Genomic DNA, 72,089 nt, shown 5'->3' on the forward strand with positions numbered 1-72,089 from the left:
GCAGTGACAGTCCTCAAACCCAGGATACTGTGCACTACAGTCACAGTACTGAGCCACTAAACCATGACAGTATTTCACTGGTCAGCCTGTATGAAGAAATGTTGATAAGTCTATGCAAAGTGTCTCATGGAAACCCTGCAGGCACAGCATAATCCCTGTAGAGTTATGACACAAAGGTGAGCCCTGCCGTAAAAATACAACTTGATTTTCAACACACATATAGTATAAATGTTAATATTGGGTGTGTTCACACACGTCAACAAATGTAGTGGACTTCAGACAGCAACATACTGAAAGGTCACACTGGGCATGCTCACACACTTGAATAAATGAGGCAAATGTCAGGCAACAACATACTGAAAGGCCAAACTGGGCATGCTCACACACTTAGGCCATGTCTGAGTACAGCAGTGGGCCACACATATCTGGCAGTTGCATGTGTTAACCCAGGAACCTCTCACTATTCACCAATCCTGCCTTGTGCACACAGTTATATGACAACAGACACATATATAATATATTGGAACCCTGTCATAATCAAATATGTACTACAGATACTTAGATTGTTCATAGAAAGTGGAAAAGCAAAGAAGATAAAAAACCTCCAATCAGTATCATCAATAAACAATGTGCACTCCAAACATTATCCAATCCAGGTTATGGAAAGATTATCTGCTAAGGAGTCCAGACAGAACCATGACACTTCCTTCAGCTTTGTCATAAATAGCAATGTACACCCATATATGTCCTGAGTCAGGGCCAACTGTAAATGACTGACAATGCCAACATCCTGTCAGACAGGCCCATACATACATACCCACCACCCACTGACAAAAGGCCCTATTATCATACCAGGAGATATCACATGTAGAATGGGTAAACAGCTCCTTCCAAAGCTGAAAACATGGCATCAGTTGGATTACATTGTTTCCCTATATGTGTCATAAGTGAACTGCAGAACAAACAGACCCTGCACCTGAACAGTCTGTTGAGCCTCACCCTCTCTACAGGATATGAAACTGTTGAATGGGTTACAGCAACATATGGTACACTCCACAAGTGTTGGTGCACAACAGACCATGGGAACTATAGTCTTATAAGCCTATGAAGTCTGGTCTGCAAAGCCATGGAGTTCATCATGATTGAAGTCATAAACAGAGCTATTGGAAGCCTACAAACACACAACCTACCAACTTTGGTTTGGTCACGGGCAGATCATGGTTCCCAAACCTGCTAGACTGTTTGCAAGGCAGCCAACCAGGACATACATCACTGAAATGAGCTACACACGTCCCACATAGACTTTGAATAGCCCTTTTCCAACATCCCAGACACATGTCATATCCACAAAATCAACAACCTGTGCATAAATATGTATTGTCATCTGATGGATTGGCAACTGGGCCACAGATAGATCACACAAGGTAAGAATTGTGGAGTCCTGTTCAAGCTGGTAACACCTGCTGTCCCCCATGGCTCAGTCCTGGGATTGCATAAAACAAAGTGCACACACATTACCATGTCTAGTCTGATGATGTCAGCATCCTACAAATATATCAGGAGAAATGAAAACTCCCAGTAAAACATATAGTGTGTCATGTTAATGCATATCTCTCTAGTATCAGAACATAGGTAGGGGTTTGAATCCTGCAATTGCTGTGTGTGTGTGTGTGTGTGTGTGTGTGTGTGTGTGTGTGTGTGTGTGTGTGTGAGAGAGAGATTTTCTTTGAGAGGAGTGCCCTTTTTGGAGACTAGGAAAACACCTTAAAAGTGGTATATTCCTGTCTGGCAAGTCTGATGATGTCAGCATCCCACAAATATAGCAGTGGAAATGAAAACTCCCAGTAAAGCATATAGTGTGTTGTGTTAATGCATATCTCTCTAGTATCATAACATAGTTAAGTAGGGGTTTGAATCCTGCAATTGCTGAGTGTGTGTGTGACACTGTTGGTCAATGTGTTGTGGGTTTTGCTTTTACTACTGTATGACATATCAGTAAAACAACAGTATGTGCATTGCACACTTCAGGTATCAGTGTGGCAAATACATATATGTACATGTGACCTCAATTAGTTCATAGGTGTGAAGCCTGCTTTCTACATGAATACATCTGTTACCTTTGACAGATTGTGCTGCTGCTTCTCAGACCTTAGGTCACATATGTATGTTTGTGACAAGGCCAGCCACTGTAGTGATCTGTGGCCTAGGTCATTTGTGTCACACACACCCATGACAGTTTCTATAGAATAGTGTGAGTGAGGGTTCATGCCTGGGTATATTTCAGACATGTTCAAACACAACAAAGTCTGTCAATAATGGACATTCATTATAGGTGTACAACAACTTTGTGGATATGCATACAGACCTCTTATTGCTTATGTGATACACCGAGGGACTTCAGAATACCTTTGGAAATGTGAATACCAAAGGACAGATGACATAACACTTGGCTGTATGTACACATCGGTACCTGTTCTACATGTTGGGGGCTACTACCTATGTGGAACTGTCAAGATACTATGTTTAGTAAATGTGGATGGCTATGCTATATTTGGCTTATAGCTTTACAGCATGGGTTGGACAACAGGTATCTATCTGCATGATACCCTTGTGGAGGATAAGTGTCTCATCCGGAGAATGCATTGTAGGCCACTGTATGCATTTCTAGATGTGGACAGACATATCCCTAGTGTGTTTGCTTGTACCTAACAGGGCTACATGCCAAACAGGAGTGGTCCCAGTAATGGGTGGAAGTCAATACCACTGGTTACTGGTATAGTATATTATCAGAAGGATCCAAATGCTACTGAGTTTCCTACATCTATGTGTCAGTTGTCAAGACATCATCTAACGATTGGTTATAGTCAGGCTTGACAGATAGTAACAGTATCACCCACAGCATAGCGTCAAACCATGTCATACACACGTATACCCAAGTTAAAACATATGTGTAGTAAAATGCATACTGGCCACCAATAGAAACTATGAAGTGTTAACACTGTGTAATACAGGTCATGTCACCCTTCCCATGTGTCCACTATGCACGTACATACAGACAGTGCACCTCCACCATGTTCACAAATGTACCCCTGCGAATCTGTACTGCACACATCACACACATACTGTCCACTCACCAACACATGCTGCCAGTACTACACACATCAGCCAAGTGGCACATGGGTGGACAATACATTTTTAGAATTAACACTGGTATAAACAATACTACATTGATAATCATAGCTTTAATGCATCATGCCTGCTCAGATATACCAACAAGGATATAATTACACTTTACTGTTGACAACATGCTAACATTGCTACACTGCTATAAAGTCACCATGTGCATCAGCACCATTTTAGCCTGTTCCTGCATCAATGTTACAGATGACAGGAGGTGGCACAGTTTCATCATATGCACAGGGTGTGTTGTTGGTTTGCCAGAGCCCGACATTGACCCATTCAATTGACATGTATGTGTGTGTGTGTGTGTGTGTGTGTGTGTGTGTGTGTGTGTGTGTGTGTGTGTGTGTGTGTGTGTGTGAGGGACAACAGTACAGCATGGGTCAATGTTGATGTAATGTGTGTGTATGTGTTAGCCCTAGGTGTTTGGTTTATGTGTGTGTGTCTGCATGCACACAGTTCCACCATGTGGCTGCCATATATGGGAGGTTGTGGGACAGCCACAGACTGTACCTGCCAGGCTGTACAGATCACCGTCTCTGGCCACGGACACAGTACCTGTGCCTGGCAGGGGTACCACGGACATTATCGGGTACTAAGCCAGACGGGGTACTATCATCAGAGGCAGAGGAATGACGACTGGACCCATGTCCCTGCTGGGACTGGCCAGAGCCATGTTCATGTGGTCTTCTATGACGGTCTATTGACAGCCCAGCCCCAACATTGCTGGGGCTGGTACTGCCACTACAGGAGCGGCTGTGACTTGTATGCTGTCTGCGATGACTGCCAGCCGATGATGTTGCTGGCATACGTCCACGTCGATGTCTCAGCCATCCTCCACTGTCCTGGCACATGAACATGACATTGTGGAGGACATCTAATGTCTCCCCGCAGCGTCTATCAATGACCCCGGTGTAATTACGGATGGCACCGGCAAGGTCACGGATACTGTCATTGATAGCGGTGTTATGGGCCCTCTGCGCCCTTAGTCCCGGTCTGGTGTACCGTTCCATACGTGCCTGTGCCTGTGCCTGTATTACAGCCCGGAACATACCTGAGGTTCTAAGACCTGTGGGGGCACGTCTGCCAGGGGCATTATGACCAGCAGTGCTCCCACGAGAACTCCTGGACATCTGCCTATGTGGTACCATTCCAGGAATCTGGGTATGACTGCTGTGAGGGGATGCATGTGTCATAGATACCACACTATCCTGGTCAATGCCTACTGTATGCTGTCCCTCAGCTAAGGCCATCGGTGATGAGGGATGTATTGGCAGTATGAATGTGCACATAGATGGGGTGGAAAGCTGTGTACTGTCGATTGGAGGCCCAACGACAGACCCTGTCAAAACTGCCTGTGCCACAACACATATATCATCATTTCCACTATTTGTGGCAGTGACTTCAGGTTCCCTGCTGCACTTAACCAACACAACCTCAGCACCTGTGAGAGGAAGGCAGGAAACACACTTTACAATCTGTACATGATGTTAGCACACATGCACACATGCACACATGAACACATGCACACATGAACACATGCACGCATGCACACGCACACATGAACACATGCACACATGCACACATGAACACATGCACACATGCACACATGAACACATGAACACATGAACACTTGCACACATGCACACATGAACACATGCACACATGCACACATGCACACATGAACACATGCACACATGCACACATGCACATCAACACATGCACACATGAACACAAATACACTACTCACTAAAGTAGACACACACACACACACACACACACACACACACACACACACACACACCAACAGCAATCCAGAACATACTCATTAGTGGTTGATGGTGGAGTACAGTATCACAAGCCAAAGAGCCCTATCACACATGTCAGCATGCAGGATTTGCTCAACAGCATGCAGTCCGGGTGTAGAGAGTCCTTGTTAATAAGAGTATACATTTATTTGATGCATGTGTGTTGTTCAATGATTAGCCTCACCCTGGAACACAATGTGTACATGGACACAACATTGCTGTGCAAGTATTAAATGCTTTTCACTGTCCTGTGCACCATCACTCACAGGTATACATATCATGGCTGAATGCACACAACTGTCAGGTGTATAGCAATGAATGCTATGTGTAATACTGTAGTTACAGTAACTGGATGTAGTGTAGTACCATGAGCCATCATCAGGCAGCATCATGTGGTCACTCAAGGCCACTATTGTGTGCCACACTGGCAACTATCTTGCTGTACCTGAACTGCAGCACTGTGGCTACATTAACCATTTCACAGGCAGTTGTTGCATGGGTATGTAAGGTGTTCAATAGGGAGCATTGCCTAGCGTGAGTGTGTTGTGTGTTGAAGAGTGTCGCACTGCCCCATGGTTGGCCTCTACCCCTCAGGTATAGTATGTGTGCTGTGTGGATGACATTTGGGATACTGGAGTCTGACCTTACAGCAGGTGTCTAAATATGCCATGCGTATCATATTAACATGTACTGCGTATGACAAAGTGGTGTATGTTGTGTGCATGTGTATTGACTCTGCCTATACAGTGTCCACTACAGTGTACCACAATTGTTTGGGATGCTCTGTGTATTGCATGTGTTCGAGGCAGCTACTCATGTTACTGGGATGTGCATAGTCCCACAGAAAACATGCAGAGCATGCATTATGTGTAAGTGTTTTACATGTGTATATGGCCTACAACTCACCTATGACATGCACATGTTATTTGCTATATTAAATGTAGAACACTCACCAGCATGGGTCTGCTGTCTTGCTGTCACACCAAAGGGACCTACAAGGATATGAGACAGTTTGTCAGTGTCAACAACTATGGCATTGCTGCTGTGAGTTTTCAATTTTACAGTAGTACAATAGTTGACAGTCACAGGCATACAGATTATGTTCCAAATTATCAGTATTGCACAACACCAGGCTCCACATCTTCTAAATACACAGTACACATCTGACATATGCATGTTCTAACAATCGAGCTAACAGTAGTCTACAGATATGCCATGTTACCTGCATGCTCCGAGTCAACTTGCTGGGTGACTCCAGCCTCCATGATGACACATGTCTGTTGTAGTGGTGGGCCAGGAGCCACCACGCTGAGGAGCAGCTCTTCCACTCTGGTGAGGGGCGGATGTAATGCTGCACCACCACCTGTGGCAAGCTGTTGTCTGCAGGCATCAGAGGCATGCTGCCGGACATGTCTAATTAAATCACTGCAGTGATGGTGTACCTGCTCATAAGTCTGGTTATGCATGCCTATGTCATTAACCCAATGGACAACATCTTGCCACAGTGCAGTGCGCTCATGCTGGTCCTGGCTGGTTCTGGAGAACAGCAGGGTGTGATGTACTAGGGTGGATATTATGATTTCCTCCTCTTCAGGGGAATACGCTGGGTTGCGATGGCGAGACATGTCCCTGGAAGACAATAAAACAATAATTGTGAGCAAGTCATGTGGCACACTTAGCATTCTAAAGTACAGATATCAATGAAATGCCATATATAGCAACCTATTGGCTGTCAGTAGATACACACTTTTAATACCACATATCAGTGCTCAGCCCACAACTGCCTGACAGTGCCTGGCATGTTCTATATATTAAACCATGTTCTGCACAGCAACAAAGTGAAACCAGTAAGTAAGACTATACAACAGTACATGGCACACTGTATGTGACACAATGCACCACCTAGCCACAGGAGGTATATATGAAGCTAATGCATACAGAAATATGTCATCCACTGAAATGATTGTAAAGTACAGTTACAGTACTACCAGTACACCACACTACTTGATAGCAAACCCCTAAGTAACATATGTGCACATTCATCAATATAGGTGGCATACTGCTGTACTACACTATACATGTTGCTAGATATGCACTTATATCCTGTAACACACATACGACCGAGGCCATGTTACAGGCATACCCACACACATATCAGACATACCTACAAGACACAAAGGTATGGCAACCTAGATGAGCTTTACCTGTGTACCATACAGTACTGTGTGTCAGCACTTACAAAACCTTATGCCTGAGGTATGTAAGGTGTGAGGACTGCAGGTAACAAACAAAACAGTGTTTCCAAGCAATGTGGATATACACCATGCTGTGCTGTGTAAGCCTACAGCTTCAGGTAGTACTACAGTTCATACGGGTTTTGTATTCACTAGTGTTAACAATCAATAAGCATACATGTACTGCTTTAGCCTACAATGGCACACTCCAGTCAACACCATGGGACTACGTCACACCGTATGCCATACTGCTTTTCCTGCCTAGCAATAGCATACATATCTTTTGCGGGGATCAGAGCTAGAACACTACATACCATGATGTAAACAGTTTCCCACTAGGCTATCGTTGACACATTCACCTACACATTCACCATCACACTCAGTCAACCTCACATAGCAATTAATGCAACAAGTACATGCATGTGTGTATCGGGTCCTAGGTAGCTAATAGGCTATTAGCCGTAGGGCCTATAGAAGCCTAGCCATACGGCACCCTGCCCTTCAGCACCCATGTAATTTAAGTTCATGTACCCATGTCATGCAGAGCCACAGAGGTGATTCCCGGGTTGTATTTCCTATCTCACATCCATTCATCATGATTATTCATGATGACTGCTAATGAGGACCTTTCTTTGCTATTGATAGGTAGTTAGTTCCAGAGTATGGTATGTGTCTGAGATGAGAATGCACCACCCCAGCATGTTCTGCTTTTTGACGTTACAAGGTTTAGATCAGTAGATCAGTACGGTGTGTAGCTTGTAGGGATTTTGATCTGTTTACATGGAGCATGTCCAACACCTGTGGGTTTGGCATTGCTTTGTATGTTAGGCAGAGGTTGCCTCTGGGTAGGCGGTATGCGACACGGTGTAGCTGTGGTTTTGTAAGACAGTCTGCATAGGGCATCTGTTTGAGTCTGGTAATACTCTTTGTGAGGTATGTGCCTGGTGTCTACAGTTGCTGTAGATGTCTTCTGAGGTACATACCAAAAGGGCCATTGTACTCTATGATGGGTTTTATGATTGATGAGTAGAGTGGAACACTGACCTCTTTTTCCATGGATGACACACCTTTTTTGATGACATGTGGACCGTACACAGTTTACATGACTAGTGTGGCACTGTGATTATCAAAAGGGATACTACTGTCCACCTGTGTCCCGTGGTCTCTTATCAAACTTTTGGTGTTGAGTAGACAACCACCTATGTGGTAGTTCATGGGTACAGGGTTTTTAACAAAAGGAATGGCAATACATTTACAACATTGAGCTTGAGCATACATATAAACATCCATTGGTGTACATATAGATTTACATATAGGCACATATACAGTCCACCATTCATGGTGGGAATATCAATTATGCAAAGGTTGAGAGGGATACAGTTATGTAATAATATTGCACAGTCTTGTGCAGAATGCATTGAAGATATTCTCAGCCCATGTATCTTTAGCAGGACTCCCTGTCTGGAAGACTAAAAACCTAACAAATCATACCCACAGCATTTAAACACCACATGTCATATACCAGCACTGTATGATGTCTTGTTTGCCACACACTACAACCTACATAAAAATATGCATATAACAACCTTCACCAACATATATATGTCCACCCTTCACAAACAGTTGCAGTGTGTCCCTTGCTCTATGCACATGTTAAGATGCTAATATATCTGACACATAAATATCTCTCCATATGTGTGTGCCATACACACACAAGGTCCACACTGTTGTAAGGTCGTAGACCTCATGGATGACCTGTTGGGCCTTGCTACAACATGAACAGTTGTCACATGTGTGCATAACAGTAATATTACAGGGAGTATTTATAGCTGCTAATGCTACATTACTATACTAGCCTGGTACAGCAGTTTCCAATGCTAAGCTACACATTATATGACTATCATGCATGTGTTATTCTGTCACATCCAGGTTTATATAGCTGTTTGCACTACTCCCCCAAACACCCATTATACACAGTACTGTACAGAACATAGATAACATGATCAGATGTTTGACATTTAATGCTGTGCTACATATGTCACAGTTATGTCCCACTGCACACAGCTACACACTAATTTGTCCATGGCAGTAGTTATGCATGGCATCAGTGCTTACATACCTACTGCTGCCACATATGCATGTTTCAAAGTATGTACAGTACTCTTCATAAACATCTACTACTTGCCGGTAACCACATATCTGTTACATACCTGTTTGTCACTTTCAGGTCCGTCTGTGTATGTTTTGACAATTTTTTTTGGTATTAATTAAGTAAAGTTTGCTTTTACTTAATTTTTTTTGGTTATTAATTAAGTTTTTTTTTTTACTTAATTAATATTTTTGGTTAATAATTCAGTAAATTTGTTTTACTTAATTAAATTTTTCTTTTATTAAGTAATCATTTTTTTTACTCCTCTCCAGGTTTACAGATGCTATAACACGTGCAATGTAATGATTACATGTGAGAATAGCAAGCACAGTCTGCTTTTATAGGTATCTGCACATGTGCATGTGATGCCCTCTGAACCAATTGGTGCCCAGCATTTGGTAAATGCATACAGCCTGCTGTGTGGTAACTGCAGTACTCACTGTCATAGCAACCCACTGCTATAAATTGCTAAGTTATGCAGGTATAGCCCTTTCAGATTTCCAGAGTGGGGCCCATGCTTGTTTGCTGTGGAGACTGTTGTTTAAGTCAGAAGGTTGGTATACTTCTTATATCTGAAACTAGAGGTGTAGACAGTGATGTACATGTTGTATTCAGACCTGACTGCTACCACTTCCAGTACAGAACTATCAGTGTAGAGTTTAACTTACCCCTACAAATGCTTACATAAGATATATGTGAGTATGTAGTTTCTTTTCTACTTATATAATTAATTGCCATACAAAAGTAGTTATTCAGAAGTATTCTTTTGGCACATGAACTGTTTGTGAACTGTTATACTGTGCATATTAATGTACTCACTTCTGCAGGGTTTGTGTTTTTTATTGTTGACATTAGCACAGGATTCTCAGGAAAACTGGACAATTCCAGTACTGAGTATGCCTACCTACATCCTTGGTAGACCCTAAACACACACGTATATTTAAAATTTGGGGGGGGATGCAGACATACAGAGAGCATTATGTATTATTGTGTGAATGTTATCTTACTGGACTTAAAGGATTGGTGTGTACCTGTTAGTTTATCAAGGCAGGTGGTCTGTCCACCTTTCTGACTAACATCAGTGCTTTTCAGAGGGATTCAGAGGGACACAGTTAAAATATGTTTCACAATCAGGGACATCCCTGAAAAGTAGTCACAGTTAGAAAGTATGGCCTCTGCCCTAATCTAATATGCCAGTGTTTGTCCTGCTATGATACTGTGTGGGGGGTTGTAAAGTGCCTCTATAACATTATTTGCTGCTAGCATGGCTGCTTCTCTTATCACAGTCATGTAATGCAATTCCACAACAATTGCTGGTAAAGATCCACAGAACAAGCTTTGTGTTATGGCCTTCCTATTTTTCCTTTAGATTCACTCATTGTATTGCATGATATATTTATTTCAGCACCCAGTTATTGTATATCTGCTGTGGCTTAGTGGTACTTCATGCAGTCTAGTGTGTCCAAGGTCTGGGGTTTGAGACTGACAGAGGTGTTTTATTTTGCTACTGAGCAGAACAAGGGCCCTGACATACAGAGTGACTAAGGCACTTTTAAGTAGTTGTAAGCGGGTTTGCTCTGGTTTGCATGATGCTTAGCAATATTTAGCTAAGCGCACACATGCGCACACTCGCTTAAACTCACTAACTACTGCTTAAAAGTGCTTACTCCCACTAACCCCCATGCTAATTTCTTTGAAAGAAAAGAAAATGGGGAGCTAGGAAGGTGGTGAAAAAGGGGGCAAAAAGAGGGAAAGACAGTAGAGAAACCAGCTCGGGATGTGCAGGACAGGTGTAGGGAAGGTCCATAGCTGCCCATTTCTTTACCAGCAACAGCTGTGCATATGCAATAAATTTGGAGTGAAATTTGAAACCTTCCACCCCTGAGAGAGGGGTGAGGACAACAAAGTATGTTGTACTGCCAATTATAATTATCAGTTTACATGTCCAGCGGACATGTGTGCAAAATGGGCAGCTATGTATGCGGCGTAATTTTTTTGTGGGAACAGATTGCCCTTTTTTTTTTTTCAGGTGAGAGTGGAATGTGAGGTAGACGAAGTAGGTATGTTTGGAGAGGTAGGTTGGGGAGGTAAACAGACAAGACAAACAAGACACATACAGGGGTGGAGTATGACACATGGGGTGGGTGAAAACAACTGACAGGGATGGATGTTTGGAAATCGCAAGCCCATGAGCCCACAGATGGTAACAGTGGAACTGAGATCCCCACCCATGGGCAGTCACCACTGCACCTTCACAGCCCCAAGGGTGGCTGTGCTGAGGGCTGTGTAGGAGGGGCAGGCTCACCCGTGAGTCGTGTCACTCTCACCTCGAGCTGGCATAGGGGATCAGCGACTGAGCACTGGATCTCCCTACGCACCACAGCCTGGACCCTTCAGAGGGTGATATGTGGCCCTTCTCCGCCCACACTTGCATGGTGGGAATGAGCCCCATCCCCTGCAGCACTTCCACCCGAAGGTGGCACAGGACCAGTGGAGGAGGGGAGCCCAGGCTGGGCACCGGACCTGCTGTTGCCAGGTGCAGTCGCCAGCTGAGGAGGGACAGGCGGGTCCACTGGGACCGGCCTTCCCATACGTTCTGTGATTAGGTGTGTTTAATTACAACATAGACAACAGCATTCCAAATTAGTTGTAACCGCATGCAGTAATATTCCCATTAACCCAACACACCAGGGTTCCAACAGTTGAACAGCAAGCATAACACATGCATATATTGAACGACAGTGGACATTACAACAGCATGCAGGGATGATTGTTGGCAACAGGCCACCAAGATTGTGATGTTTGAACAGGGCACATGCATCAAAGTAAATGCAGATATTTATAGAACAATAGGACATATGTCCCAACAAATGTTTTGAGATTAGACATACCCATTGAGGTGTGGAATTGCATTGTTTATGCACATACAGTAGGTTGTAAAAAGAAACCTCCATTAACATCTTATAAGTACTTTTAGTCTACACTACATTCCTATTGACTGCAGGTGTATATCCCCTGCATGTATTATTACACTAGGCAACATGCATTAGGTTGTGTAATGGGTTTGGCTAGTTCATCATATACCTGACCTATATCTGACATACTAACTGTCCAAGATGCAGATGTTACTGCTACATAGTTATATATTTTATTTATATTTATATATCTACATATCTGGATGTGTTCACGTGACATTTTCAGTTAAATTTCTACAGAACCCTACATTTCATGTAGCACACTCACATTTCTGGGTAACACATTAACAAGCTACTCATGTGCCAGATTTACCTATGCATGCTAGCCATTAACCGACTGTTGAGGACTGTATATATGCTTTACAGCTACTGGCACTTCCTTCATCCACTTTATATGGGACTGCCCAACTGTGGGTTGACAGCACTTAATACAACAGTACTATTTATATAATGCAAGAGTACAACAACATTTCAAAGTAAGTGACACAGACACACTCCAAGTATTATACCTTTATTAATTACATTACACACTTTTCTACAGGCTGTCTCCTTTATCTGATATTACAGTGCATACGGAAGACATATTCAAGACATATTATACCTTTATTAATAGGTTACAACACTCTTTTTCAGGCTCGCTCACTTATTTTATATGACAGTACATGCAGAGATATTATTCTGGACTTATTTTACCTTTATTAATGGGTTACTACACTCTTTTTCTGGATCTCTGACTTATTTTATATAACAGTATATGCAGAAGAATTATTCAGGGCATTTTATGGCTGTATTATTGGGCTACAACACTTTTTTTCAGTTTCTCTCACCTATTTTATATAACAATACATGCAGAATAATTACTAACCTGCCTGGTGACGCAGCCTTAGCAGCCTATCTGCATAGGCTTGCTGATTCGCATCACGGACACCTGCAGCTGTGAATTAAATGAAGGGATATTGAGACATACCTATCCATTATATAGACTAAATTAGCATGTCTTACATACTGCATTCCATGGCTACCTACTCAGTAGTGGGGCATCTTGCATGTCATGGGCCTCCTGTATCCATTGGTTCAGTAGGTCCTGCTTCCGTCTCTTCAGGTCTGCATTGTGGTGACGGACCCGCTCACCAGTCCAAGGGATGCCTGTGGCACTGGTCAGATCATGAGCTAACCAGTTCCAAGCCTCTGCTTTGTACTCCATCCCTTGGAACTGGCCCTGCAGGAGTCTTGACTCATGACGGTGGACAAGGAGCCAAACCATGTATTTTGACTCTTCGATGCCCCAGCTTTGTGCTCAAAAGCGAGTACCCTCACCAGCACCAGCCATTCTAACTGCAGATGGGAACTACAATCAGTTATGGCGAGTATTGCCGCCTATGGAGCATAAAAATGCCGCATTTCCCGCACTTTTTTGCGATTGGCCGTTTTTGAAAATTCTCAGCTGACTGCAGACCTGCTTAGCAATGGTTAATCTACCATTTATAAGTATATGTATGTTAACAGTGGCTGTTTATCCTAAGCTGTCATGGTTTAGTGGTTCAGTACTTTGATTATGGTGCACAGTGTCCAGAGTTTGAACCTTGTCATTGCTTTTTATTTTACTACTGTCCATACAGGCTAGGGGGTGTGGCTGTGTTTAGGCAACTTTGCTCTACGTTGCTCCACGTTGCCCTACGGTGTGCTGGTTAGTGCTGTGCACACCTCCGTGCAAACCTATTGCACTGGGTAAAATTCTGCTTAGCTACGGGCAACTATATTGTGCTGGGTAAAGCGCTGCTTAACTACGGGCAACTATATTGCGCTGGGTAAAGCGCTGCTTAACTACAGGCAACTATATTGTGCTGGGTAAAGCGCTGCTTAGCTACGGGCAATTATATGTCAAGATCCTTCTTATATTTATATATATACATTTTGTTCATTGATGCATATGCCATTTCAATGCTTTTTAGTAAAATTTTATTCATATATGTCAGGAATTATTTCATATACTAATTTAAAACATAAAATAGAAAGGGGAGTGGTGGGACTCGAACCGTGAATGCCTTCTCTTTGTGCAAAGGCTCTACCACTACGCTATTTGGCTTAATTTGCATAAACATTTCTTATTATGCTCTTCAATGTCGAAATTGCTAACTGCAGCTAAGCAATGGGCACACCCGTGCAAACACGCGCAAATACGGGCAGCTATATCAGGAATTATAAAAAAATTAAAAGCTTTACATTTTATAACTGTACTGGGGGTTTACAATGTGAGGGAATGTAGTGTTGGGTATGTAGACATTTGAGCGGATTCGCTCATGTGTGTTGACATTTCACAATTCAGACACTTGCAGGGGTGTGGACCTTTGGACTGCTCGGCAGTCAGACATGCCCCCTGCCTTCCTGCATGGTCCGTGTTAGACTTGGAGTGGAGTCAGCGTGCCCTCATGAATATGCATGGCATGCTGACGTCATACCGTTCAACTGTAGTTTCCGAGTAAGCTTATTTAGTCTTACACGGAGGATTCGTGAATCCTGGGGAGAATCTTTTCAGATAGCATCCAGAAATAACGCTACTATCACTCCTTCCCCACATATCAAACTACTAGGGGTCGAAATTGACACTAATATGAGATATGAGATCCATATCTCTCAATCAATTAAGAAAGTACACAAAAAACTAGGCACACTATATAGGAACAGGCAGTATCGCACAAGTAGCACAAAAATAGCTATTGCCCAAACTCATTTGACCTCAACTCTTCTGTAAGCATCACCTGTATTTATTAACCTCAGGAACACTGAACTGGTAAAACTAGATGCCTGTTACAATAAAATAGCTAGATATGCAGCGAACACAACATGGAGATCACACCATTGCTCTGCCCTAAGGAAACTAAACTGGCTAGAACCTCCCCATCTCCTACACTTGTCCCAGCTTAACATGGCTTACAAAATTTTTTATCTTTCTGCAAAAACTCCCATCATTACATGACTTGCTAGAGCCTTATCCCTTTAAAAGAATGTTGCATTCAAACAATAAGCCCCTCTTAAGAATCTCAACAGTGCACAATCATGATGGAGAGTCCATCTACTCTCATTATATTGCTAAGATTTGGAACTCTCTACCTAGTAACATCACATCTAGCACTACTTTAACTAAATTTAAACCAACACTAAAACTCCACCTTGCCACTAAATGGCTCTGCTCTTGCTCTAAACAGCCTGAAAAGTCCTACAGACTCTTTCTTCTTACCAACACCTTTACCCAGGTTTTTGACTGTGGATTTTTGTGTATTAAATATAACCCAATATTATTTCCCATCCCCTTTATGCTACATATTTTTATCTCATTTATACCTTTATTTGTACACATTTGTGGGTATCTAAACTGTACAGCTGTTTTTTTTTTTTTTTTTTTTTTTTTTGTAATCTTCCTTCTCGCTTATCTTTCCTTTAAGACATTTTTTCTTTGTTCTATATGGAGCTTTCCTTCCTGGGCCTCTGCTGAAAATGAACATTCAGTCCAGTCAGACTTTCTCAGTAATCAAATGTAAAATAATAAATAGTAATATTTGCACCATTAAACGTAGCTGAAATCAACTCAAAACTATCTGAAAAGTTGTCAGAGCTGAACTCATGACTCAATGATGAATTATATCCACATGCTGGTGTACAGTCAAGACAAAATTTACAGCATTGACTTTCACAACAAACACAGTGATTCTCAAAAGTAACTACAGGCATATTATCCAAATGACCTACATAGTTACATTCAGAGATGTCCGAGCTTGTCCTATCAGGCAAAGCATCAAATTGTCTAAACAGACTTGAGCTATCTAAATCTGTTGTATTAAAGACAATGTCCACATGTCCTAGAAAAAATTCTGAGCATGAACTATGCAGTGCATTAATGTCATTAGAAACTTGTACAGTCTGAAATCCCATTGTTCTGTCAATTGAAATGGGTAAATAATCCCTCTTAACACTTACCTGAGCCTTTAATAATGCTTCTTCCTCATGGATTTTCTTCCCTGAGCATTTTTTTGCCACTGGTTTCCAGCCTTATAGTTGTTTGAGCTGCTGTTGAATGGTCTGGAATGAGAAGCCTTAGGCCTGGCTCCCAAATGGTCAAAGTTAGGATTATTGTCTATATTCCAATTTTTGTTATGTTCTTTAGCAGAAAAAACACTAGACCCTTGCCCTTTTACTTTTTCCTTTTGGTAGAGCCTCTTGGGTTGCCACCCCTCCGTTTTTTTCCGGACTCTCCAGAAATCAAACTGATTCTTCGCTAGTCCAGAAAACACTGTACAAACTCCGGTAGTCTGTTTCAAAAAAGGAAACAGACTATCAGAGTTTGTAAATTGGCTGATTTACTCTGTTTTTTTTACAGAAAAGCATAGTAAATCAGCCAAAAATAGGCAGCAGGGATGGAAAAAGAGGGTGTTCCCTGCAAGGTGATGTAATCATGATGTCACAAAATGGGTGGAATATGGGTGGGAGAGGGGATGGGGTGGGTGGGGTTACTGGTGATACAAGGGGGTGTGGCTTTACTCTGGATTTAGATTCACCAAATAGACCAGCAAGGCAGAACGGAGTTCAAGTTCCATTTATTTGTACCATAACAGACTAGTTTCGGCAAAAGTGCCTTCTTCAGTGTAGGACAAGAAATTTCTTGTCCTACACTGAAGAAGGCACTTTTGCCGAAACTAGTCTGTTATGGTACAAATAAATGGAATTTGAACTCCGTTCTGCCTTGCTGGTCTATTTGATGAATCTGATATTTGGTTTGGACCGTGCATTCCCCCTTGCATAGGATTTGGTTTGGTTTACTCTGGATTTAGCCACAACAAAAGGTGGCAACCCTAAGATCCTCTCAGAACATCTTGGCAGTTGTTCACTGTTTCCAGTTCCTTCCTGGAAACCCAGGTCATCAGAATTGTGTGGAATTTAAGCCCTCCCACTGTCCATCAACTGATTCTGGTGCCACTATAGGCTGCCAAGGTTCAGAAGCCTTGGGGGTGGGGGATATACTTTCCCTTTACCATAAGTTTCAGTATTTCTCTGCAGTTTTCTAACTTTCCTGGCTTTTAATGCAGCACAAGTTTCATCGGTCTTTTTGAACAGGTTATAATAGTTGATGTAATAGTGATCAAATGAACCATCAGTAATAAAACTCGTATTTATAATGTCCAGGTCATGAGATAACTTGTCTAATTTGACTTCATTTTCATGTATGATTAAATGAATTATGTCCATGCATGCTTTGTTCAAAATATTAATTAAATCTTTGTGAAAGTCAGAGTCAGTTTCTACTCCATTAGGGAAATGCCACAAACTTAGCCCTTTAGGAATTAAGCCTCTGTTTATGTTCTCCTGCAAATATGAATTATCCAGTTGAAGTTTTTTATAAGCCAGTAATTTCTCCTGAAATAACTGTAACTGGTCAACAAAGGAGCGCTCACCTATAATGTTATGGTCGGTGTTGGCCTGACTGGAGCTTGACAGAGAAAATTCAAAGATGTCAGCTTTCCATGTGTCAAAGTCCAACATTTCCCAGTGGTTAGAATTCCTTGACTGGGTCAACCCCACCAAGTTAGTTAGACCAAGAGGAAAGGTAACAAGAACATTGCTCCAACTGAGAATGAGTGTGGTGGTGAGCTGTTCTGTTTCCAGTTCGTGCTGAAGTAGAGAATAAAAAATTGTTGGAAAATTATTGCTACCTTGCAGTTGTAGGTTGATTTTGTCCAAAAGAGCAGTGAGGTTACCTATATGAGCACGAATTTGGGAAACCAGATCCAAGCTGGCTGACCCAGATCCTTCTCCAGTTATGCAGGGGCAAGTTAACAGTGACACGTATGATTATTTACTCAATCAGCATCTAGTGATAGCAGGCATCTTTGGGACACCCAAAATCCATAAAGATCTCCAGAATCCACCTTTGAGACCCATAGTGGATGCGAGTAAGCAAAACCTTTTATATAGCCAAACATGTAGACAGACTACTAAAACCATCAGTCATTGACATCCCACATATTTGTAAGGATTCTTGGGATTTTTTGACCAGGCTAGTGAAGCTCTGATTCTTGGGTGATTGTATTTTGGTCACAATATACAAATTTATATTCTGTCATTCCCCATAAGATAGGGTTGGAGTGGCTGGAAAGTATTCTTTCTGACGTAGGACTGTTGTCGAATAATGACATTAACATGGCTAGTACACTTATGGATCTGGTTTTAACCAACAATTTTCTTTATTTTGAAGGCCAGTTGTTCAAACAGGTAAGCGGGGTGGCCATGGGGGCTTCTTGTACCCCAAGCTTTGACAACTTGGTCATGGCCTATTGGGAGAAGCTTTATGTATTCATTAGTCCCTTTGCTGAATGTTGGTCATTCTATATTCATTTCCTGGATGATATTTCTATCGTCTGGGATGATTCTGCCACAACATTTAATGAATTTCTCGAGTATTTCAATGGTAGTACATCTTTCCTAAAATTTACCCATACGTTTGATCATGATTCAATGGCCTATTTTGGATGTATTGGTAACCAAGGATTATTTGAGAAATTATTTTTGTTCCAACATCTACCGTAAAAAAACTTTTTTCACCTCTTACCTCCATTTTGATAGTTGGCATCCATAATTTCAAAAGAGGGCTGTGGTCAAGGGGCAGTTGGTCAGACTTGCCCGTATGATTTCTGATGATACCACCTTTACTGCTGAAATAGACAAATTGATTGGCATGTTCAGTAAAAGAGGTTACCCCCATGAGTTATTGGACAGTATTAAGGAAAAATGATGAAAAAGACTGATACCTGAAAAACACTGTGCACCTTTGCTTAACATGAAGAAAAAGAAGAGTATATAAAAAACAATAGCAAAGGTCTGCCTCCAAATAATCCAAACAGCATAAAGTTCTCCTACTGGCATGAAGGACCAACCATAAAACGAAAATGTTGAGCAGTTCTATTTTATTCAGCACAAGCGCTTTCACAATAGCTTCATCAGGTGCATACAAAATGAACTCTAAAAGACACGCCTTATATAACCATTAAACATCACATGACACCAATTAAAAGTTAAAAGCAATGCTTATTAAAGTAAAAACAGCACAGAATAAAAATGATAAACTTCTTGCATCATTGTTTTACCTATTTAACAGTCTCTTTTGCAACATAGGTTTCAATGGTATATATTCATTAAGTCCATGCCCAAAACTGGCTCTAAGTCAAAGAAAGAAAGAATTTATGAACACCTGAATGACATCAAGAAAGGGAAGAACACCGATGCCTTGTACAGGCATATTTCAGCTTTTCCTGACCACCACTTCAAGTTTGTACTGTTTGACTATATCAGATGGGATGCAAGGGGTTTTAGTACAGAAGAACACCTCAACAGAAAGGAATTAATCTGGATTTTGATGTGTGATGTATTTACTCCCCCTGGGCTTAATGACTGCTGTTCCATTACCTCAATCTAAAATTGAAAAGTATGGAGGGGTAATTCATCAGTCATCTTTATAATTTGTTGTATATACATTGTTGTAATATGTTTGCCACTGTTTTTTCACTCATATACAATGTTTCAAACTGTCAGTACATTTTTAAGTTTTGAAATAATTCATTCATTTTTTAAGCAATATTTGTATTGGTCAGTTTTAACCACATGACTACAGGATGTTCCTTTATATTGTGTGGTTCATGTGATTACTGCAGTTCTGATAAAGTCTTGATGTAAGACAAAAGCACTTGACTGCTGTTTTTGCTCAATAAATCTTTGGTGGTTACTACTAGCTGTGTGGTTTATACTGGACTTGTGTGCTCCCTGGACCTCCATCCATTTTTCTTGTTTGGTTCCTGGTTTCTCTTGTTGGATTCATTTTTATAAATTGGTTATAAGCCAGAAATGACATGTAAATACCTTTAATGTTGAATTGGCTGTACATTGTCACTCAGTTATTGAATGCTCTCTTTTTCTTTACTATCATCCTACAAGGAGTCCACATTACTAGGTGTTCAAAAGTTAAATTTCTCAGCGGAGTAAGAGACAAGTGTTTCATCCTGGTCTTTGACTGCTGAACTGCAACATGCTTTTGGAACTTTTAGAACATGCAGTCACAAATGTAATACCTGTTCCAATAATTAAACTAATTAAAAGACAAATAAATTTCCACTGTTTAATAAATAACACAACTAGCATAGATCTTTAAAAGAAAAACTAGTATAAACTAAGTTACAGCCCAAGTTTATAAACATCGCACTTAGTTAAGATTAACACAGGCTTGTGTACATTAAAAACATATGAACAAAAGTGTTAAGTTTGAACAAACATTATTCATATGACAGATTACAAATAAACACTCCTGCATCAAGGAAATAATGGGTTTATTTATGAGTAAGACAATGTCAGCCTTACATAAACTATCTGTTGGGCAAAACCAGAGATAATCACAGCAACACCAATAGTTGTCCCTGATAACATATCTGCAGGCCATTTCAGGTAAACCTTCCCAACAAGCTATATTGCAAACTACAACTGTCTATGATTTAATCTACTGAATTTCTAAGTGCCATTCTGACTTAGCTATGCATAAGAGCATCACATTGTGTACTACAGCTTAAAATTCTACTTTTGTAAGTCTAGCCACTAATAGATTACTGACTATACTGTAAAAACAGCTGCAGGACTTCTATCAGAAGGTCTGTAAGGGTACTGAGAGTGAGGCTATCAGAAACTGCAAGACAAAACCTGCTTTACTCTCTTCCCAATGTGATAAAAAGCATTGGTTGTACTCCACAGATGGAATTATTATATTTCATGTGTGGGGGAGTGGTTTAAGGGTAAAGCATACTAAAACAAAAAATCCTCATGGTAGCAGGACAGCACTGCACTGGGGTGCCTCAATCACCTCCCCTGCCCTGCAAATTGAATAAAGTCTGATGGAAAAGCTGGCTTTAGGGACCCAAATAATGAGGATGGACATTAGGAACATTATCATGGTCAGTTGTTGAGGGAACAAAAGCATTATAAAGAAAGAAAACATACCCCTCATTTTTATCCCTAAGGTTACACCCAAACTCTCTCATTCTAGGTGCTAGAAGCTACCAAGGAATCACGGACACTTTTTGTGAAATTATTACTAGTACAGGTCACTGCAAAGCAAAATATAGAAAAAAACACAGGACACCAACACTAACTATATTGCAGCACAACTACATACAGAAACATATTACTCCTCTCTAAGTATAGGCAGGGGGGCTGTGTCCCCCACACCCCCTGCTACTTAAATATATCAACTCCAAGATCGCACTTCACTACACTAAGATGAGTTATGTTGTAGTATAGCAAATTAGAAGTGAACATGATTAAGATTATAACAGGCAGTCATGAAGCACAAAATGGTATGATTGCCATTTTCTGCTGTGGAGTGCAATCTTGGAGTTTATATATTTAAGATGTAGGGGAAGACTAATATGATTTGTCTTTTATGTTTTTCTGTTTGCAGTTCTGATGCAATATAGTTAGTGTTGGTGTCCTGCTTTTTTTCGATATTTTGAGTTTCAGCATTTTGAGTTTTCAAGATTTTGGTTTCAGTATTTTGAATTTAGAGATTATGAGATTCAAGATTTAGAAGTGGACCTCAATATATATATATATATATATATATATATATATATATATATGGATTCCATACACTAGATCGAAGGTTCACTACTTCAAAATAGTGTATGGAATGCACACTGCAGCGAAAGTGCACTTAATCAAATGTGCACTTACGCGAAGTTCAGTACAACGAACGGGCACTGTACTGTACTTCCGTGCAGTACTCACCGAACTTAGGGTTAGGGCACGGTCATGGTAAGGGTTACCATGATCCATGCCCTAACCCTAAGGTCCATGACAACTGCAGCGCAGTGAAGGACATAGCAATGTCCTCCACTATGGTGCAATAGTCACGAACCTTAGGGTTAGGGCATGGGTTAGGGTAAGGGGATAGCTTTACTAACTATCCCTTTACCCTAACTCGTGCCCTAACCCTAAGGTCCGTGCGTATTGCACCATAGTGGAGGACATAGCTTGTTTTTTGATGTCCTCCACTGTCCTGTGGTACTTTCAGTGAAGTGCACTTTCGCGGAAGTTCACTTTCATTAAAGTGAACTTTCGCATAAGTGAGGCTTCCTATTACAAGTTCGAAGTTGTGAACTTTCATTCTTGTAATAGGAATCCATATATATATACCTATTTTCTTTCAAAATATGACAAATTCAAAAAAAAAATAAACATTTTAAACGAAAATAGGTGGGGGGCTTCGCCCTCCACACCCCCCAATTTGGGGGGCTGAGCCCCTCACACCCCCCCTAACTATATATACCAACTCCAGGGTTACACAACATTGGGGAGGGGGCAAATCCCTGTTATGTGCCTTGAATACTGGTTGTCGACCAAATGAGCTGTCAACCAAATGAATGTCGATCAAATGGTCTGTCGATCTTCTGAGGTAGCTCCATATATATATCTATATATATATAAAATATATATATATATATATATATATATATATATATATATATATGTATATACCATATTTTCCTGAAAATAAGACAGGGTCTTATACTATTTCCCCTGCCAAAATACTCATTAGGGCTTATTATCAGGGGATGCCTTATTTATCCCCACCGTACAACAATCTACATTTATTCATTTATTCATGTACTAATATTGACATTTATTCATGTACACAAATCGATATTTTTTCATGTACAAAAATCAACATTTATTCATGTACACAAATTGACATTTATTTGGCACTTTTCTGTTATTGGACAACAGTTCTAAGTAACGTGTTAACAGTTGTGTAGGAATTTTACATAAACAGTGCAACAAACATTTCAACTTCAGAATATCTACACCTTGGCTTTCACAGTGCAATATTTCATGCTTAACAGTAAGTGCAGAAAAATCTCAATACATGTGTATTGGAGAAGGGGAATAAAACTTAAAGCAGAAGCAATCCATTCTGTTGCCCCGATAATGGAAAAGTTATTCAAATACAGTCATGTCATTTTCTTGTGGAACATTGTCATGTCTCCAACCCCCAAATTCCGGCCTGAATTTCTTGAGAGTCCATTTCCTGTAGAACCAGTGGCCCCAATCTGTCATGCCTAGCAATAGCGCTCTCTTTAAATGAGCACTGCTTGTCCAAGTAGCCTGCTCATAGTGCATTGCCAACACAGCTGTCAGTGATTTTATCCCATGTATTTTTCACCCAAGTCATGACTTTTTGCAGGCTAGGCTTCACAAAGTTTCCATGCTGATTTCTCTCCATTCTATTTTTAATGTAGTCATTGAGTTCCATGCACAAATAGTCCTTCAATGGCTTGCTTATTGCAATATCAAGAATCTGGAGATAGGCAGTCATTCCTGCGGGAATCATTATTTGATCTATTCTTCTCCATGCAAGGAATTTCTTCATTTCTTTAGTACGGTGAGTGCAGGCTGAATCCCAGACTAGCAGACCTCTTTTGCCACCTTGCAAAACAAATGGTAGCATTACATTGACCCACTTCCTTATAACTGCTTGTGTGCACCAGGCTTTTTCGGTTTCAAGAATTTAAATGCCTGAAACACGTTCACTCTTATCTTTCTTGTCCTTACTAATAATTAGAGGTGGGGTTTCCTTTCCATCTAGATGAACTCCCAAAATACAGGTAACACGTGCACTCTCGTAACCAGTGGAGGGAATGTAGATTGACGAGGCACCCCTATGATCAATTGTTGTTTGAGATCCTTGGCCCATAAACACTGCAGTTTCATCCATAGCAATCATGTTGGAGAGTTGGTATTTAGAAAAGTCGATGCCATCAACAAACTACTTGAATGCAAGTGCACATTTAATAACTTCAGTTTCTTCCTGCTTGAACAGTGTTGTTGATCTTCTTAGAGTCAGTTCATATCGCTGAAGGAAGCCATCTAGCCAATGTTGTGATGCTTTGAATTCTTCTGGGGATATTTCTAACTGTGGTGCCATTGCAAAGGCAAATGTTTGAATATCAGCCCTGTGCACAACCAAAGTCTTTGCTCTCCTCTTAGCAATCCATTCACAGATGATGTCTTCCAGTGCAGGAAATAATGGTTACTGACCTGATCCACACTTGCACTTCTTAGCATTTCCCTCGTCAGCCTGTTGACTGAGGTTATCGTACGTTGCACGCCACTTTCGGACCATTTGGCGATCTAACTTCTTCTCTTTGCAGAAAGCCATCAGATTCTTTCCCCGGGAGTCCTACATGATTCCTTTCTTGTACTTGATGGAATAGCTCTTTCTTTTTGCACTCATCTTGTCTGAGGGGGGGTTAATTGAAGACTTATGAGACCGGAGTGGCAACACAGAATGGGGATGGTTAAGAAGACAAGACACAACCACAGCCGTTCGTTATAAAGTGCACGTGCTTTATGCACATTGTCTGTGCTTTGACCGATCAAAGTACACCTGACAGTGTTTATGGGCCAAAGATCTCAACCGTCAAGTGTGAGTGATGATTGGCGTTACAGTAAGAATCATGGAGGGCTCCCGGGGAAAGAATCTTACGACTTTCTGCAAAGAGAAGAAGTTGGGTGTCCAAATGGTCTGAAAATGATGAGTAGAGTACGATAACCTCAGTCAACAGGTGTCAATAATATTATTTTATAATTCAACACATCCATCATGTGTTGTTGACAATCTTAACTGGGGCTTTTTGGGGGAGGGCTTATATCATGACCACCCTGGAAAAGTGTATATATATATATATATATATATATATATATATATATATATATATATATATATTGATTGAGCACAGGGACCCTTTTCAGCTAAGTCCAGAGGAGAAAAGCTTCACACCATAACAGCATTCATTGTAAAATGCTTAATAGCATATAATTTTGAAAACTGCACATTAATACATGGATAAGTCAGATAGTTAAAATGGCCACTGTATGTAAAATATATATAATATATTATCTTATATTATGTATGAACAGATGGTGCAGTGGTGCAGCAGTAGCATTGTTGCCTCACAACAAAAGGTTCTCCAGCGCGAATCTCAGCTGGGGTGCCTTTTGTGTGGAGTCTGCAACTCCCCCCTGCATTCATGTGGGTTTCCTCCCATGTTACAAAGATGTGCATCTAGAGCATTTCTCCCCGGGCCTCCGCTGAAAATTGGCTTCATTCCAAGTACTTTCCCAGTAAACAAATGTTAAATAAATATACAAACATATAATACTCGCAGGTTTAGAGGATTAGACCATTTCATGATAATCATCAGCAGTGGAGTAGCTAGTTGTCAGGAGTAGTGCTGTGTTGGCATTCTGAATAAGACCATTGGAAAAGGTACTGGCTAAAGTTGATTGTATTACAATAAGGTCGATTTTTGTACCAGTAAAAGAAAGGAGAAATACCAATATTTATGAGAAAGAGTTGATGGTTTAGAAGATCTGTGAAATTTTCTGCTCATATTGATGTAAGGAAAAATTTTTTGAAAATACGGAGAGTGGATATAGCGGATTCACAAATAAATGTGGCACCTGCATTTGGGGTTACTTTAGTAACTATCGCAAGGTAAATCTTACAGCTGTTATTTATATAATGGAGCCTACTAAATTACTTTCTTGACCTTTTGAAATCAAGTTCCACAACAGAACCTGCTGTTGCCATTGTATTCTAACCACTTGTTACCTGCACCTTTTTTTTGAGAAATACTTAACTCATTTAACTCCTGTGTGGGGTGGAATGTCACACCTACACTCATCCTTGTATTCCAGACCGTTTTCTGAAAAATCAACTTCAAAAGCATAAGATAGACAAATGTTAATATTTTATGAACAATAAAAGCTATTAAAATTGTACAAATAGCAATGTTATCAGTAAGAAGTGTTCTTTACGGTAATAATATTCAGTGCATTTTTAGTCTTTCCATAAATAGCATCATAAATTATTAATTCACATAAGCCCAGAATTATATTTTGTTAAACTTTCACAAACAAATATCTTTGAAAATGTACAACACAGACATAAATAAAACACTTTGGTTAGCCAGACATAAGCTTTCATATGACAGCAAGAAAATCTTTTCTGGGTGCATGTTAACTTAGATATTTATAGAAATATGAAAACATATGCTTAATTGTATAATTAGCAATATAAATAACACTGACTATTTCTCAAGACATGCCACTTAAAATAAATATCAGACAGGTTTTTCCAACATCTATGGTTTTACCTGATGCCATGTAGCAGTTTGTAAGCCACTTGAGTTTTGAAATTTTAAGTGCATATGGCAATATTGTTTGTCCCAGTCCTCTTCAATAAACACGTTACACCAAATGACATTTGATGATCTTTATTAAATTTCATACACCATCCATCTTCAACTCCTTTTCCCATTTTGCATATGGGGTCTGGGTGACACTTCTGCAGTGACAGTCATCTCGAGCCAAGGTCTAGGGTAGCTAGCCCTGCCTCAGTAGTAGACTGCAAACTAGGAGCCATAATCAAAACTCCAAAAGATGTGGACATCCTACAAAAGGGCCTTGCTGAGACAGATGCCTGGTGTCAAAGCCATGGCCTCAAGCTCAATGCCAAAAAGTGCATTGTCATTCCTTTTGTTAAAAACTCAGTACCCATGAACTACCACATAGGTAGTAGTCTACTTAATACTGAAAGTGTGATAAGAGACCTTGGGACACAGGTGGACAGTAGTCTCACCTTTGATAATCACATCACCGCAGTAGTCAGGAAATCCTTCTATGTGGCACACCTCATCACAAAAGGTTTATCATCCAGGAAAAAAGAGGTCATTGTTCCCCTCTACTCGTCACTCATTAGACCCATTATAGAGTACAATGCCCTTTTTGGTATGTACCTCACAAGACATCTACAACAACTGGAAAGGCCACAGAAATACCTCACAAAGAGGATTACCGGCCTCAAAGAGATGCCCTATGCAGACCGCCTCAAAAAACTGCAGCTTTACTCCGTTGCATATCACCTACTCAAAAGCGATCTCTGCCTAACACACAAAGCTATGTCAAACCCAGAGCTGTTGGACATGCTACACCTAAAGAAATCCCAATCCCTCCGAGCTACACACTCTAGGGTCCTAAACCTTGTCACCACAATAAACAGGACATGCTGGAGGGATAGATTCCTATCCCAAAGACTTCCCATACTCTGGAACAGGCTACCCATCCATGTCAAGCAAAGTTCTTCATTAGCACTCTTCAAGAAAAATCTTGATGAGTGGATGGGAAATAGGAAATACACCCCAGGGATCACTTCTGTGTCTCTGCCCGACAGTGGCAAAGGAAAATAACTTTCTTGGGTGGCATAAGCCAGGGAAACTTGTTGTCTAGGCTTACGTAGGCCCTTGGGCCGATAGCCTAGTACCTACCTATGAACCTATGGTTGTCATGCAGATGTCTTGTGAGGTACATTCCAAAAGGGGCATTGTACTCTATAGTGGGTCTAATGAGTGTCAAGTAGAGGGGAACGATGACCTCTTTTTTCCTGGATGAGAACCCTTTTATGATGAGGTGTGCCACGTAGAAGGACTTCCTGACTACTGTGGTGATGTGACTATCAAAAGAGGGACCACTGTCCACCTGGGTCCCAAGGTCTCTTATCAAGCATTCAGTGTTAAGTAGATTGCTGCCTATGTGGTAGTTCATGGGTACAGAGGTTTTACCAAAGGGGATGACACTGCACTTTTTGGCATTGAGCTTGAGGCCATGGCTCTGACACCAGGCATCTGTCTCAGAGAGGCCCTTCTGTAAGATGTTCACTTCATTTGGGGACTTGACTATGGCTCCTAGTTTGTAGTCATCTGTGAACTTCATTAGCCAGAGGCCTTCTATGTTAGCCTGTACTTCAGTGAAGTAGATACCAAACAGGAGCGGTCCCAAGACAGAATCCTGTGGTACTCCACTTGTCACTGGTTTGAGGTCAGATTTAGAGTCTGCAACTTTTACAGTGTGGGTTCTGTCAGTGAGCCAGTTGGCAACCCATCTTGTGATGTAGGGATTTATGCCTAGTTTATTGAGTTTAGCTATAATTCCAGAATGGGGGATGGTGTCGAAAGCCTTGGCGAGGTCAAGATAGGCTGTATGAACCACCTTACCCTCATCTACAGCTTTGGTGACTGCCTCAAAGAAGTCGATCAGGTTCAGGAGGCATGATCTACCTTTCACGAACCCGAACTGGGTGGGATCCAAAGTTTGGAGGTTACCAATGTCTTTGTTTATGAGTTCCATGATGATATGTTCCATGGCTTTGCAGACCAGGCTCGTCAGGCAAATAGGTCTATAGTTCCCGGGATCAGTGGTGGCTCCCCCTTTGTGGAGTGGGATAACTGTTGCTGTGTGCCATTCAGTGGGCACAAAGCCTGATGCGAGGCTATTATTGAAGATGGTGCTTAAGTGGGGAGCCAGTTCATTCTGAAGTTCATGTAAAACGCAGCCTGGAATGTTGTCCAGTCCCATGGATGCTGTGTTTTTGGCTTTAGAGAGTGCAGCTTTCACCTGCGTAGTTGTGATTACAGGGACTCTGCATTCTTTCTGTATAGATATGGGCCCTTTGGGGGGGGGGGGTAAAGTTAGCAGTGAACCTATCTGCCAGGATGTTGGCAATATCAGTTGGTTCTGTAATTTTTGTGCCTTTGTGCTGTAACTCAGAGCAGATCTGGGTGCTGCCATTGAGATTCTTGACATAGCTATAGAATGCTTTGTGCTTGTCCTTGGAATTAGTGGTGATTTTATTTTCGTAGCTAGCTATGAGGCTGACCAGGGAGCTCCACCACTCATGGGATTTTACTCTCTTTTGCAACAGTTTCTTCCTTCTGTTGTACAGTTTGTTTATGGCAGGGGATACGACCCCTTGTTCCAAATTTAGTAAAGATATATAACCCAAATATATAACCCAGTCACCTGTAAAATTATCTAATTGGAGCTAAATCCACCTTGACCCACTGAACCGCCTAACCTTGTACCTAAACCTAAACACATCTTAACAAAAGCTTGCAATGCCCTACCATGTACCTTTTATCTTCTCACCAAAGCTACCCCAGAATCCTATACCACAACTAATCAGTCCAAGCCAACCTAGCACACCTCGCCTGACAAGGCTCATACTACAGCCCTATTGTCCCAATGAAAATTAACCATTTTCCCCACAACTTCCCTTACTAAACCTTAAACACCAGACAAAGTGAAAGTAACTCTAAACAGTAACATCCCTCCCCAAAACATCCTTCCATCCTATACATCTCTCCTCCAAATATCCTTCCTTCCTTTCCAGCCAACAAGCCAGAGCAATTCCAACCAAAATATGCAAAAGGAGCCCAAAAAGCTCCATGACATATTAACTCAAACAAGCCATGGCCTGCATCCACTAACAACCCCCTAAACAATACCTTGCTTGGACCTTCAAACTTTGATTAAACAATGGAAACCAGTTCCTCACACAGCCTCAGCCACATTCCTACATTGCAATGCTCTGTCAAACCATTAATCTGATCTTAAGTCCCACCTACTGCTACCAAATCCAGTGGATAGCAGTGCTAAACTCCCAAAGTGGCACCGGCCACCGAGAAACCCATCTGCCTAGAAGTTAATCATTTTCCTCACCACTTCTCCTGCTAGCCATCAATGTCAGTCAAATGCCCCATCCCAAATTTGCTGTCACAGCTGTAACCAATTGCAAATCACCCTGAACAACCCAATCTGCATGTCAAACTGCCATACCATTAAACGACTAAACACAAACCTACCACCATGCCAAATGAGGACAAATAACTTAACCCTTGCCCCATGATGATTGATTAAGAAAGGGGGGGGGCACAAACCCACAAGGTGACCCAGTTTGACTGGGTGACATGCAAAATTCAGGAGCCTGAAGCACTGCAAAACATTCATTAATCCACTCTCTCCCCTCAATTTCACCAACAGTGGCACAGTGTAGCACAGTCCATAGAGCAAGCCATTGGCACAGGCTTGCACAAACCCCACTAACATGACCACAAAGTGCACCCCAAACATGCAAACTTATGCTGCTGTCAATCCAGTCCCTTGTGGACAACACCAAACTCCTCATAAACAAACCCCAGATCTGCTTCACCCTGCCTCTAACTTACCTCCTCCTCACCTGTCCCCACACTACTCCAAACTGCACCATTTCTGACATGCTTAAATGAGTACATAATGAAGTAGGATTACCTGTGACCTCCTTATGCAAAACTCCCAATGGCCAGAACATCTACCACAGGAGCATCCATCACCTTTCAAGTCCACTTCCTTTAGCCACTGACTGATGCCCACTCTGCACTTCCCCCTCTGCAAAAGAAAACAAAAAAAAAACTGCAAATCCTCTGCACACACAAACCAAAACTTCCTGATGACAGAATAGGTGCTGCCACAGGCCTACCTTGTTCATCAACTGCACAGCCACTACCTTGCCCCACATGCCCTATCCTCAATAACCTGGCACCACCATATCCTTCAGCAAACCCTTTTGCTGCGGTGAAGGAACATACTGCAGCAGACAACTTTGTGACACAAGTGGCAGTAACTGTGGATGAGGGGTACTTTAAACATCAAACTCCCTGGGTTACCTCGTGATTTCCATCCAGAATCAAATACCACACTGTATGGGCCAAGCTAACTTAATTCACAAACAGTCTTGGGAGCATTTCAGTAAACAAGCACTACAAGACATCCTTGTGCAATCACTCTTGCACAAATTAAAAATTTAAGCAAAACTACATATTCATCTGTTAGAGAGTGCGACCTTGGCAGCTTCTCCCATGTGCTACTTTGTTCTACAGGCAGCTCTAACAGCAACATGTACCATGCAATGAAAATTAAAATACCTAAAACAAAGAGTAAAACACCTCCCTAATCTGCCCATACTTCTCAAGTGTTCCTCATTTGGGGTAAAAAAACTTCATGATCCTCAAAGTTCCACACTCAAAAGCTGGTCACACATTCTGTGTCAACCATTTAACTGATTATCACTGGTAACTAGAACTAACTCATATCATTAAAAGGTCTAGTCTAAAATTAAAATTATCACCTTTTAATCATCCTAGGAGTTTCCAAATTAAACTTTTTAGTGAGCCAATAGTAAGTGTTCAACTTTCTAACCATTTATTCCACAGTATAAATGGCAGCATTCCCCATCTTAATGAATCTGTCTGTGACAACAATCAACGGAAGAAATACATACTAAAATTCTGACCTCCCCAACATCCAGAAACTGCCTGCCCACCCCCATTTTTGCACAAGCAGTTTCCCAACTTTAAGCACAATGTTAAAAGCGAAACCCTATCTGTGCTCTCCTACTAACACTTGCCTCTCCTTAACCTCTCGGAGAACATGATGGAGTCCCTTTTAGGTTATCTTCCCTGCAGGGATGATATTAATATTATTGCACATAGAAGGAGGTGGAAAATGAGGCACTCCATCCCTTTCATCAGTTCACCAGCTCAGGCCCTTCATCCATACAAACTCTGCGACCCCCCCCCCCCATTAATGATTGGAATCAAACCCTTTACCTTGTGTCTATTCGGTAAACACAGTATCACTATGCCCACTCCTTACCACGTGCATGAAGCTAGCTATCAGGTCTGAGGACTCAGTAGCAACATCCGGTTACTCCAAATAGCAATAAAAGTGCATGCGAACCATACCTGTCATTCTCGTAGAGCAAAACATGTTGACGAAGCTATAAATAAAAATGGAACAAAGGCCCTTTTTTATTAAATCTTACAAACTTAGATTGGTCTTGCAAAGTGAAAAAGTTGATAGATAAAGGGTCCGGTGAGAAAGTTGACAAACAACTGGTCCAGTGCTGCATTAGCATGAGTTTCCTGAAGGTAGGAAATCTGAACTCAAATATTTGTCATTTCTAACTACAAGCTTTAATGACTTTCCAGTAATTTAGCAGATAACCATGATTTATGATAAACAGACCAAACTATGAGATATGAAGTCTGAACCTAATGTATGCCCTTGTTTTCTAATTTCACTCTGAAATGATATGCCACTAATTTGCCAGACTTCACCATTGTTATTAAAAACAGCCACCATATGAACCAAAATCTGGACATTCAAGGGGAAATCTGTACCTTTGAGAAGTATGATGCTACTGGAAAAGGTCTGCCGAGCAGAGTTATGGTGCGAGCACATCCACCTGCCACCCACCAAACCTCAGTGCAGATGCTCCCAACCTCTTAGATTTGTCACGAAATCTGGACATTCAGCAGAAATCCAGACAGCTGTGAGGTATAACTCACCTCGCTCTTACAACGTATGCTGTTAAACCCCGCCATGTCTACCCTCCCCCCACGGTCATGCAAAGTGCATGTGCGCCGAATGACAGCCAGTCGCAGGCACCTCCTTTTTCTTTCTTTTCCTTTTTCTCCATCTTTCTGTTTAAACAGCACCCACCAATTCTCAGCAAGCACCAACAAACAGCACTCTGTTGAGTGTCGAATCCAACCCAATTACTGCTCAGAAATTCAAAACCAACAGACATCGTGCTCTGGACTGTAATTAATTACACTGCACTATCTAAAATGTAAAAGTATCTTTAAAATACAACATATACCCTAAAAGTAACCAAGTTGCTCAAACTATCCCCATCACTCTGACAAAACAGTTTATAGTCCCTAAAAAGAATTAAAGTTCAGAATTCATACTAGACTCTTTGACATTACAAATAGAACGCCAAACTACAGTAATAAAGAGCAGTGCATACATTTTTCAACACAGTGACAGTATGAACACCCATGAGCTAAATTAGTTCTCTGTGGTTTATCTTTTTAATCTGTGCATGCCTTTAAAGTGTGGAAACTTTTATTATAAGGCACAATAGCTGGCATAATGCACCATGACTTCCAAGTGCTAAGAACACAGTCAGTGCAGAAGCCCATTTATTAAAAGCAGCAACAATATCAAAGCTTTCTCACTTGTATAGTTGTTCCTGCCCAGGTAAGGGCACATTCATTACTCTAGCAGCCCTCAAAACAAGAATACCCCTCCTTGCACTCCTGCAGCCCACGAAATAAGCAAACCCACCTCAGGAAACCATCCCAGCAGCAATACACCAGTGGGCACCACCACACCACCACCAATGACCACAAACTGGGAAGCAACAAGCAAGTAACAATGGACATACAAGTCAATGCATAGGAACACAGACATTGCCCCGACCACACAAACATGCAGCCACACCTCATCCCAACCCAACTGCCCAAAAAACAAGCACTTGAGAAAACAGACCAATCCATCTGATCAGCCTCCACCACCCCATGAATTTTCTACTTCTACTTTAATAACTAGACTAAAATATGAGGAAAAACTGCACAGTCTGCAAAAATCTGAACCCGCGGAGAGGTATGGCTCCCTATCAAATTGCTACGCTGTGTCCTGCCTCCATCGACATGTACCATCCTCCTCCCCTAACTAAACTCACCAGTTCCTCTGCTGTCTATTACCACCATGTTTTCACCACACAATTGCAACAGTACTGCACTATATTATTATTGTAATACAGAGCTCGCTCAATGAGCAAACGTACCAAATTACCACACCCCTCCACCCACAATACTACCCTCTCCCCACCACAATTTTCACACTCTTTAATCCTCACCAGCAAAAAAGGAGAGGGAAGGAAGATGAGAGAAAAAAAAGGAAAAGAAAAACAACCTTACAAACAGTACCCGCCTTTTCTGTGCATGCAATACTTAAACCAAGGCCTACCTGATCAAAGGAGTACTTACAGGTCGCCCTGGACTTAAGACTGCACTACAGCAAGTTCACACCAAAATGTGATTCCTTACCCAGTTACACTCTCATAAAACCCATTAAGCCCCTCCCTATGCTTGTCTCATTTCCTCCCAATCCTCCTACTTTCAAGGTTAACCCTTTCCTTCACCTCAACCAGCTTCCTTCCACTACGCTCTTAATCCCATTACTACTTCTACCTAGACCCCCACCTGAAGATGTCCCTGGACAAAATGGTTTGTCAGCAAATCTCATTTATCTTCACAATTAACAGCTAGCAATATCTCAAGTACAGTGTGATGTAATGGACATTGACAATTAATTTTCCTGTCTCTCACCATAGGATTTCACATCATACCATCAACAAGATACAGGTCTCTCAATTATGAAAATATGATTGTTTGAAAATATGAATAATCAGTGGCAAAGAGTGGTTAATTTCTTCACTAGAGAACATCCTTGATCAACAATCTCAATGTCATTTTGTTAATAAGTCTGTGCTTTTTCTAATATTTCCTTTTATTAACTGGTAAGTCATTTAGTTAAAGAAGCCAGATTCAAAAAAGATCTGGATACCATAAGGAGCTATGGGTGTTAACTGGAAGTATACAAAAGGCGCTATAGGTGTGAGAGTGTTATATACATTTCTAGAAATGGGTTGGCTAGCCACAGTGCCATCCTCAGTATATTATATATAGACTTCAAAAGACCCACATGATTACCACCTGTCCATATTTCTACAGCACAGGAAATCAAGACAATATATTTTAGATAGGACCTGGACTGCATTTTATGAATCTTCACTATTATTGTTCGGCCTTTCCAAGAAATATATTTTTTCTATTAAACAGTGTTGGATATGAATGTGGAGTGTACTGTCCCATCCCTTAGGATTTTTAAATAAATCCCATTGCACATACTATACAGGCTTGAGGTTTGCCCTTATGTAATTTCTTTATACACTTCTTGTATTCTCGGAGTTCATTCTATGGATGTAGCAGAACAAGTCCATGGTCTGAATTCTCTACAAGGAATTTTTCTGCTCTTGTCACAGAACTTTAGTACAGAGCTGCTCTAAAATTGGCGATGACGCTGAGACAAGTGTGCAACCAGAATGCTTCCTTGCTGAAAAAAATACAAATTCAAGTATTTCTGTGCACTTTAACTGCTGCAGTTGAATTAATTACTATTTTACCTACTGATATCTTTACCTTTTCCACACCTTTAAAAAGAATTGCTTAACTGTGCCATTCTGCTGCTGCTCAAATACTTATATACTTAGTATCCGCCAATTGTCAGGGCTACTGCACCTAGATAGTTAGTTTGTGTGTTTGTTGTTACACTTGGGCAGCAAATTAGCCATCTTACATTAACAGGGTTTACTTTTGTACTCTTGTGGTAAAAGCATGCAGATCCAGACCTATCCAAGCTGGAAATTCCTGATAGAAGGCTTATTGTGTGTGGGCCTGATTGGCCAAAGGCATAGCTAGATTGAGACTTGCTTTTTTCAGCCTTTATTTAAACCTTGCATTTGCATGGTGCTGCTCTTTGTGCACCAGCAGTACGCAGTGCCCTGTATACCTGCGAAGCCGCAGAAGTTCAGTTTTCCCTAAAAAGCTGCCTTTTTGCTGCTCTAGGAACAACTTGGATGCGCACTGAGCAGCATTGTCTTATTGAAAAAACATACAAAGTATAGGTCTCACTTGTAATCTCAGAACTGACAATTTCTCCCTTTTAATCTCAGAACTGACAATTTAACCCATTCCCTCCCCTAATAAATCATACAGTAAGAACCTCATATCATGGATGGGTGGTTTCCCATAATTTCTCTGGCCAGCCTGTTGGACATGAGCATCCTGAGGCAATGTAGCAATTTCTTCATGTTTACTGACAACCACTTACTCCTAAAACAAACAAACACTCTATGTGAAAGATGTAGTTACATTATGAAAGTGGAGGCAAGACTCTCACATAAAGACAAATCAAATGCCGAACAGGTTGTCAGCACACACACACTTCCCACACTAAATGAGGACAAAGCACATAAACCCACATATGCAGTGGTACTTCCTATTAGCTTACCAAAAGAGCAGAGGCTTCCCAAATGGAAACTACCTACACACATAACAATGCAAAAAAACAACCATAGCACATAACACAGGCACCGGTGTCTCAACAAATAAGCCCATATGGTGTAACACTCAAGTCGCTCAACCACAAGTACCAGTATGACTCCGTCATAGTCCATGTGGAAGTGAATGACTTGAGACAAACCTCAATGGACTATATGAAGAGAGGCATGACTGAACTCTCAGATTATGTGTCACAGGTAGGTATAAGCCTAGCCTTAAGCAGCATTTTTCCCTCTCCAAGGATGATGACAAAATACAAACAAAAAATGATTGACTTTAACAATTGGATTTTCTTCTGCTGTCATTCCAAAGGGATCCAGTATTGGTCAGCCTGAGAATTAATGGTCGACAGACCAGGCTGCTTTGCCAGTGATGATAACCAACCTCCCAGCATAACAAAATCCTCTCTAAATAAACTTAAAGTATTGCTGCTTAACACTAGGAGTCTAAATAAGAAAGTGCACTCTCTGGAAGCACTCCATCTTAGAAGATGTTGACATCTGTGCAGTCACCAAGACATGGTTCAAAGAAGTGGAAAGCACCTTGGTCGTGCAGGGCTACAATGCCTTTCATGCATTCAGACCACAAACTAGGCATAAAAGACCCAAAGGAGGAGGTGTATCCATCTTCATTAAAGAGTGGTCAGACAATACAAGTATCTGAAACTACTACATATCCAATTAGCTATAGGCAAAACCCATCTACCACATCATAGCTAGCTATACATCCCCCACCATGAACCAGGAAAAGCACACTACATACCTGGACTTACTGGAGTCACTTGCCATACAGTCCAACACCCTCCTCATGGGATGATTTTAATTAGTCTCCCATCATCTGGGAAACATACATAACCACAAACATGCTGGCAAAAATATTCTTGGACTTTGTCAATGCGAATGTTCTAGAACAGCTAGTCAGCACACCCAAAAGTGGCTCAAATGTCCTGGGCACAGTACTCACTAACATGGGAGCACATTGCAGCCCCCGCAGCAAGATCAGACCATAAGTCAGTCTCATCCAATGTGATTATAAGACCGGAAACCCCAATCATGCTCAAAAACATTTAACAATTTTTGAAAGACAAATTACCTACTACTAAGTGATGGTATAAGAGGTTTACAAGCCCCCTGAACATAGACAGCATGGACTCAGACACAGAGGTGTACACCAATGCCCTGTATAACTGCTTAAGCAGTTCTATAAAACCAGCTGTACCCAACCGGATTAAAGCCAGATCTTGCCAAAAAGCGGTGGACCATTAGTGTAAACAGGTTGCACAACAAGAGAAAAAAACTAGTGTCCAGAAACAAGAGGGAACTAGCTCAACAGAGGAAGAAATCCCTCTCCAGCTAAAACACATTAAAGATCTTGTCAAGTCCTCCAAGGCTAATTATGAAGTAGAAATAGGCTCCCTAGCTAAGGATAATCACAAGGTATTCATTAATTATGCCTGAAATCTAAAAAGGAATACCCAGCTATGCTCTGACCTGATTGTGGCACCATCCATACTCAACTGGAGGTAATAGCAAACCTGCTACTGAACAGATTTGGAGAAAACTTCACCCTGTCCTCTCCAGTTGACCCCTAAATATACTAGTCACCATTCCTCAGCCTATTATTTCAAGAGAGCAGGTCATCTATGCACTCTCCCAGACCAAAAACATGACACCAATGGGACCAGACAACATCCTGGGTTGCCTTTTAAACAACTTAAAACATGACCTAGCAGACCCATACAGATCCCTGTTTAACCATAGCCTGTGAACTGGCTATGTTCCGGTTGAATGGAGGACAGCAACAGTAAGCCCTCTACACAAAGGGGGGACCCACAACCAACCCTGGGAATTATAGCCCATAAGCTTGACTAGCCTCATCTGCAAAACCATGGAAAGAATCCTTATGGACTTTATTAACAAAGACATAGGTGATCTCCAAACTCTGGACTCAACCCAGTTTGGATTTGTTAAAGGTAAATTATGCCTGTTAAATCTGGTTGATTTCTTCAAGACTGTCACCAAGGCCCAGGAAGAGGAAAAGAGTGCGCATACCACCAACCTTGACCAGCCAAGGCATTTGACACAATCCCTCACTAACATATTATAGAGAAACTCTCCCAGTTGGGAATTAACCCCTACATCACCAGATGGATGGCCAATAGGCTCACTGACAAGATTCATACTGTCAAAGTGGGTGAATTCACCTCTAAAAAAAGACCAGTCAACAGTGGTATATCAAACGGATCTGTGCTAGGCCCCTTACTATTTGGAATTTATTTCTCAGAATTCCAGGCAAACTTAGATAGCCTATGGCTGACTAAATTTACTGACGATTGCAAATTGGGAACAATCATCGGGTACCCCAACAATATTAATATATTGCAGAAAGGGTTAATGCAGGCAAATGACTGATGTCAAAGCCATGGACTAAAGCTGAATGCAAAAAATGCTTTATTATTCCCTTTGGGAAAGTTGACATCCCTGCTAATTGCACTATAGACAGCACCCCCCCCTACGTGTAGACCCAGTGGTATGTGATCTGGGTACACAGGTTGATAGCAATCTGAGCTTTGATCACCACAGAAAATCCTTCCATGTGGCACATCTTATAAGTAAAGGCATCACATCTAGATCTAAGGATGTTATAATTCCATTATACTCGACCTTCATCAGACCAATAATTGAGTACAATTCTCCCTTTTGCATGTACCTCACTAAACCCCTCAGTGGTTGGAGAGACCACAGAGGTTTCTCACCAAGAAAACACAGGGTACACAAAATATCCTATGCAGAAAGACTGAAAGCTCTATCGCTGTACTCTGTCTCCTACAGGTTGCTGAGGAGTGACCTGTGCCTGGCTTACAGGACAGTTTCTGACCCGGCATGTTGGAAATGCTACACATTCGTAAATCAAAGTGCACAAGGGCCACTTGCTCCAGGGATCTCAACCTAGCCTCTGCCATGAATATGCCATGCTGGAGAAATAAATACATCACCCATAGACTGCCACTTCTCTGGAACAAGCTTCCATGTCACATGAAGCAGATCCCCTCCCTGACCCTATTCAAGCATAACTTTGATCAGTGGATGGGTGATAAAAGATTCACTCCTGGTTTGGCTACCATGTCCTCCTGGGTAGAGGAAGCCAGTATTAATTACCATAGACTCTTACCTCTGCATACTTATCTCACCTAACCACTGACATTTGGGGATAATAGAGATAAATATGGCTAGGTTTATAAAGGTTCTGGAGCCTATGAACCTATAAACTTTCCATTAAAACATTTCCCAACTACACCTTTCAGATGTCAGTCCCCCGAGTTTGGTCCTCATAAGACTTTTTTTGAATTTTCAGACCAAAATTTTCTTCACTTTCCCCTTTAGAAGGATTCTTCCCCACTCTTTTGTAAATTAAAGTATTTTCACTTTATTTCTGATCTATATGTTAATTTTGCTTGCGTTGTTCTATCTTGAAGTGTAGTTCAATTTATATCCAATAGTTTATATTTCTCTTTCACTCCTTTGCAATGCACACCACATCAAACAAAACTTTCTGAATCACACTGCAGCACTTTCTAATTTGACAGTGTGCATATGGGCACTGATTGGGTACCACTGGTGACTGCCCTGACCCACTTTACTTTCCTTCCACTCCCAAATCTCTAGCCCCCCCCACCAAATTTTCACTTTATATATTGCTATCCTCACCCACAAATCCACCCCCTGACACTCCCTCATATAAACATACCCCCACCACCAGAAAGCAAGCTATTTTTAACAAGGATTGGGAGGGTAGCCTAATGGTTAAGGTGTTTGCCTTACAGACACAAAGTGCAGGGTTTGAGTCTCACAAGGGATAATTGGCTAGACTTAAAATGGCTTACAAGGGCAGTTAGCCTAGTATTAATCTATGAACCTAAGCAAAAGTAAACAATGCTTTCCTATTAATGCTGCAACTCAGACATCAAGCTTCCCTCCAACTACTCTCAGCAATCCCAGATGTCAGAAATTCTCTTTTCATTCAATAAAAATGAATTCTGACCTCTGGAGCAATGTGAAAAAAACATATCTTAAAAAAACTAATCCCTTTATCACTTCTACACATGCGGTTTTCCAAGCTGGACTGAACACCCCTGCACACATGGTATGCTCTACTAAATACATGCTCAAATACAGCAAATTCCACTACATTAAAATGCTCAGAAACACTGTACCCTTCCACATTTTCTAACTCAACCACCTAAACTGCCACTTCTATTTATAGTTCACTGCAACTCAAATCTCCTGCATCTACCAGCCTTTACAATCAACATTTACACAACACATTGCCACACTACACTCTGCCACACTATGCTCTGCCACAAAATGCTCTGCCTCACTACACTCTGCCACACAATGTTCTGCCTCACTACACTCTGCCACACAATGCTGTGCAACACTACATTTGGCCACACAACACTCTGCCAAACATTGCTCTGCCATGCTACACTGTGCTACACAATGCTTTGCCACACTACACTCTACCACACAGCACCCGGCCACACTACACTCTGCAACCCATCGACTTAGTCTTCCACCTCTATTTCTCTAAAGTTCTCATATACAGTGGGAGGTCCAAAACAGTGCAACAAACTACTCTCCCTAAATGTCATCATTTACATACAATCCCCTTCCAAATACACAAACCTGTCATTACAGAAACACTTAAAAAAATTTAACCATTACCACACTAATCATCCCTACATTCATAAACCCTTTCAATATTCCTACACAGTTGCACAGTAGCAGATTCACTGTCTTACTTGATCCTTGCATATCACGTCAAAATCTTCTTTGTTTATACTATCTCAATACACTCAAATGACCAACAGTGAAAAATCTTCACAATTCACCATCAAACCAATCATGACCATTCAAATCCTAATAGTGCATGGCTATGTTAAAACTAACCTATGTCGACAAATCCCAAAGATTACACACCTAAATGTAGCCAAGATAACTTCAGGGAGCATGTTAAACAAACTGGATCAATTGCAGTCCTTTACAGCCACCTATAACTCTGAAATTCCAGCCATTACAGAATCTTGACTTGAACAAAACACCCTTATCTGTAATTTCCACATCCCCAACGACAAATACCTGTTCAATGCCTAACTAGTTAAAGGAGATGGGAATCACAGGATCATTGGATCATAGGAAGTTATTAGGCTACTGGCCCTGATGCCCTTATAAGCTAAGCCAAGAGTTCAGCACATGTTTAGCTAAGTCAGCACTGAATCCCCCTGTCCACAGGGACACGAGTGGAATCCAGTTATCCAGGTTGCACTTAAAAAGGGGAAAAGAGGTACTCTGCTTGACGTGGAGAGGGAGTCTATTCCACAGATGGGGGAGTCCCTGGGACACAAATCTGTGCTGCCAACAGGTGTTATTGATGTCACAGACCAGGTTGAGGCCACGTGTGTGGGTCCAAGATCGCCTTGTATGCCAGACAGAGGTCACCTCTGAAGAGTCTGTATGAAACTGAGTAGAGAGATAGGGCTTTTAGCCTACCTATGTGTGGTAAATTTTTGAGGCCCTGGATTCTCCTGGTGAGGAACCTCTGTGATCTCTCCAGCTGCTGCATGTCCTTTGTGAGTTACATTCTGAACCTTGGCATTGTACTCAATAATGGGCCTTATAAGGGAAGAATACAGGGATGTCATGACCTCTTTGCCCCTGGATGAGATACCCTTACTTATGAGGTGGGCCACGTAGAAAGCTTTCAGGACAATGGAAGCAACATGGTGGTCAAAACTCAGGTTGCTATCAACCTGGATGCCCAAATCCCTCATGACTGATTTCATGCTTAGGGCATTGTTATTAATGTGATAATTTCTGGGTATGTCACTCTCCCCAAACGGGATGATGATGCATTATTTGGTATTCAGCTTGAAGCCATGTTTCTAGCAACAGTCATTTGTTTGAGTGAGACCCTCTTGGAGGATGTCCACATCACTAGGGGAATTGATGACAGTGCCCAGCTTGCCGTCATCTGCAAACCTGCTCAGCCATAACCCACTGATTTTGGCCTGCACCTCAGAAAAGTATATCCCAAATAACAGAGGCCACAAGACCAAACCCTGAGGTATGCTGCTCATTGCAGCTCTACTGCTTGAGGTGGCTTCCCCTATTTTGACAAGGTTGGCTCTATCAGTGAGCCAGTTAGCTACCCATCTGGTAACATATGGATTGATGCCTAGTTGAGAGAGTTTATCTATTATGCCCAAGTGGGGAATAGTGTCAAAGGCTTTGGCCAGGTCAAGGTAGTCGGTGTGCACGGTCTTCCCCTCGTCCATGGCTTTGGTGACTGTCTCAAAGAAGTCGACCAAATTTAACAGACATGACCTCCCCTTGATGAAGCCAAACTTTGTGGGATTGAGTGTTTGGAGGTTGCCAATATCCTTGTTAATAAAGTCCCACGATAATAAATTCCATGGCCTTGCAGATTAGGCTAGTTAGGCTGATGGGTCTATAATTTCCTGGATCGGTGGACGCTCCAACTTTGTGCAAAGGGTGACAGTAGCTATCCTCCATTCAGCTGGAACTAAGCTGGTACTCAGGCTTTGGTTGAATAGGGCACCTTATGGTACTGCATATTCCTGCCTGAGTTCATGTAGGATGCAGCTTGGGATGTTATCAGGTCCCATGGAGGTGGTATTTTTTGCCTTTGAGAGAGCAATGATGACCTGTTCCTTAGATATAAGGGGAAGGGGCAGATACTGGGAATGTCCTGATTTACTGATGGGGGAACAGAGGGGTGATGTTTTCACTGAATCTGTCAGCCAGCAAGTTTGTTATATCTACTGCATTTGTATACGTGGTGTCCTTGACCACAAGTTCTGAACAGATCTGAGTGCTTCCTTTGAGAATATGGACATATGGGAAGAAGGTCTTATGATTGTCTCTAGTAGATGTGGCCAATTTGGACTTGAAATGTGCTTTTGAAGATTTTGCTAGTGCTCTTATTTTCTTGTTCCAGCTAAGGAGAGATTGCTTCCAGTTGGGCAACTGCTCCTCCTTGGTCCTGGACAACAATTTTTCCCTTTTGTTATAAAGTTTATTTATTGTAGACATCCACCAGACAGGTTTACTCTTCCTGTCCAGTATTACTGATTCCATCCATCTATATAAATGCTTGTATAGTGCTTTGGTATAGTTTTGGATACTGGTGCCAGTTCCTAGAGAGGGGGAGGGGGCTGTGAAGCTGTTTATACCATCCCTCAGGAGGCTGTAATCAGCTTTGGAGAAGTTTTTTGTTTGACCCTAGCTAGAGGGGAGTCAGGGGGGATGGTGACTTCAAAAGTGACCACTTTATGGTCATATCTTAACAGGGAGGATGATACTGCAGGGATGCTGCACTGGTTACTCATGTTGGTTAATACCAAGTCCAAGATATTATCACCTCTTGTGGGGGTATCAACTAGCTGTTCCAAAGCATTTGCATTGACAAAATTGAGGAATCTCTGGGCATTTGTGTTCTGGCATGAGTAGTTCTTCTAGTTTATGTTTGGATAGTTAAAGTCACCCAGAATCAGTTGAAAGGGTTGAATCTTGATAGATTCGAAGAGGTCCAGATAGGCAGATTGGGCATCTTGAATCAGATTTGGGGGTCTGTAGCTAGCTATGATTTGTATAGGGGTCTTGTCATTGGTTAACAGCACCTGGAGTGTCTCCTGTGTGCCATAGTGTTTGACCAGCCTGGAGGTGTGTATGTCTTTAATATATATTGAAACGTCACCTCATTTGGCTTTACTGCCCACAGTCTGGGGTCTGAATGTATGATAGGAAGGCACACTTGTGCCCATAAAGAGCAATCTAACCCTTAATTCATAAAACAAAGCTAATCATCTAATGATCATGGCTTCAGCTGGTCAGCCATCTCTCTACCACTCAAAAAAACATTCCAATCTTACCTTCCTCTCCCATTGCCCTATAAAATTTAAATCACTTCTCATTGACATACCTGTTACCCTCAAACTATTAAAAGCTTGGTACTTTGGGGGATCTTGATGTACAACTTTTCTACCCCTCCCAAAAAAAAACAAACAAACACAGGAAGCATCACTTCAGTTCTTGACCTCACCAGGTTAGTAAAGGACTTCAGTAGGCCAAACCTATCCTCAGGAAACCATTCTATACCTAATTATGTTAATACTAGTGAAACCACCATAATACACTGAATACAGGTATCGCCTCCAGCATTGAGTGATCACTGCCTTGTTACCTTCCCCATTACAGCTCCTATCAACAAGACACTCCCACTTCTAATAACCTTCCACCCCAACTCTCAGCAAAACATTACAAAACTTAAAACATAACTCTCAACTTTATCAGGGAATAGCCTCCTTGAAAATAATGACCTTTCCCCAGTAATTACATCTCTAACTAATCTTCTTGTGAAACTCCAAATATTGGGATATGTGGGTGGATTGTGCTCCACAAAAAAAGCAACTTTAAAGAAGGGCAAGCATTGTCAACATTTACTGTTATTCTATCATTTTGTAGATTTTTTTTTCATAATTCCAGGACTCAAGAGTTTCAGCAATGCAACATGTAGTCCATCTGAGAGTAGTTTGCATCATTTACCATTATCTTATTCCTGAAGATAGAACTACACTAGGAAAAGGAGCAATAATTTCTAATCATAGAATATTTCCAGCAGTTCTTAATGCTGGCTGAAATTCAAACACTGAGGGACTGCAAAATCTAACATTTCATAGCCAATACATCCCAAATCTGAGCATTGTTGCAAAACCCAGGAAAAGGAACCCATTCTGAAGTGTGCCTCCCAAATAACCTGCAGCACAGTTTTAAAAAGTCCTAAACTCTGGACACTGTCCTGTTAGCATATTTCCTGTCTATACACTGAAAAATGATAAGAATATTCAGTATTCTCATAGCAGTCACTTTAACCATTTTTAGCTATTCTGTGCCTCCAAAGCTTTTCTATAATAAGTCCCACTAGTCAGGCCCCTGGCATAAGGGTTCAGTACTAGACTATCCATTGATGTGTAAGTCTATCCCAGAATTTAAAGACTAGTGGGAAGGGATGGCTTACAATGGCCAAAAGCCTGCTCTCTCACATCAGAAAATGCATCAGAGCAGTATTTCAGTTAGTTGAGATCAGAAGACTGTGACAATGTACTCAACTGCTTCTAGGTTCGGTTCTAATAGCCTCTTTCTCATGCTCAAACAGGAGCATGCAAGATTACCATCATGTTGTGCACATCAACTTTCAGCCAGGTATTAGGATTAAAGAAAGGTAAATAGGCTCTGGCATCTCAATGGTCCTGGTATCACACCCTAATGCAGAATACTAATAGAGGAAGCCATCCTGGCACAGTAAGAGGAGGATAATGAAGAGTGCTCCCCGGAAATGGATGCACCCGAACTGAGTTATAAAATAAAAAATAGCCCTGCCTCATGGCACAGTATTCCTTATCAGACAAGATCAGAAACAATGGAATTAGATGAATGGGTCTTCACTTTCTTCCTATTCCATCTTTCTCATTTCTAGCACACCCTCTCTCTCTATTATTAAAAATGTTACTGAGGAAAAAAGTATTATCACTGGCAAAGCAAAACAAATGTGTCTTGGTGTAGTAATGTAGCTGCCCCATCAACCACCTGCTGCTTACATGGCCATCATTGAATCATGGAAGGGACAAAATTTGAACCAATGTTGAATGAAATTCACCTTGATTGCTTCATTTCCCTGTGGTAACTGCACCATTTACTTGCACTATATTTGTTCTGTTTACATTTTTGTCTTCACTCACACCTGGAAATTGATGATTTAATTTCATTCAGTTATTCAGTTTCCAGATTAACATAAAACATAAATTAGAAACATGTATTCAAATATGGGGCTACAATTTAAATAAATAAAACCATTTGCATCGTTTATATCTGGAATATTCTTGTCAATTCAGCCTGAATGAAATTTGAACTGACATAACTTATTACAAACAATACTGTATCAGCATTATCTACAGATAGATAAAATATACAGTGTATTAATTTTCCAGATGTTCTTGCAGGGCCTGGTTCACTGAATTTGTGTTGAAGGAAAGTTATCTGCTACAGATCCTAATTAAATATGAGAAAATCCATTAGCCTAGGACAGATACAAATGAAAACTATTAGATTAACGTATGTTTATGTAACTATTATACAAGCTTCTGTTTAAATCCAGTTAGATTAAATTAGATCGGTTGTAATTTCTTATATACTTGTAGAGTCATACAACTAGGTAACTTGCTTTAGATCACATGATTGTTTAATGCACTAAGGTAAAAGGGTAAGACAGTGTGGTATTATATACCCTCACTTAGGTGTGAAGCTTCTTGGCAATGGTTTACCTTCAATTTAAAGATCGTTTCATCTAACTTCTCTTTACATGGCTTAAACTAAGACTATTCTTTCCTTAATTGGGTAATATGGCTTTACTATAGAAATTATAGCTAAATGAATACAGCAAAGTACAGGTTCAAACTGAATTTCGTGTTGATATTGTGGGATCAAAACATTATTATTCCTATTTCAAGGTAGCTGCCTCAGCCTAAAACCTAACACAAGTGCAGCTTGACCCATAAATATGTATGCAGTTTTAAAATAAAATATAAAACATATCAATGTAAATAAAAGATGAATGGTATGGCCTAAATTTCCAACAAGTGCATTTTTTATGGCACTGGTTTCTGAACTGGAATGTAACAGAAATGTAAATGTACACTTAAATCTGATAATAGTTGCAGGAAATAAACTGGAAGCATATGATTTAACTGCAATGGGTATATTTTTCTGTGGTTTTAAATATGTAAGCTTGGGGCATTTTTCTGTGAAAGTAAAAAGAAAACAGTAAAGGAAAGATACATTTTGTAAAGTGTAACATCCAGTCTTCTGATGAGAAACACAGCAGTTATGTCTAGCATGTGAAATGTGTGACTCATGAAAATGTAATTACAGGATCTGAGACTCTTCTCAGGCAGGAAACCAAGGGCATACAAAAAGACACAAAAGCAAGCTGGCAGACAACTTAGTATATTAATGTTAGAAATTTATATTTTTGGTTTGTTCTTATTTTCACCTAACAAATTGTTCAGATGAAGTTCTAGAGTGTTGAAATAAAGTAATTAAGATAATCATTTTGCATTGTTTTTTGTTAGTTAGGTATTTAGTGCAAATACGGGAAAACATGTTTGGTTATATCTGTAGTCCGTATGAAAAAAATATAAACCAAAACAGCTGAGAGACAATTGTGTCAGCTGAGAAGAAGCTTGTAGCCCATGACTTGTATGCTATTTCTGCCTGAAATGTTTTTATTAAAAAATAGCTGAACAAAGACTGTCATTAGATTTTTTTTTCTTTATTGTGTTCTACTTGTTAAAAAAGTTATTTTCAGGGGGTTTGTGTCTCATTGTTTTTCAAAGTTTTCTTTTACTCCCTGTGAAACAATCTGTGACCGGTCACCTATTTCTGCATTTATGAACTGATAAGAGGGCATTGATTACTAAACAGTGGCAAAATTATTGCATTTTCCTCTAGCTAACCAGAAAAAACAGCTACACACTGTCATTTGTGTTTATAACTATTTGGGTTATGAATAAGAGTGGAACAGAAACTCGGGAGGTCTATAGCCTGATAATCTGAGCTGGTAGCAGTTTTCTACCATCAGTCAGGACACAGGGCCATAGAACTGGATAATATTGCCAGCTTTCCCTGGAAATTGGTGTGTATGTGTGTTTATGTGTGTGTGTGCATGTGTGTGCGTGTGTGTGTGTGTGTGTGTGTGTGTGTGTGTGTGCGTCTGTGTGCATGTGTGTGTGTGTGTGTGTGTGTGAGACAGAAAGAGACAGAGACAGAATTTAAGAGTGTATTTAAAGAACAATCCACTTCGAACACCTTGTCCAGCAGAATCTTTTCCTTAGCTCCTGCGATCCCTTTCTTATCACTTTCTCTGAGTTTTAATCTCTTCCAATGCTCACATACTCTCAGTGAGCGAAGGGAATTGCTTAGTGATTCTTTTCTTGTGTGTGCCATGTTTTAAACTTCATCTCTTTCGTATTGGTGATATGATCCAAGAGACCATACCTTGGTTGCCTTTCAGACTGGTTGGCAGCAATAAGTTTCAGACCCCATCTTTCTGCCCCCATCTTTCTAAACGTAACATTGTGGTTAATGCATACCTTATCTATTCGTAAACAGTCAGGTCTTCTTTGGAACTTTGGTAAACCTGTACTGCATCTGTTATCTATCTGATCTGATCAGAAGTTTAACACAGAAGGCAAATGTACAGAAAGTTAAAAAACTTCACTTTGATTAGGTATGCAACATTTTGTTTAACAGAGTGGTGTGACAAGAAAAACCCACCTATATTACATGATTGAATGTTTAGGTTAGTGAATACCTAAACATCGAACTGGTAATATCGAAAAATTAAAACAGCGAACGGCCGATTTAATGTAGGGAATGAATTCCCCCAGCCTCACAAAAAAAATTTTTAATCCAAAATTAAGTCCCTTAACTAAATATACCAACTCCGAGATTGCTCTACAGTGAGGAAAGGGGCAAAATCTGCATAATGACCAAGGGAATTCTTTCTCTGCTTTAAATCAGCTGTTCACGTTTTTTTGCTTTCACTATTACTAGATCGATGTTTAGGTATTTGCTGTTCGATCAGGTAATAGGAACCCAAAAAAATAATGTTCATGTGTTAGAAAGCTGAAGGGATGCTGTTGTCCCTGTGGACTGGATGATCATTACTTTTCCAAATTCTGCTCTCGAATACTTAACTTCAGCACTGTGGGAGTACACTATGATGTGAAAAAATGCTTCATTTGATAAAAAAGTAAATTTGAAGTACACAAGTGCTAGAAAAAATGCCACTATATTTTTAATCCATTTCAGTTCTTACACCCTTACATGCTAGTTGCTGGCAGGTGTATTATCATTGAAAAGCATATATTTTTAAGCACTCTGACACCACTTTTATTGTTTTTAGAAATCAATTTGTTGATATCCTTTTGCAGTACTTTAGTATTACATATGTTGTTTGTATATTTTAGTTGATTTCATGGTTGTGGTGACTGCAGTATGTGCAATACCCAAAGACCCTGCAGTTACTGGGACAAGAAAATAAACAGCTAGTAATATTTAACAGCATGTTCCCATGTGTGGAGGTGAGATATAAGGCTTGGTCTACCTCACTCCTGCTTGTGTACAAGCATTTTACAAATACAAGTTCATTATTAAGGCTGCAAAATCACAGTATTGTGGGGTCTACAGAAAAGCATTTTACTTTATTGGTGGACAGTCCTTACAACAGGAAATGAAACTAGTATATTAAATGTACCAATAATAACACACAGGCACAAACAGGATGGGCAATGCCAAGTAAGGCAATAAGTACATCTATTACCGCCCTTCACTGACCACCTTTGCTTTGATTTGGAAAATATTTTGATTAGAACTTGTGGGATATTATACTGTATAAACACATGTTTAAATGGTATGCAAATAAAAAGCCAAAACAAGAAATTATGAGGTGGTAATTTGATTCCCTTCTTTCACAAATCTGATTTGGAATGGGCTCATGCACATGTGGGTGATATTTAACATGGGCATTCCCCTTAGCTGGTTGCGTTCCAGCATCTCCTGGGCTGTGCTGACAGCTCATCTGTTGTATATTCAGTTTCAAGCAAACTAGGAGAAAAAACCCAGTTATGTATATGTATGGGGACATAGATGCCACATCAGTGAGTTTAAAAGGAGCTTGCCCATATAGAAAAGTTATGATAGTACTGCAGGTATATACAGCAGAAATGTTACAGCTCACTTAGTACCAAGTTACTCTGGGTTGAGCAGATGGTGCTTGAGCTATTATAGTAGATCCTTTAACATGTAATAAATAACACTTCCCAGTATTAACCCAATCAGTTCCGTATAGCTTTAATCTCAGAATAAATAATATTCTAGCCAATCAGCACTTTCAGAGCTTTATCTAGCATATCCCTTGTACCTCAGTTGTAAGATGTTTTAGTTGCTATTACAGGAATAAGATATATGATTAAGGATTACATGAAGAAATGTCTATGCACATTATCTGTTAAAATTTCTAAGCAAAGCATCTAAACTCAGGTCTTATTTATTTATTTTATCAGACATTTCTATGTTTCTATTCTTTAAAGATAATGTTGTTGCACCATGTAAACCCCTTCATCACTGAACTCATAAGTTATATATAACTTTTTGTCTGCCAAAACAAATTATTTTTGTAGCAAAAGCTGGAGATGTCTGCAATAAAGAAAATTGCTTTCAACAGAAAAAAGCAGGGCATGAATTCTGATGAACAAAGATTTTGTTTCCATGCTGGTATTTCACTCCTAAACAGACACAGCCTAAAGAATTATACAATTCTGAGATGAAATGTGTCAAGCTATAGTACTGATCTATCCTGATGGGAGGACAGTAAGATGGAACCACCACGCTGAGCTGTCTGGGTCCAGTAACAACATTAAAGGTACACAACTGTTTGAATGTGCCTGAGCACCAGTCAGTGATGATAGCTATGTTCCTGTCACAGGGATGAGCAATGCTCACACTTGTGTATGACAGCAAAAAAAAAAAAAAAAAAAACAACATTGGAAGAGGAATACAAACATCACCCTTTGTAAATGCAATGACATATAAGTACAGTAGCCATAGGATTTTGCTCTTTTAGAGGTCATACAACCTGGTAAATTCTTTGCCTCTGTCATCATAGTGAGCTACTGGAATTGCTATTACTTGGCCAACCATTTCTGAAATCCTGTTTTCATACAAGATAATAATTTTTTGTCTGCATATATCATACAGGGGCCAGTATAAGTAATGTACTACAAGAAGAAAGAGTATTTAATTTTAAACCTCAGCTGCATTTTTTTATGTAACAATGTCAGTAAAAATATGGAAATATAGTGTAGAAGCATTTCAGTTTAACCCCATGAAAGACCACTTAAAGAACCAATTTTCATTTCAGTAGTATGTGTTTCTTATAATAATAAACAATCTTATTTGTCTTTCCTGACCCAGTTTGTTATTTTGACAATGAACAGAAACTCCAAGTAAAAAAAAAAAAATGTCAGTGGCAGATATTGGCTTACACTGGAGCTGGCATGCAAAAGTACTGGTCAAAATGAGAGCTCAGTGTGATGCAGGTATCAAGTGCAAATTAAAACTGTAATCTTACAGTGGATTCAAGATGTTATGGTATAGAAAGTTTAAGGGTGCTAGGAAATATGTTTTCTTATACTGATTCCATTTTTGACAGTCCTGCTTGTGCATGCTATTAATTGTACTGACTCACAAAGGCAGGCACCAACGAAGGCATCTATTTCTTGGCTACACAACTTTACCAAGTACTGTTTACAGCTCAGCTTCACTACACGTCAACACAGTAGCACTAAAGTTACCTCGGAGACCACCACGAAATGCAGGTAACCATACTTACACACTACCAAAAGAAGCACTGTGTTCATTTTTAACATGTTTAAAGAATGAATAACATAAAAAAAAACAAAAGCACTGCAAGCAGTCACAAAATGAACAGTACTTAATTTTTGTAGAACTTAAGGATATTGTAAATAGGTAAAAAAGTTACAATGTGGATTGTTTATCCTACTTACCTTTAATAAAGCAGGGTGAATTGCAAAACATGACAAGTATGAGTAGAAAAGATACACTTTGTAATGCCTCTGGTGGGATGTCACGACAAAGGGCACAAGGGATATGCTCACTTCACTTATCATTGATAATGTGTATAAATCATACCACTAAACAACTGTTATTAACAAATAATTATGATTGTTACTGTAATGTTTGCTGCAGTCAGCAACAATGAACTGAACTTTTCTGTTCTAACAGAACAATTCCAACTGTACATGATCTAAAATGGTAGACCATATGATACTACAGGCGAGGGCTCTGACCAGGGTTATTGCGCACAGCCAAAAATGGTTCTCTGGATCAGTTTTACCCACATGGTTAAAGTTAAATCTTTAATTTAACTTGCAATACACAACCACACAGATGCTATATCTTTCCACAACTAAACAGAGGATAAAATATCCTTTAACAAAACTACTGATGTAGCTCCTTGCAACTTCCCTTTGTTTGTTAGCTATATTGTGTGTGTGTGTGTGTGTGTGTGTGTGTGTGTGTGTGTGTGTGTGTGTGTGTGTGTGTGTGTGTGGGTGTGTGTGTGTGTGTGTGCATGTGTGCATGTGTGCAAGTGCACGTGTGTGTGTGTGTGTGTGTGTGTGTGTGTGTGTGTGTGTGTGTGTGTGTGTGTGTGTGTGTGTGTGTGTGAGGGCATATGATCATAATCGTATGTTAACTAACAGACAGACATTTTATAGATCTATAAAAAATACTGCTCTCAGCAAGCTGAGAACCAGAAATCAGTTTGAGAAGGAGCTCAACAGCTCTGTTGTAAGAAAAAAAAATGAAAATATTCCACCTAGCACACCTACCAGATCTGTACTGAAATAGTACAAAGTGATTTTTAGCAGCTCTGTTCAAGTGCCTTTAGGAGAACCTGACAAGTTCTGAATAACCTCACAGCAATGTATATTCCCATGCCAAAGAAAACAGAGGAACAAAATGATGTGTGCAGAGACTAAGTAAAATTATGCTGCATCTATCAAACAGTCATTTTAAACACTTCACAAATTTTAACATGATTAGACAGTATATCTACTCCCACAATGGGTAATTTTCAAGCTCCTTAAACCTATTTTAACCATTTTTCTAAAGCATATTATGTAAGACACTGAACAAGACCTCACATCTCAAGCAAAGTGCATATGATCTGTGGCATCTTGTTCTCAGTAGTGATGCAGTAAACTGCTTGTTATTTGTGTGCATGTTGAAGGTCAATATTTCCTATTTGCCAAAACATGTTACTATGCAGTATGAGGATCTTGGTTCAATTTGTCATCTAAATTATTTGGTATAGCTTCTCAGATACCCTAAAGATGTCAAAAATGGTTCTTAACTTTTGTAGAACTAAATATTAGTTTGTATCCTAAATGCTTAAACTGTAGAAAGTACTTCCCAAATAACAAAATGCTAACTTCATTCAAAAGAAATTATTAACAATTTAAAAATAGGAACATCTCTAAAGAGTTGAGCTGAGACAAAAATGCACAGTTCTCAAATCAGCTCACAAAAATATGTTAGCAGGTCATTAGCAGAACAAACACAACCCTCAAAATATTTTATTATTGCTTTTAATAATTAAAAAATGATGCATGACTATTTGCTATTTGTGTACTTTATTCATAATTCCTATATGCTTCCCAGCAGTTTTCCTGTTTTGGAGCTTTCAAGGGCAGCTTTGTAGGACTTATCTCCAATGTAGCCACCATGATGGCTTGACCAACATTACAAAGAATAGCACTCAAATCTAGCTTCCCTTCTTCTTTAGAATGTTAGTCAAACCCAAGGAAACATAAGCACATAGCATGACAATAGCTGGATCACAACCATAGCCTTCGCAGCAGTTGATCAAATAAATCTTTTAAATTCATACATTTAATCTGAATTTCACAAACTAAAGGCCTTCTTTCACGGACAATATAGAGACAGCTCCACAACACAAGAACATGCATTTATCTCATATTACAATATTTTTTTTTCATTCACAAACAAGGGTATTTGGCAAAGAAAGCAAATGCTACAGAAAACAAAAGCGTTACATTTTACAAAAGATCAGAATTGAGCAGCATTCAAAATTGTCTTAACAGTAATTCAAAATACAATGATAATGTGTACAAAGTTATCACATGCCAGAAAGAACAACCTATAAGAAGCATAGTATACATTATCAACAAACTTTAATGCAGCAGATCTCAAGTCTACTATATATGTAATGCATTACCAATATTAGACATAGGAAATAGGGGAGATTTAGCTTAAAGTGCTAAAAACTATACTTTATTTTCCCCAAAACAGACAGTTATACTCTTGTGTTAGGTAAGAATTCAGCTTTTCTTTTAAATTAGTAGGTTATCTAATACTAATTATTGATTAAATTAGATTATTGTATTTGCCTATGTAACTAATTTTATACAGATGTTTACAAGTATGCAGACTTCATACATACACAGCACTGGTTGCAAAGGTTAACCTGTGGATGTCCAGTTGCCTTCACTAGCAGATATACTGAGCAGCAACACCATACCAGCATCACCAGCATTGTTATTTCCACCTCCCATTAGGCAGTTCTTGAATTTCTTCCCCACTGAGGTTGTGGGTTCAAAAGTACCCTTCTTGCAGATTTGTTCAAAATTGCTTACCTTCCCTTTTATACAGGAGCTCTTATTAAAATCATCGGTCATTACCTTACATAATAAATCTGAGTACAGCATGTCAGAACATCTGTAGTAGAATGGCACAAAGCACAAAATTACAACTCAAAAATAAAAGATGTACATAGCACAAATACTTTAAGAAACCAACAACTATCAATCCATCATCAGCTGATGTGAATGCTGTCTTAAAAAACTAATCAATTCTCTTAAAGTACAAAGCTGAATTAAGTGCACAAATCATGAAAATGTTATAGATATAGCTTTCATATATTACAGCTTCAATATCACAACCAAAACCATTTAAAACACAATGCAGGGCAAAGAAATGTGGTCATTTAGCCTTCGTGATTTCCTGAATATTTCTGGCATAAATACTGATTTAGTACTTTTGTCCTTAATACAAAGAATTCATCAGAATGAATCGTATCCAAAAATTTACTTTTAAAATGGGTTACAAATATCATATGCTCATACAAAACCAATCAAAACATTATGAAAATCTAATAAAATGTCAGCTTAAATATCCAGTAGCACATCCTGGTTATAGCTTAGCTGCACTTCTTTTTAACACATATTTGTTGTTTATTGTATCATTCAAATGTGGAAGAATGTTGGCCTTTAAACATTACTGCCAATAATTTCAAGCATTGTCACAAAGTTCCCTAATCTATTAGGTTCAAAACAAACAAGGAAATATTTTTAAAATTGACAGATATTGTTTTTTAAATAACATTTGTTTGGCCTAGGTTTAATAGTGACCGATCCATTTTCCCAACATAGAATGATGAACATGTATTACAGGTGGCCAGATAAACTAGTTGCTGACTCATACAATTTGCACTAACTTTAAATTTGTATCTTTTTTGGAGGCTGCTTTTCAATGCTAACTTGATTCCCTTTTTTTAGAACAAGTGTATCTGAAGTCATATGTACAATAGCTTTTGCAAAAACTCAATAACCCACTTTTATAACCCCATGTAAAAGCATGTATTTCAATATTTCTAAGCCAGTTTCATACCATGTACCATCAGATGTGAGCCTAAAATATGCATAGTTTGACCTCTGATGACATGGACTTTCAAAATATGGACAGGAGCTATTCACATGAATACATATGTTTCTGGACATAGGCTTACAATTAACTCTGAAATGTAAAATAACACTATTTGTATCTGATTCCAACTCAGCATCAAAGAAAACTATAGTATCTTTAGATCGGGTCTACTTCATTTAGTCAAACTGTTATTTTAGTGAACACCTATTTATCGAACCCTTTTGAGAGAAAGCTCTCTTCAACGAACAGTCATTTCAGTAAAATTTCACACGGGGAAAGAAACAAGTCAGCCATCATCAGGCGCATGCCCTTTTACCCACTGTAGTGCGATCTCGGAGTAGATATATTTATTTAGGGGGTGGGGGGCATAGCCTCCCACATTGTGGGGTATGGGGGCCTTTGCCCCCACTTAGCTTTGTTTAAGATTTTGTAGTTTTTTTGTCCGGTTGGTAGCTAACCTACTAGTGTTTTTCCCATTGTGGTGGTTTGCTAAAATGGTTGTTTGTTGAAGTGAGCTTTGGTTCAAAATGGTTCGATAAATAGTTGTTCACTGAAATGACAGTTCAACCAAGTGATATAGATTCCTTTAGACCACTTGACAGACAGTACATTCCAAAAAAGTCTCAAATTAGGTTCATAGGTTCATACTAGGCTATCTGCCCTAGGGCATTTACAAGCCTAGCCAGAGTGTGTTTGGCTTTCGCCACCCATTTTAAATTAATTTTGCTATGTCCTTTTTTGAGGTTAGTATACTGTGCCTCCGTCTAACAGTGACACAGAAGTGATACCCGGGGTAAACCTACGATCTCCCATCCACTCATCAAGATTCCTCTTGAGGAGAGTCAATGAGGGACTCTGCCTAACCTGGACTGGGATTTTATTCCAGAGGGAAGGGAGCCTCTGGGTTATGAATCTGTCCCTCCAGCATGTCCTATTTATTTCAGTGCTGAGGTTCAAGTCTCTCGCGTGCATAGCTCGATGGGATTTGGATTTTCTGAGGTGCAGCATGTCCATTAATTCCGGGTTGGACATGGCTTTATACATCAGGCACAGATCGCATCTGAGCAGGTGGTATGCCACTGAGTAGAGCTGGAGTTTCTTTAACCAGGCAGCATATGGCATCTGTTTGAGCCCTATTATCCTCTTGGTGAGGTACTTTTGGGGTCTTTACAGTTGCTGCAGGTGTCTGGTAAGGTACATCCCGAAAGGGGCATTGTACTCAATTATGGGCCTGATGAGGGATGAGTAAAGAGGCACGATGACCTCCCCTGATCTAGATGTGAATCCCTTCATGATTAGGTGGGCTATATAAAATGTTTTTCTAACCACTTTGGCCACGTGGTTGTCAAATGAGAGATTGCTATCAACTTGGGTCCCCAGGTCCCTAATTACGTCTTCTGTACTTAATGGATTACCACCTATGTGGTAATTTGTGGGCACTTTGTTTTTGCCAGAGGGGATGACTATACACTTTTTGGCGTTTAGCTTGAGGCCATGGCTCTGGCACCAGTTGTCTGTTTCTATGAGGCCCTTTTGGAGGATGCTTGTGTCAGATGGAGAGTCAATTATGGCGCCCAGTTTGCAGTCATCTGCGAACTTAGTCAGCCACAGTCCTTCCGTGTTGGCCTGTACCTCCGAGAAATATATACCGAACAAGAGAGGTCCTAGGACTGAGCCTTGTGGGACGCCACTTGTAACTGGTTTGGAGTCTGACATGGCTCCAGCAATTCTAACCATGTGGGTTCTGTCCTTGTGCCAGTTTACAACCCATCTAGTGACATAGGGGTTTATATTTAAGCTGGTGAGCTTATCTATAATGCCCGAGTGGGGTATTGTATCGAAGGCTTTTGCGAGGTCCAGGTAGGCTGTGTGGACCATCTTCACCTCGTCAATGGCCTTGGTGACTGTTTCAAAGAAATTGACCAGGTTTAAGAGGCAGGATCTGCCCTTAACAAAGCTGAACTGGGTAGGATCCAGTGTCTGCAGGTCCCCAATATCTTTATTTATGAGGTCCATGATGATCCTTTCCATAGCTTTGCAGACCAAGCTAGTCAGGCTTATGGGGCGATAGTTTCCAGGATCTGTTGAGGGACCACTGTTGCTGTACACCACTCTTTGGGTACATATCCTGTAGTAAGGCTGAGATTGAACAGTAGTTTTATGTTTGGGTTTAGCTCTTCTTGGAGTTCATGTAGGACGCAGCCCAGGACACCGTCTGGTCCCATTGATGCTGTGTTTTTTGCTTTGGAGAGGGCAGCTCTTACCTGAGCATCTGAGATGTCAGGGAGGCAGCACTCTGCTGGGATAAATATTTGCCCTTTTGGTGGGGAGTTTGCTGAACCTGTCAGCTAGGATGTTGGCAATGTCTGTGGGTTCGGTGTATTTTTTGTCATTTTGGACTAATTCTGAGCATATCTGGGAATTCCCACCCAGGTTCCTAACATAACTAAAGAAAGCCTTGTGATTATCCTTAGTGTCCTGTGCAATTTTTCTTTTGAAGCTGGCCTTAGACGATTTTATGAGTGCCCGTAGTTTTTCGCTAATACTGATCAGAGATGCCTTCCCTTTTTGGGATTATGCTCTATCATGTAGTAGCTTCCTCCTTCTATTGTATAGTTTGTTTATGGCTGGGGTCCACCAGACAGGACGTCTGCCTTTGGAGGATTGGGTCTTGGTTTTATTTGGGATTGCATGATCCATGCATTCCTGAAGGTGTTCATAGAATGCGTTTATAAAGGATTCTGCGGTCTGGGACGTATTTTCCACTGGCCCGGGGGCTTTGAAGGATTCCACCTCAGTTTTGAGGAGTGTGAAATTTGCTTTAGAGAAGTTTTTCACTGTGGTTTTCAGGGCAGGGGGTGGAGTCGGGATGTGAATATCCAGTGAGATTAGTTTATGGTCTGATCTTACCAGTGAGGGATACACTTCTGGTCTGGAGCATACAGTCCCCATGTTGGTGATGATCAGGTCCAGTATGTTTTCCCCTCTTGTGGGAGTGGTAACAAGTTGTTCCATAGCATTTGAGTTTATAAATTCTAAGAACCTTTGGGCTAGGGTGTTGGAGCTAGAGTAATGCTCCCAGTCTATTTTTGGGTAGTTGAAGTCGCCCAATATAATGGTGTTTGGAGAGACCTTCATATTTTCCAGTGTTCTCAGGAAGGCAGAGTGGGGTTCCTGGGTTTGGGAGGGTGGTCTGTAGCAGGCTATAAACTGGAAGGCAGTTTTACCCACTGTTAGTTGCACATGGATAGTCTCTGATGCTTCGTGCTGTGCCACCAACCTGGAGGTGTGGGTATCTTTGACGAATATTGATACTCCCCTTCCTTTTGTGGTATGGTCCAAGTTTTGGAGCTGAAAAGCATGGTATGAGGTATAACCTGGTAGTGCTGGGGTGCTCTCGGGAGCCTTGAACCAGGTTTTTGTTACTGTACAGATATCGATGTTCTCCATGCTAAGGAGAGTTTTGAGTGCGTGCATCTTGAGGTTTAGACTTCTGGCATTGAGTAGCATTACTCTTAGTTTCTTATCCCTTGTGATACCTATGGAGGTGGGTTTGTCTTTTGAGCCTTGCCTAAAAAAGGCACTATGGGGGTAGCAAGAGCCTTTCCCAATATCCGAAAGCCCAGGGGTGACAGGTGCAAGTCGTCCCTAGCGAAGCATCGTGGCTTGTCGAGCATGTCATCCCAGGCTGACAGGCATTGGATCCCCTTTGAATGACACCAATACTTAAGCCAATTGTTGAAATTGATCATCTTGTCTTCATATTGTGGCATCATTCTTGGTGAGGGTAAGATGCTACTCAAGGTCAGGGTCATACCGGCCTGGGCTACATGCTCAGAGAGCTCCTCTATGTCTCTTTTCATGTAGTCCAGGGAGGTATGTCTCAGGTCATTCACACCAGCATGGACAATGACTGAGTCATATTTGTACTTGCCTTGGAGTGACCTGAGTGCTTGTGTTATGTGGCGGATCCTAGCGCCTGACAGGCAGCTCACCGTGATCTTCTTGTTCAGCCTGGTGAGCGGGATGTCAGTGTGCCTGACGATAGAGTCACCTATTACAAGTGTATCAGGTGTGTTGTTTAGCCTTAGGGGCTGTGACTGTTCGGCACACTGGCTTTGTGAGCTATGTGTTGCATGTGTTTTGTTTTGGGGTAGCGGTTGCTTGGATGTCTGCTTTGGAGGTCTCTGCTGCTTAGGCAGATTTTTATTTAGAGCCTCCGAGTATGTTTTTGTGTGTTTATGTGTTTGGTTTGCTGTCATGGTAGGTCTATGTGAGACTGGAATTGTAGTGAGTGTGGTTTCCTTCTCCTTCTGACTGGTTTCGCCACTACTGAGTTGAGAGAGAGCTTAGCCTCCAGTATGGCTATATGGTTGCATCTCTCACATGTGTTGGAATTTTTTGGGAGGAGGAGAGGGTTGTCTGTGTACATGAGGCAGTTGTAACATTGCCTCAAGATTCCCAGATTCACCAGCTGGACCAGAGAGGAGATTGACAACTGACCTTTGGACATGCTAGAATATGAAAGCCAGCACTAAGTTTCCATGCCATATAAAAAAAAGTCATCAATGTAGCCAACATCTGTACAACAGTTAGAATGTTGGTGATTCATTAAAATTTTGCCCCCAGTGATTCATCACTAGCTAGACAGAGGTAGGTATAACCATTTCACCCGTTACTACATAACTGATCTATAAATACAATTTGTTGTTGAAAGTGAATTAATTATTACACAAAATTATTTCTGTCAGTTCAAAAGTAACCACTATGCTGACAATACTCTCAAAATTAATGTTGTTAAGATTTTCCCTCAAAATCTCTATATCATCCTTCTGGGTTTAATTTCTCAAGCCTTTTGGGTTTCTAATTCCATGATGGGAATGGACCCCATTCCTAAGTTAGGGTACAATTAGAGTTCATGAAATTACAATTGTTTCACTTTTTGGTGTTAGCCAAGAGCAATATTCTCAGTACTCACAATGTGCTCAGAATTGCCTCCTTCTGTATTTTATATGGGGGTTACATGTATTGGTAGCATATCAAAGTACAAATGTAAATTATTTTTATTAGACTTGTTGCTCCTACTACTGTTGGAATTGTCTGAGTATCTTTATTCCACATTACTCTTGTTTCTGTCTGCAAATCCTGCTATTTTGTGTCTTTCTCTGCATAACTTACTGTAATCACTGGATATTTCAATTTCAGTGATCAATGCTACTTTTGTCTTTTTTCATAAACTACTATATCTGGCTATCTCACATCTATTTTTTGAACTGTTAGCAATGTGTGTGATCCAATAGGATATAAAATTCATCAATCTCTATAGTGCACAGTGGTTCATGTTTCCACTGCTTCTCAACTACTTCTATCGTGTAGTGTTTGCACAATCCCAAATGCAACTGTCTTCCCACATTATTGTGCCTGTCAGTATACAGGCCTTCTGGTATGAGTGTATCGCATGCAGCAACAAGATGTGTGACTGTTTCTACATCCGTTTTACAGAACCTGTACTTGTCTGTTTCTCTGTGCACATAATCTACTATCCTGGGCTGCTATTATTAAATTTTTATATTTTGATTTCAGTTCTCATTTCCTTAACCATTTCTAGGTCAAGTTTTGGTCAACATAAGGTCGTTCACGGAGATCTCTGTGCTTGCCAATATATTTATAGATTTTCCACATTGTTTTCCTTCTCATCTGATCTTTCTTCTTATATTTTTTCTATTGTTTTATAGCACATTCAGTTGATGTCTGATCTGGTTTGATTTCCATTCCTACTTGACACCAAAATGCTTCTGCTAAACTTCTCATTTTAAAACTTTCACTATATTTGGATCTGAAGAGGTCAGAAGGTATGTATGCAGTCCCACAGTTGTACAGTTATGCATGTAATCAGTTTGGAGGAGGCCTCTGTGGGATGGCAATGTACATGTCCATGATGTCCTTGGTGACAAATAACATGTCTGAGTCCAGTTTTATAAATGTTAGCATATGTTAGCATAAATGTTATGAATCTTGGAGGTAGGAACTGTTGTTATTTATAACATTAATTAGGAGTATGTCTGTAAAAAATGCTATTGGTTCTGTTTTAGAAACTATTCTATAAACAAGTGGTCTAGAAGAAGGTTTTGTCATTAATTTATGAACATTTCAAATTCAAAAAAAATCAGGGAACACTAAGCTTTTGTACATTGAAAAAGTCAAATGTCAAAAGCAATTGAATTTTATTTCAGAAAATGGGTGTTAAAATCCTTTTATTCTATCAAGTTTTAAAACCAGTAATGCTAATATTTAAAATATTTTCCTGATTTGTGACCTTTGTCTATGTTTATTTTTACTTTGTCCCTGATTCTGGAGAGAAGAGGTTGACAATTATGACAAGTCCATTCAGTTAGCCTATCAGTCACATGTGAAGGACTGAGTCAAAATATTTTCTGAATTCAATGTATACAGTATTGAATTTCAGAGTAACACAGTCAGAAAACTGAGTAACAATGAAATGGCATGACCTATGTTGCACAAACTCACACTGACATTTATCCTGCAGGACTTCCTGTATATAAGCCCACATTTTTGCTCTTTCGGTCATGTTACCCATTACACATACTAAGGAGTCACAGAATTAAAAACTGCTACCTTTTTGAAGTTTATTGATATCTTATAAGTTATTGCTGATGCAAAAGGATGGTGGTCATTCTTTAAAACTGGTTTGCTTTTGGGGAAAGAGAAAGAGTGCTTGTTAATGTATTTATTTTTCTCCAGTAGTTGGAAATAGGTGGATGGGTACTTTAGGCCAATAATCCTTACTGTGAATATTAATTTTCAGCATTTACCTAGAACATCTTATCACAAGGATATATGAGTTCTCAAACTTTACTTAGATTTTCCACCTACTTATGCACATCCGTGAGCTCTGTAAAAATGAGCACTTTCTCTGTTATGTATGTATTGCTCAAAACTGGGAATCACCTAGTGTAGCTTTAAGTGACTACCACCCCTGCATATAAAAAGGTTAGTCTTCATGAAAGAAGAAGAAGAAGACTGGGGACTGGTCACATTAATCATGCATATGAGCTTCTTATTGTAGATCAATGTGTCTGATATACCTTTAAGAAGCATTCCAGCCATTGTGCACATACATATAAGTACTGAACACGTGCAAGCAAGAGTGCAATTTTGAGTGAGCAGATAGAGTGACAGCATGTATGTATGAAAGTGAGACAGTTAGATAGCTTGTTTAAGTTCCTTGTTCCTGCCATCCATTCTGATGTGTTTGTATGCAATAAACTACGTAAATGAACACCCAAGCCTCATCATCTTCTTAATACACATAATATGAGCAACATGGTGTCAGAATGGGATTCAGTCACAGCTATGAGGCAACCTGTTAAAGTTGGAGGAATATATAGGAGTAGATCATCCCTACTGCTTAAACAACTCACAAAACAGGTCAAAAACAAATTCCAGGTACTAAAACTCGCTTAAATGATTTATTTCACTACAAATATAAAACAGAGCACTTGGAATGCTCAAAGCTAATTTCTTATTAAACAAAATGTCTGAAACTGGGACATATTGATACAAATATTCCAAATAATTATATAAATGTATAGAAAAGGGAAACTGACTTTATTTTTTCCCTATGTACTACTTTTTTGCATTAACTAAAGATATTCAAAATATCCGAAGTGTGCAAAGTGGTTGCAAGTGAGGGCAGTATTGCAATGCAGTTATTTTACAAAGTACAGTTATTTCAAAGAATATTTCACAGAGTTCAGTCTTTCAAAGAGGTTATTGTGTATTTGAATATTATTGCAAGTACCTGGTGTGTGTGTGAATGTTCATACATAACTACAAGGGCCAGGATTGCATTGTGTTTTACTATAATCTGTGGGCGTGGCCGAAGGCTTTCACAGACCTGCACCGCTTGTGTTTGATAACAATATTGCAGAAAGTTGGAGAGTATTTGAGCAAGAAAAAGATATTTTCATGCAGGCTGCTTTTTCTGCCAAAGATGCACATAGAAAGGCATTTATTATGATTAATTTAGCTGGTTCAGATGCCATTGAAAGAAAGCGTTCATTTGTGTATGCACCAGCTGTGTTTGCAGGGGAAGAAGAAGACTGCCATATTGTGGTACTGGCTGAAACACAGGAAGACACTGAGTGCTTAAAATGTAAATTTAGAGAAATGTGTAACCACAAATGAATATTATAATGGAAAGGCATGTATTTTACACTAGGGATCAAAAGCCTGGTGAAACTTTTGCAGCACATAACTGACTTGAGAAATAATGCTAAAACGTGCAGATTTGGTGATTTCAGACATGAGTTGATAAAGGACAGGCTTGTGTGTGATATTAATAATGACACAGTGAGAAAGATTTTGCTTCAAGACAGTGATTTGATGTTAAATAAGGCCATTGAGATTTGTCAAATATACAAGCTTACAGAAAGGCACATGAGTATGCTTACAAATGAGAAAGCAAGCCTTCCAGTACCTTCCACAGCAAATGTAGACAACATGCAGCACAAGGTTAAGAGCTACAGGCCTAAGGGCAGGGCCACTTTAGTGAAACCCAGAGTTACTTCAATAAGGCCTAAGATGCATGCAGCAAAGCACAAGGGTGACTGAGGAAAACCCATATCATACCTCATAGTCAACTGTCGTAATTGTCGTGGCAATTATGAACCCAAGCAAGAAAAGTGCTTAGCATTTGGTCAGCAGTGTCATTCTTGCAATAAGTGGAATTTCAAAATGTTTTGTAAATCAAATAAGGCACATTCTTTTATTAAAAGAGGGCATTCCAAGAGGCAAGTTGACCAATTAGAAAGCTGCAACCCTACTTTTTATGTTGATGGTGTGTCTGTGCTTGGTGTAACAGTCAGTGCAGTAGATTTGTGGGCAAAGAAAGAAATCTTTTGAAATGTTTGGATTAATGGGAGTTCCATAGAGCTCAAAGTAGATACTGGCTCAGAGTGTAATGTTATGTCAGTCGAAACATTTGCTAGGGAAAAAGGTACAGAACAGCTTGATTTGACAAAGTGTGCAAAGCTTGTTGCTTATGGTGGTGAAGAGATTCAAACTGAAGGCTCAGTAATGCTTTCATGTTACTCTGCTGGGAACAGCTATGACTTGCAGTTTTACGTAGTCAAGAGACATGTGCAGTCATTATTAGGCCTCAGAGACAGATTGAAAATGGGACTGCTTTCATTTAATAAAGAAGTCCACCATGTAAACTTGAATGACAACAGCTCAATTTTTGCCCAAACTATTTTTTCTGAGTATGCTGATATTTTTGCAGACAAACTAGGCAAACTACCAGGTGTGTACTCTATGACATTAGAACCAGAAGTCATCCCAGTTATCAGACCAGCACGGAAAGTTTCAGTAGCTACGCGGAACAGAGTCAAAGCTGAGCTAGACAAAATGGTGCAGCTAGGAGTAATTTGTCCAGTAGAAGAACCTATTGAATGGGCATCCTCCATGGCAGTAGCTCATAAGAAAAGCTCAGATGATATCAGAATATGTATTGATCCAAGAGATCTGAACAAAGCATTAAAAAGGCCTCATCATCAAATGCACACAGCCAAAGAGGTTGCTGCCCTTATGCCAAATGCCACTGTTTTTTCCGTCTTAGATGCAAAGAGTTCATTTTGGCAAATTTTTCTTGACTAAAAATCTTCATTGTTAGCCACATTCTGGAAGGTACAGATTTCTGAGAATGTCATTTGGAATAAATTCTGCCAGTGAAGTCTTTCTACATGCAATGGAGAAAAATTTTTCGTGCTATCCATGTGATATTAGAGTAGATAATATTCTAGTAGGAGGCAATGGTGAAGTCGAACATGACAGGAACATCAAGAAAGTTCTGGAAAGAGCACATGAAGTTAATCTTAAACTGCATCCTCAGAAGTGCAAATTCAGGCTAAGTGAAGTTACTTATGTTGGTTACTTGTTTACCAGTTCAGGCTTATGACCAGATACTTCCATGCAAACAGGAATTCTTGAGATGCCTGCTCCAGACAATGTCCAAGCCCTACAATGTTTTCTTGGCATGGTCAACTCTCTAGGCAAGTTCATCCCAGATTTAAGCCAACTTTCAGAACTGCTAAGAGAGCTGACATGCAAAGATGTAATTTGGTCATGGTCAGAACAGCACCAAAGAGTATTTGATATCCTGAAATAGAAATTTGCTAGTCCACCAACTCTCAGCTACTATGATGTTCACAAACCAGTTACTCTTTCCTGTGATGCTTCTAAGCTTGGTCTAGATGCAGTCATTCCTGTGCATCGATAACCATTACCCAGACTGAGATGCAATATGCCCAGATTGAGAAGGAGCTTTTGGCAATTGTGTATGCATGTTCGAACTTTCATAAGTATATTTATGGTTGAACTATCCAGATCAAAACTGATCACCAACCTTTAGTCACTATTTTGAGAAAGCCTGTGCATACAGCTCCTGCCAGATTGCAACGCATGATGCTCAAATTGCAGAAGTACAATTTCAATCTTGTTTACATGAAAAGTAAACATCATTATCTTGAGGATACCTTATCCAGATCACCCAGAAAAACCACAGAACAGCATAACAATGAACAACTTGATTTTGAGGACATGGAAGTGAGAAATTTTTCTTCGACATGTCTTGATGAGCTCAGAACTCACACAGCTTCAGATCCAATTCTCCAGAAGCTCAACCACTTTATCAGTCGAAGATGGCCTTCCAAGCAATCTTGTTTACCAGCAGAAGTCCAGCAGTATTTTCCATACAGAGATGAGATTTTGTCAGACAATAGTATCATCATGAAAGGTCCTAAAGTGATTGTTCAAAAATAATTGCAACAAGAGCACATTCAGATTTTGCATCATGACCAGCCAGTAACTGATTCTACCAAAAGAAGGGCAAGAGATCTAGTATTTTGGCCTTCTATGTCAAGAGATATTGAAAAAGTACTTTCATCTTATTCAGTCTGTAATAGTACAAAGATGCATCAACAAAAAGAACCACTTCAGTTAAGCCAGATTCCTGAACTACCTTGGTCGCCAGTAGCCACAGATATCTTTGAGTGGAATAGTCAACATTACTTGGTGTTAGTAGACTCTTATTCAAATTGGTTAGAGATTGACCTGCTTCCCAACCTAACTTACAGTACTGTCATTACTAAGTTGAAGAGACATTTTTCTGTCCATGGTAGTCTGCACAGTGTTATTTCTGACAATGGTGCACAGTTTACTAGTCAGCAGTTCAACAAAATTGCAGAAACGTGGGACTTTATTTATATTATGAGTAGCCCTGAATACCCTTAATCAAATGGCTTGGCTGAATGTGCAATTGAAAGTGCAAATCAGCTGTTAGAGAAATCCAGACATGACAATATTGATGTTTTTTCTCAACTTGTTAAATCTCAGAAACATTCCTTGTGATAATCATCTTGGTTCACCTGCCTAGAGACTTGTGTTAAGGCAAACCAGAACCACATTACCAATCAGCAGTAATTTATTGATTCCATGTGCTAAAAACAACAAATACCAATTAGCAGTAATGTATTGGTTCCATATGCTACAAACAACAAAGCAGTAAAAGTCCAACTGTTGAAAGAGCATTTGTCCTAGAAGTCTTACTATGATAAAATCAGCAAACCACTCAGTCCATTGAAAAAGGGGCGACAGTGAGGATGCAGGCATCAAAAAAGGTTTTGATCGCATCAGATTTGAGAAAAGTTTGCATCAAGAGCTAAGATCGTATATTGTAGAATCACAAGGAATGGAATCCAGATGAAATCAGAAGCATTGTTACTAGTGTCTGAACCAGTGTTACAGCATCTTGCCTGTGACAAGGACTCTAGTTCTCAGAGTGATTTGTCCAATGCTCCTGTTGTAAAGGACATTCCATCAGCAATCCTTGTTCCTGAGAACATCCCTGAGAGTCCCCAAGTAGAACATTCCCCAGTGACTGTCCCTGTTGATAAATCCAGTCCTAACTATTCTGTTACAAGATCAGGTTGCATCTTAAAACCTAGTTCCAGATACACAGCAACCTGGACATGACTGTTGTTTTCTTTATTAGTGCCTGTATAATTGCATGCCTATTGAAATGTCATTTTTATATGAGACAGCTCAGTTGAGAGGAAGGATGGAGATCACAGTGTGTGATATACCTTTAAGAAGCATTCCAGTCAGTGGGCACTTGCATATAAGTACTGAACATGTGCAAGTACGAGTACCATTTTGAGTAAGCAGCCAGAGTGAGAGCATGCATGTTTGTAGTCAGTCAGTTAGATAGTTCAAGTTCAATGTTCCTGCCATCCATCTTAATGTGTTTGTATGCAATAAACTACTTAAACTAACACCCAAGCCTCACCGTCTTCTTAATACACATAAGACAAGCGACACTTATAAGCAGGCACTAAACCTTTTAGTTATATAAGAGATTATGAGTCTTTCATATTTCATTTCAAGAGACATGAGCCTTCTCATATTACATGTGAGAGACTTGAAAAAGTTATGTAATAAAGCTTTCATAACTGGATCCCAGGAATATGAGCCCCACAGATGCAGACACAGCCTTTCATTTTACATGTGTTACAAAACAGACTAATAAAGTCTGATGATAGTCTTATAAAAGCAGGCATTTTCAATGATCAAAGTGTAAACCACTCTGTTAGATGGACCCGAAAGGTGAAAGTGTTTTCTTGAATATAGTTCTATAGTGGTAACTCATGGAGTGTTGTCATGTTTTGTTTATTAGAAGTTAAAAACAAAAATAAAACTTTTTAACTAAGAATGAAGCTCCACAGACTGCTGAGCTGGTAAATCCTCATGGGTCTCTCAGGAATATTCAAATAAGGGACTAACTGCTAAGCTTTGGGATTAGCTCCTTGTTTTTCCATTACCCAGATTTTCCTCCAACCAGCTCCCATGGACCTTACCACCATTGTCTGTAACTACCTTTAAATAACTAACTTGTTTCATGTAATGTATTAGAACAAGAACACTCAGCCATCTACCAACTTATCTGAATAATCGTCCACTGTTCACCACTTGTTATTCCTCCCACAGGAAGGGTATTAGAGAAAGAGCCTCCTAGATCTGCTAGCTAAAGGGATTTTATCTGGACTAATTCTTTGTTCTCTGTTTCACATTTTGACAAAAAGTTGAAATTTCAACTGTAGTACTGTTAAAAGCTGTTTTTTAATTGCAATGTACAAACACTTACACACACACACACACACACACACACACACACACACACACACACACACACAGATAGATGCATAAAGACAGAAAGAAAAGAGCCTTGTCAACATAAGTAAAAATGAGTGGTAACATGGGACCAGCAGAGGGGCAAGCCCATGTCTTCTTAATTGTGCAGCATGAAGTGTTTTGATTTCAACATTTTCAAGTTTCAGTATTCTGGTATATCAAAACGTTTCATTTAGTTTTTATGGCTTTTGCTTACCTATGTTCGGTAAATCATCAGACGACTTTAATGATGTGCACATGTATGCAGGTGTATCTACATATATTATACTCATGCATAGACATACTTAGATCATTTTTATGTTCATTCAGTTACCAAAGCTTGATTGCCAGAAGATCAAGAAACTATAGTACAAAAATGAATAAATAACTGTAAATAAATAAATAAATCTCTCTACAGCAGGGTCAAGGTTGGGGTGTCTCTTCAACAGTGACAATCATCTAGAGCCAATGTTTACACATGTATATATGGACATTTTATTTATATACACTCACAAACATCCACACATACATGCACATTTATATTATACATCATAAGATACACTTAGGGAAGGACTTTTACAAAGCAGTCTTATTCAGCACATAGATGATTCAATAAAACAAAATAACAGTGTAGAATAACAGGTGTGCTATACCTTTAAGAAGCATTTCAAAAGTCTGTGTGTGCATATAAAATCCAAGCACATGTTATCTTCAGTGCCATTTTGAAGGTCCAGTCAGAGTGTTAACATCTATGTGCATGATGGCTAGTTTGTTTATAAGTTAAAGTTACTTAGCTTCATTCATGATGTGTTTGCATATAATAAAGCTGCTTGAACAAGAACCTACAATGTTTGCCTGTTTCTTCCTGACCTGGCGAGCGACATGGTGTCAGAACTGAAATGATGAAGACTACTCTTCAGAGCCATGAGTTGCAGAGGTAACGATGAAGGCAAACTAAGTGAAGTGGGAGCAAAAAAAAAAAAAAATGGCCAGAAGCAAGCTAAAGAAAATACATGCAAATGATTTATTTATTAAAAGAGATAAAACGGAGCATTACAAGGGCACAAAATATATTACTAAGCAAACAAATAACACAAAAATGTTTATTAAGCAAAAGAGAAGCATAAAAAGCTCATTAATCAAATGAAATGTTTGAAACACGGTTATTTGATAAAACGAGCATGTTTAAAGTAAACCGAGCATGTCTAGAGTTAAAACGAGCACAAGAAAGTATAACGGGCATGAAAAGAAATTAAATGAGCGAAACAAATATAACAGAAGGGGCAGAAAAGGGCACATTGAGCATAAATCAAGCAAGGTGACTGCATGTGTTTTGGCAAATTACTGTGTTTTGGCATAAATTACTACTTTGCATTGGTTGAAGCCTTGAATAGCATAACTAGAGTTATTCGAAGTATCTCAAAGTGTGTAAAAGTGCTTACAGTGTGTGTTTATTGCTGTGCATTTATTCCAAAGAGTTTGTTGTGTGCAAAGCACAAATATTTTGTGAAGTGCAGTCAAATACAGCCAGTTCAAAATGTTTCTTGTGCATGAGTATGTCTATTTTCAGAGTGCTGCCATTATAGAGTGTTTCTTGCACAGTACAGAGAAATTGGCAAAGTGCAGCCATTTTGGAAATTTCAGTGTGCTGTGCAATGGAGTAGCTAGAGGGGGGCAAGAGGGATAGTCCACCCCAGGGGGCACTTTTGGGTCTGTCAACTTTAATATTTTTAATTAAAAAAAAAAAGAAAACAGCTCTGTTTAAGGGTGTTTTTCTGTAAGGAATGGGTCCCATAGCATCATGTGTGTGTGTGCGTGCATGTATGCATTGTTCTTTCTGTCTGCACACAATTTAAAAAACATTACTCCTGTAAGAAGAAGAGAGTTTTATCACTGCTGCCAGTCCTGTAAAGAGTCTGCCGATTTGATTCTGCTGCTGTTTAGGTTTCTAATTGATTAATTACACCTTTCAGAGGAGGAGAGTTTTTACTACTGCTGCTGGTCCTATAAGGATAATTGATTCTTTTGCTGTGTTTAGTAATAGATTCTTTTAATGCTGCTGCCCGATCTTGCTAAGGAGAGTCATGTGTGTGTGTGTGTGTGTGTGTGTGTGTGTGTGTGTGTGTGTGTGTGTGTGTGTGTGTGTGTATAAAATGCCCCAGTAAGGAAAACCTGATTGTTAGAGTTACTCATGCTCAAACCCTGTACCTTAAATACAGGTAGCAAGAGCCTGAATTGTCTACCCATACCACCACTTGTGACTCTCAACTGTCTAGATTTTCACAGAGTGTCTGGAATGTTTGGCTCATACTTTTGGTCTGTTCCTCTTAAATTCTGTGGTTTTCTGATAAATCAGTGAGAACTGAATTCAGTAAATTATGATAGTCATTTAAGTTTCAGTCTTCCTATCATAGGTTCATAGGTTGGTACTAGGCTATCAGCCCTAGGGCCTATGCAAGCCTAGCCATAACAATTCCCTGGATGTTTCTTCCCACAATATCTACTTCTCCAGGCCCCTGTCTAGCAGGGCGACTGACATGATCCCCGGGGTGAATTTCCTATCTCCCATCCAATCATCAAGGCTCCTTTTGAAGAGGGCCAAAGAGGCGTTCTGCTTGATATGTATGGGCAGTCTATTCCAGAGTATAGGGAGTCTCTGGGTCAGGAACCTATCCCTCCAGCATGTTTTGTTCATTGTGATGACAAGGTTTAGATCCCTGGAGCGTGTGGCTCTGAGGGATTGGGATTTCTTTAAGTGGAGCATGTCCAACAGCTCACGGTTTGACATGGCCTTGTATGTTAAGCAGAGATCGCCTCTGAGTAGACGATATGCCACAGAGTATAGCTGAAGTTTTTTTAGACGGTCAGTATATGGCATCTGCTTTAGGCCTGTGATTCTTATAGTGAGGTATTTCTGTGGCCTTTCAAGCTGTTGCAGATGTCTTGTGAGGTACATACCAAACGGGGTATTATACTCTATAAGGGTCTAATGAGGGATGAGTACAGTGGGACAATGACCTCCTTTTTTCTGGATGAAAAGCCCTTAGTGATGAGGTGTGCCACATAGAAGGATTTCCTGACTGTTGCGGCAATGTGGTTATCTAAAGTGAGACC

The sequence above is a fragment of the Protopterus annectens genome, chromosome 4.part0 (genome assembly GCF_019279795.1).
Source record: "Protopterus annectens isolate FY-2018-M chromosome 4.part0, PAN1.0, whole genome shotgun sequence".
Classification (NCBI taxonomy): Eukaryota; Metazoa; Chordata; order Ceratodontiformes; family Protopteridae; genus Protopterus; species Protopterus annectens.